The sequence below is a fragment of the Saccostrea cucullata genome, unplaced genomic scaffold (assembly GCF_032062105.1).
Source record: "Saccostrea cucullata isolate Sc308-1 unplaced genomic scaffold, CSIRO_AGI_Scuc_v1 ctg1392, whole genome shotgun sequence".
In the NCBI taxonomy this organism is placed as follows: Eukaryota; Metazoa; Mollusca; class Bivalvia; order Ostreida; family Ostreidae; genus Saccostrea; species Saccostrea cuccullata.
Window position 1 is genome coordinate 63431 of NW_026918795.1, and position 72089 is coordinate 135519.

Consider the following 72089-nt stretch of genomic DNA (forward strand, 5'->3'; position numbering starts at 1 on the left):
TAGTCTGAAAATAAAAGGCATAATCAATTGCACTTTGAAGAATAGCGCGATAGTAAGACTCTCAAAAATAAGAAATCTACAGTATATGGCAATATTTTAAGTACAATTAAAAGCTCTTTTTTGGCAATGGTTAGTAAATTGACAGTTTGAAAAACTTTTTGAAAAAAATTTAAAAAAAAGAAAACAAAAGAAAGCATAAAACATGCCTAGCTAGCCTAACTGATAATTGAACATTTATATTTTTTTAAGATTTGAAATTGTCATTGCAGTTTGTCGAATAACAGGTTAACAGATGCTTCACACTTGATAAGTACTAGGTTGTAAGATATTATATCTTATTGGGTCTCTAATGAATGTCAAAAAATATTTTTCCATTGATTAAACAAACATTGTGGTTTATGATATAATGATATACACATTAGATAGACATAAAAAGTGTAATTAAAAAAAAATCACACAAAAACTTTAATTTTATTTGTAAGCAATTCAAAGTCCTCAAAATTTCTCCTAGTTTTGATCGTGGGTGTAGACACCGACAAATTGTACTTCACTGTACGGTGGCTCGTACAGAACCATCCAGAGAAATCCTTCATCAGTTGGAATCTAACAATATAATGTAATTATGTAAAATTTAAAAAAAATCATAAATTGCGAATAACTTGTTTAGTTTGAAGTTTATCACTGGGAACACATTAAGTTCTGACTTCGGAAAATATATTTTTAAACTTTAAAACTGAAAATATACTTGCCTTCACTGAATAGTTGACTCCGTCAACAACTTGTGTTTGATAAGTCACAGCTTTGAATGTTTCAAAGACTGTGTTCCGTTCCTTTTCAGCCTTGGTTTTGAACTACAACAGGCAACGAAGAAGTATGAAACATAAATTATTTCATTTTTTTTATTCTTCAAGAGTCAAAACTTTTTAGAGTTACCTTATCTATCATCTTCTGTATATCCCGATCAGCTGGACGTGAAGGATACCAACCGCCAGGCATGGACTAGTTTAACGAGAAAAAATGTACATATTAAAATAGATACTGCATTTATTGTGTTTTCCTTCTTTCGAAATAGTAATGAACTTGGGCAATTATTTCATTCCTCATAAAGACACTGAATTACATTCAAGGTCAAATTTCAATTTAAAAAACCATAATATCTTCAATATGGGTTATAAATCCTGTACATGACTGTACAAATTGTAACAACTGTAGATTGGATCTTTATGCATGTTAAAAACCTAAGAATAATATAATATAATAATAAAAATATTTTCATCACAACATGTATTGGTAACGATCCTCTAAAAACTAATGTCCAAATAACTGTATCTCACTTCCATTCTCAATGGCCGTGTAGTGTAGGGCAGCGTTGTGAGAATTCCATCGGCATCGAAAGCAAGTTTTTAACTTGCCTAGATAGCCGAGCGGTCTAACGCGCTGTTCCTGCACTGCTAGGAGACAGATTCCGCAGGTCGAGAGTTCAACCCCGGGCTGGGGCGGAAGTGAGTATCCTTGTAAAAGTGAATTTCTCTGTGCTTTCTATATTAATATTCCTTCACTTAGGGCAGTTATATTAGTTTAAGAGTTTTTGTAATTTGTGCTTTATATATATATATATATATATATATATATATATATATATAGAGAGAGAGAGAGAGAGAGAGAGAGACTTAGAACAAAACCTCAGCCAATAAAATTTAATTGATTCAAAAAATTTCCTCTCACGCCTGTTATATATAATATTATCATCTATTTTATGCATATAAAATCAGATGACTTTATTTTACGGGAAAAGGTATTAATTTTTTGGTCGGGATCGGCCTGCGGCCTTGGGTATATATAAGTCGGAAAGCTCGGGATCAATACTGTAAATGTATTATATTTAGCGTGTACGATATTTGGCGGTAAATGACTTCTGAATAAGTTAGCGTTGTTTTGATTTAGCGCATTTCTTCATATTCTTATTTATGTGTTTACTTTCAAGACATTTAGCTATGTACTTGATTTAGCGGTAGCTTCGATCCGCCAAAGCCGCTAAAAAGAATACACAGCCAAATGTAATACGTTTACAGTATTCTTTTCATCAACTTGCTGGATACAGAGTAGGTTGAATATTTCTCTGTCAAGTTTTTTTATAATATTTGTAAGAAATTTTTTGCATCTGCCTTTAATATCCCACCCACCCATTCCCCATAATTTGGATTTTAAATGATTGCATATTTGGTTCTTGGTGCTGGCTTTTTCTTTGTATTTTACAGAATCTGTTGCACTGGATGTCGTCTTCGTGAAATATGTCGTGGCATAACCTGTACAGGAGTGGCGTTTGCGCACACCAAAGCAACTGAGGCCTACATAAACTTTGTATTGTTGTGAAGTTTTCACCATTGAACTGTGAAGGGGGTTGAAGTGTTGAACCATTTTATATGTAAAATATTTGCTGATATGTTGATATAATTTGTTTTGTGCTTGAATTGTGTATATAACTAATTACACTTAAATAAGTAACCTTAAATAAGTAACCACCCGCGGTTTATCCGGGGTGGTCATTTTTGCACATATGACTTGTTTGTGTTGATGAATGTTGTTGAATTTGTGTGGGTTTGCCCAAAAGTTGTGTGTATTAATTGGCATCCCACAAATTACTATGCCACGGCCAATGTTCGCCAAAATAAAGGTTAAAACAAACATTTTGTTGTCATTTCCCTGTATAAATAATATGCTCAACTTCACCGTTCGTTGCACATATCGAGCACGCAATTAATATCGAGCACACGCGGTTCCAGAATGGACTCCAACCCATTGAGGTTAGCACGGGATTGTATGAAATAACTTGATTCAGGCACGTAGCAACGGGGGGGGGGAACTAATTCTAAACATAATTTTTGCTATCGCAAATGTTCATTAAAAGGGAGGTTGTCCCCTTTTTCTTACAGTATATGAATATGAAGGTAATGTAGTATTGTACGAAAATGGCAGTCGAAGAACTTATGATTGAAAAGTAGTTGTCCACAAACTACTCCCCCCCCCCCCCCCAAAAAAAAATATATATATATATATATATATATATATATATATATATATATATATATATATATATATATATATATATATATATATATATAAAGCAAGTGAATTAATGAATATCTTTCTAACAAGAATCGTACCTATATTTTTGAAAAATGATTTTGTTTAGATGACAAGGCCCTAGTCAGCAGAAGTGGGTTTCGCTGTCTAAGGTCAAATAAAAATTTGATGAAAATTGTGACTTAAATATGTCTTCAAAGACAAAGTTCGTATCTGATATATATGACGATGGTTGTATTTTCTGTATGTAACGAAATTTTAAAAAAAATTATATTCAGAAAGGCGACAAAAGATTAAAATGGAAAAAAAGTGTAACAGGCCTAAAAAGTTCAAAGATCATTGTAAACAACATGTGGGTTTTAAATATTTCTTTTTATGTGCTGAACAAAAACCAATGAAGACACGCCTATATATATCTGTGAAGTGAACCAATCAGACACCGTTAAATATTTCAGAGAGAAGAAATAGAAGAAATCTTCAACACAAAGAATCAATTCTTCGCGAGAAATGGAAGCATTTGATCGGCTGAATACGTAGGTTATGTTCTAAATCCATTAAAAAATTCAACCAGTACATTATGCAAGGAAAGGGTTTTAATTTTCTTTATAAATACGGTTTGTATATTTACATTCAACTCGAATTTTTACGTTCAATTATTTGAAATTTACAAAGATGAATATTTACATGTAAAATCAATTGTTAAATTCATCTGCAATATGTATAAAAATGTTATGAAGTTTCAAATATTTTTTTTATCTTCAAAATTCTTATTCAAGAATTTATGACAATGCAACTTGACTTATTTTTGCCTTCGATATCTACATGTATGATAACACAGATGGACGTATTTGTAATTCTTTAAAAAAGATATCACTGTCAGGAGACAATGCAAATGTTATTTAATACTAATAATAATGACTCTTGACAGAATATTTAAGCTTAAGCTGACAGATAAATTTATATCAAAAAATATTATAGCCTGTTATACACTGAGAGCATACGTGTATTGAATACATTATTTCACTGAAATATTTCTAGGTCGAAGTTTTGGTAAAATTTAATCAAATAATCAAATTATACACATTAACGTTTAAAACGTTTAAATTGTCCTTAAAAATTTTTCGAAATTGAATTGAATTACATGTGCATTGCCCCCCCCCCCCCAAAAAAAAAAAAAAGCTATAATATATTTATTTGAAAATAGGTTAAGATTACTGACGTAAATAAGTAAATTCCAAACATTAAAAGAAACTTCTTAACTTTCATATCAACAGATTATTTTGCATGTAGAAATAATTTTCATGCATAATAACAGGTCTATTAGGCAATCCATGTTAAAATGATTTATCTTGCGTGTACTTTGCTGGGGGGGGGGGGGGTATTTCATAATAAAATATGTAATTTTTGTGTATATTTCAAAATTCTTAATACTGAAGTAATTTATACTTTTTCCTCTTCGTCCCAAGGAAATGGATCCTTCATTGACAGTGACCTCAGGGCAATACCCACTGGCTTTCCATTACATCCACTTCGTTCATAGGGTATGCAAATGATCGGATGGAAGTGATGAATGATGACCTATTGATTGAAAATAAGTAACATGTAGTGATAAAATCTACTCTATGACAAAAAAAAATGTGTCAGCAAGGGAAGATTTATTTATGCTCTAGAATAGCGAAGTAAGGAGTTGATCTTTACTTCGCCTTTCATATCCCACTTTGAGACGTGTAGACCGGTGTAAAGACAAATAATGACCCCCATCGAATAACGACCGGGGGTCATTTTTCGCTGTCGAAAAAGACCTTCGGTTATTACTGGACGTTGAAAAATGAACTTTTGTCCGTAGAAAAAGTGTCACCACCCTAAATATTTGCAGAACCCAAGTGAAGAAAAATGACTCCCTGTGGATTAAAACTGAAATTTTTAGCGGGCAAAAAGTTAGATAGAGAAGCATATTGGCCAAAATGCTTACCTGAGCTATTGGGAATAAATTGATGATATGTTGATCTTATAACATTATACAATTATAACTTTATTCTAAGGTCAATGCGATGATTCAGAATCTAAAGGAGTAAAGGATTTATGGAGCCTAAAGGGTTAGGTAAACATTGTTTTTTCGATGGTGGAAATCATCGTACTTACAGAAAAAATCAGCAGCATTATATATTATTATATCGTCCGCTTGAAAAGCGGGATGGTATATAGTGATCGGGATGTCCGTCCTTCCGTCTTGTACGCTTTGGGGTATTCATCTCTTATCTGCAACTCCTCTTATATATAAAAATGTGTGTTTGTGAAACAGTTATGCCCCTGTGTGGCAACATAGCGAAGATTTTACTTTTCTTAAGGTCTTCAATCCTTATAGGAACAAATTCAATGAAATTGAAAACATAACAGTGTGTAAGCATCGAATACTCAGTTTATTTAGACATACTTCCCATTTATTACTATAAATATGTATAGTGGGATGTGACCTGACTAATGACCTTGGATTTTGCTAAGAGTTATCTCCCTTTTTTCAATTAATTAAAAAATCAATTAAATAAGTCTAGCCGGTAAAAAATGTTTTCAATTGTCATTTTATTTTCAATGTTTCAATGCTTCTTCCACCGCAGGATTTATTGATATTCAAATTATTTGAATTTTTATTTTGAAAAAAAAAGGCTTTTCCTCATAGACTTCAATGCAAACTTTGTAAATTAACTACTGCTTAATTAATAAAATTTTAGAAAATTTTTCGCGGCCAATTCTTTTTCATTATAAAATGCTTTAATGTGATATCAGAGTAATATGTACTTGACGGACATTTAAGGGTAGATAATTTGGCTCATTAGGGATGGAAATCCTTAAATACATATTAAATATATTGGTACCAAACGTATGGTCTTCTCACAAGAAATACAATTGCAAAATAGGAACGCCCTAGCACCACTTGTTTGGCTAATGGCTAAGGATACGTTTTTGAAAGGTAGGTCAAATTCAAAGGACAAAGGTCAAAAGTTTATGGTTTCTTAAGAAAGATTTACTGTAACAAGGATTACATATGTGAAATATGAAAACCAAAGTATGAAAACACTAGCCCTTATACCCTTCCAAAGTTTTTTCATAAGTACGGAAATCTCCAAGGTCTAGGTCAAAAGGTCAAAGTTTTTAGTATCCAATAAAAGGTCATGCTAAAATAAAATACATATGTGAAGTTTGAGAGTACTAGTTACTACCGTTTAAAAGTTATGGCCTAAACAAAAATTTGGTATTTTTGTGTAAAATGGGACAAATTCCAAGGTAAAGGTCAAAAGGTCAAATTTGGTGGTATCCAAAGTAAGGTCTTGTCACAAGGAATACACATATTAAATATGAAAGTCTTAGCTCCAATACATGAAAAGTTATGATCAAGGTTAAAGATTATTCCCTATCCATTTTTTTCAGAATGCATTTTTTTTTTAAATTACTAATTTGAAAATGAAACTCATTTAGTCACCCAATCTTTTTAAAAAAAACACTATAGTAAAAACATCTCTCATTCTTGACTGGAAAAGATGCACACAACATTCAGGAACATAGAATCAGAGGATGGGCTGGGTGTTTTCCCCTTTCCAAATTAATGAATTTAAATTTCTAGTTTCTCACTTGAAAATGTTCATTTCAAGTCTGGTTGTTCTACCAAGGGCGGGGGGGGTGTAAAAAGAATATGTTTTTGCCAAGATTTTAAATATCTTAATCATATAGTGTTAGTCTGCATGTATAGGATGGAACATATGAAAAATATATAGTATCGAGGCGTCCTGTATTCCTTTCTTTTTTATTCACTCATCCGAATGATGAAACCTTATTAATTTGAACAAATTACTTATTTGTACGCACCGATATTAATTCTTCTGTTTCAAATTTTTAATTTTCCCCAACAAATATATTTTTTTCTGACACAAAGTATCAGTGGAGTCACTGGAGAAAAAAATATTAATAAATTCATTCGCCAGCATGCATTTGATCCATTTACATTTCTAGGTTTGCTCCTTTATGAGATTGTTAATTGCTTAAAATCTGATTTATCAATATTTCGGCAGAGAGAAATTGGGAATTTCATTATCCCTACGTGCTAAGAAGAACAAAGATCAAATCTATTCGAACAAATGCATGAATTATACTCGAAGGAAGAACATTTCTAATATACATCATATTTTTCCCTTTCACCTATTATTTTTGTATCACTTTAAAGGGGGGCATTTGTCAATGGCGGTCAATATTTTAAAGGACTAACATATCAAATGATGACCCCTATCACTCTTTTTCTACAAAAAATGATTTTTTCTACGGGTGGGGGTCATTTTTGTCGTTGAAAAATGAACCCCCGGTCATTATTTGATGGGGTCATTATTCGTCTTTACACCGGTCAGTCGGATAAGATCGTATAACACGAGATTCCGTGCCAAGGACAAAATTTGCAACTTTCCATCGACAACTGGTGAAGTGGCGTAGAATCGTTTTTGAAAGTGGGGGGGGGGGGGGCAGCCAGAGAATTTTTTTTTTACTTACCTGAAAAAGTTGACAAGCAAAAAAAAAAAAAAAAAAAAAATTTTAAAGTTGCCAAAGTCCAAAATAGTACCAATTTCTATATAACATTTTCGGTACATCACTGAAAGTCTACAAGTGGGGGGGGGGGCAACCAGGCTTCTTATAGTATAACTAAGGTTGGGAAAAAAAGTGGGGGGGCCAAGCCCCCCTGCCCCCCCCCCCCCCCCCGGTTGCTACGCCCCTGTGTTGGCGTCTCCATATGAGTGAGGTTCAACGATATACAGCCAGTCCATTATTCATTGCTTTTAAAGATCGGGAGCCAATACGAAATAAATGGAAATCTGAAAAGGAACCCTGATTGATTGATTAATGTCCCTCTAGAGATTTTTTCTTTCATATGGAGACGCCACTTCAGGTTGAAAGCTTCAATTTTATTCTTATACTTTGCACTCGATTCGATCAGTATGTATAATTTTTTTTTAACTTTCAAAGGATGTGCTACTGGCTAGTTGTACTTATATGAATGCATAGCAACTCAACATCGAATATTCTATTATGATGTCCTTCATAATGAAACATATTGTAAATGCCATGCAATTAAATAGCTAAATACATCAGAAAATATTGCGATAGCAGATATAATACTTGTGCAGTGAGAATTTTTAATAATACTTGCAATATTTTATATGCATTTGAGCAATTTTATCAAATGCTGTTTGTTGCCACTTAGTTTGTGTGTTCATTGTTATATATAAGTCATCAATAATTAAATATCTAAACAAAAAAAATATATTCTCTCAGATTTTATATAATCATATTATCAGAAGTTTGAATAAATTTCAAAATGAGTTATCTGGCATACATAACGTTTAAGTACCTTGATTATGTAGAAAATTTCCTCTTCAATCGTCACCCTAACTTTGCGAACTTTTACTGGCTCAAACACAATAAATGTTTCACCAAGTATTTTTTCGGCTTTTGTTTTGTCCTAAAAAGTAAATATTACAATTGTGAGTAATAATTTGTTAAACTTACAACATATGTTAAAACACTTGGATATAAACATACGTATCGATAACGATACTTTTATAAATCTAATGTTCACATAATTGTCAAAATAACTGTATTTTTATGCGCCCAAATTTATTTGGGGCGTATATTGTTTTTTGTTCTGTCTGTCTGCTTATCTGTTTGTCTGCCTGGTTGTCTGTCTGTTGTCAACGTTAACCTTCGCCATAACATTTGAACCGTGAGAGATAGAGACTTCATATTTGGTATGCTTACTCAACTTAATAAGCACTTTCAACTGAAACCAAGGTCAATGACATTGTGACCTCGACTGTGACCTGTATGTGAAAAACCTTAAACTTTCGCCATAATGTTTTTACTATAGGAGATAGAGACTTCATATTTCTTATGTTTGTGACCTTCACTGTGACCTATTTGCGAAAAATAGCTTTTTCGAACTTTCGCCATCACATTTGATCAATAGGAGATAGAGGCTTTATATTAGGTTTGCGTACTCCACTAATTATGTGCATAAATGATATCAAAATAACTTTAAACTTAACAAAGTTAACATATTCAAATATTTGATATAGGTTGCGAAAAGGTCGTTGAAATAATTTTGCTATTAGGTCACTTGATGATTGAGTAATAGTAGCTTAATGAAGTTTAGACATTAAGTACCAAGCTGATCTTTTGTCTTATGTTATCTTCTCTTTATTATGGAAAGTTACGCTTTTTTTTTGGGAAAATTGGTGTACGATTTACGACATTGTCATATTTAGTTAGCGATAATAAATTCGTTCCATTATGTAAATAGTACTTCACCAGAGTACACCCGATAGACCGGACAAACTTATTCGAAACTTCAAATAAAACAAGTAACACTCTAAATGTCTGCAGTGTTCAATAGTTTAATAGTAGTTCTAATTGTTTACCCCACCCCCTTTTATGACTTCTTGGTTTTCTTTTGTCGTTATAAATGGGACAGGGCGTCTAAAAAATTGACAATTGTTAGGTCACCTGAGTTTACACAGGTGACCTATTGCTATATGTTGCTATCTGTTTTCGTCCGTCGTCATACGTCGTCCGCCGTGCGTTAACACTTGAACATTTTCAGCTTATTCTCTGCAACCACTCAACTACTAGGGGACTTAGTTGATTGAAGTAATAACGTACTTAATACGTACTTAGTTACATAGTTTGATATATTGATAGAATATAAATATTTTTCATGATGGAACTTTTATAAAGCATTGTTACGTGTAGTAAATTGCCTTGGATAATATGGCTAAAACGAATCATTTTTTTTAGTCCCTGTTTCATCTACCTGGTAGTTTATCGTGTGTTATATTAATATGAAATACTGAAAAGGTAAAGGAATATTTGCAAGTCAAAATCAATGTTTGCTAAATGAAAATGTTATAGTATTTTTCTACATGTAAGTATCTAATGAAGTTTCCTTGTTTCATTTAAGTACTCTTTATGATATATTATGACTTATTAGATTCATGATTTAAATAATTGAAGTATATATGAATTTCTTAGAACACTTTCAAAAAAACATAAAATAGTGTTAATAAAATCTAAAAAGACATATATGTATCAAAAATATTAAGTGACTTCTTGAGCAGTGTACGTAAATACTCACCTCAGTTGCTTTCTTTTTTTCCAGTGTCGTTATTTTTTCCCATTCCCCTTCTTTCGGGAGACGAGGATCCTGTGTAAAAAGAAATTGAACCAATATTAAGGTATTTATTTACTAATATCATTTAGCGCTACATAAACGTAGCTTCATCAAGATATACAGAATATGTTTCAACTGATAACATTATTATCACAGATAGTACAATTTATGCCGCTATGAGAATTGGTAATTTTTACACCATCAGATAATCACGCATAACCGAGCGCAGTCTGTCGGACATGTGCCTTTATCGCAGAACACTGCAAAGAGGAGTTGAACCAAATGCCTTTACCTTTGGCTACAAATATTCCCCCTAGCAATATTGCTCTTTAACCTTTTAACCTCATATGTCATATGTAGTGCACTTCATTGACTTCGATAGCTCAATTCCATATCTTCCCCTTAGTACTGTAATCTTACTACACCGTACATTTGGCTGTGTATTCTCTTTGGCGCCTTTGGCTTGGGGGAATTTTCTTAATTTAAGTACAACGCTAAATGTCCTGCACTTTATGCATACATAAAAACATAAAGAAATGCACTAAATCAATTGTTAAAAATGAATTACCGCCAAATATCGTACAGGCTAAATATAATACATTAAATTTTACAGTTTTTCAGCTTCCGCAATATAAGGCAGACGGCTTGTGAAAGAAAGCATCATTTATAAGATTATATACCTTGTCCTCTTTCTTTTCTTATTTTACGTTTACCAAAAAAAAAAAACCTCCGTTCTGACCTGGCAAACTCTTGAAATCCTAAACCAAGTTTTCTATTTCAGTAACAAATGTGTAATCCAAGATATATATTTTTACTCAGTGTTATTAAACTTCAAGAGAACAGTATATTACACAAGATCCAACATGAGAAGTTGCCCGGCAGATTGGACGATTATGGTGTTCTACTCTAGTTGTCTTCTCAATTGGAAGCAGAATTTCCCGTAAGATCGAATGCAATGAAATTTAGTACATATTGATTTTTCAATAACTGCACCTGTTACGTGTAGATCAGGAGACCCCACACATACAGCTCTCGCTCAGTTGTAATTGTTTGTTAACGACTTACCCTCTAGAATGAGCTGCGAGGTCAAATGCTTTATGCAGTAAAAATGAGATGAGCCAAGTGCGTTAGAAAAAGAAACTACAACACAAGCTGTCTCTCAACGTTCGCGCTGCATTTGCTTACAGTTCCAACTACACCTGCTCAGCAGTTGCTCAATTTTCGATCTGCATTATTCATCGTTTAATTTTAAAAGAGACTATAGAGTTTTTAAAATTTTTAACATCTTCCTTACTGTAGATGTATTAAATATCCGACATAATGAGTTATCAGGGTCATATCTAGTCTTTTATCTAATTTCATATTTATTTTCTTATTTAGATTTGAAGGGTGTAGTGTTATTGTTCATATATAAATATAAAAGTTCATGGTGGTAAAGAAAACATTTTTTTCTAAGAAACTGTTTAAAATATTGATAGATACTTGTGCAGTGACAGTCTGATATTATACTTAATGAAAAAAAAGTGCTCATTTTATTCAATTATCACATGTAGTATCAAAGCTACATGACTGTACGGAATGACATTTAAGTAATGTATTTATGAATAAAGATTAATACAAGTAGTCGCCCGGGTGGCGCAGCTGGTAGAGCGCCTCCTCCAAAGTCGAATTAAGGAGTCGGTCCTTACGTGGCGGGTTCGAATCCCACTGTGTGACGTGGAAAACGGTCCTTCGGATGAGACTATATTATCCAAAATCCCATGTCGCAGTAGGTGCTAACATGAAAAAAGATCCCTTACCGCTCAATGGCCCTGAGTGCTGAGTATAGGACACAATTTGCAGCAATTTAATCTGCATACGATTAATTAGTCAATGGATACATGTACATTGTATATTTTAATTCATTTCTATTCACATGTAAGATATGGGAGGTATTCCCAGCATAAATATTGGACATTTTCGAGAAAGTAATTATTTATTATTTTCTCTATTCGAATTGTTTGATATTTCTAAATAAAATGTTAATATATAACTTAAGTTGAATTTTTATTGTTCCTTATACCATTTACAAATGTATCATGTTTTCAACGATTCAGTTAAATCCTTTCGGAAGCCGCGTTATCAGTTTTCTCGAAGAATATATTAGTTTACACTATTTCATCTTGCGTAAGGAACATGTCAATATGAGAAAGAAAAATAAATCATGTGAGATATGCAGCCTTTCCTGTTCTGAGTGTTAAGACAAGTGTTCCAACTTCCTATGGAATTTTGCATTTATTTTCCAAAAAAAAAGGATAAAATTATTACAACCCTGCTGTGAAATGTGCCAGAAATGACAATTTTCCTACACATTTTACATGTATTTTGTTTATTCTACTGAGGGTAATGACATGGCATGAGATCATAGCTGATCACAACTTTTTTTTAGAATGCTGAAGAAAAGAAATCAAAAGAATTGTTGATATATATATTTGTTTGTTTTTTGTTTGCTTGTTTGTTTTGTGCATCACTCTGTGAGTATGGGATGTGGTGTGTGAGGTGTGTAAATTTGTAATGTTTTGGAAAAAGATATGTTTGTAGTGGTTGATTGGTCAATGGCTTAGAATTTGTGTTTCTGTGAGGGGGTGGGGGAATGGGTGAGGGTACGTGTGTATGTGTGTGTTCATTACCGTTTCCACTGGATCCTCTCAATAAGCGTTCTTAAATTCCAGTTTTTCATTATATCCCATATAGATGGATCTGGTCACCTAGTAAAAGAGTCACACATAGTTTTGTTAGCAATAATGCAGAAATTCTTTCTTAATCGAAATTCATATTTTAGAAGTTCTACGTTTGATATCTTCAAGTTAAAGAACATAAAGATAAGTTTTCTTTTAATGAATTACCCTTGTGGCCACTTGTGTACAATATCTTCTGTCGGATTCTCGAATATACTCTGCATCTATTTCACCTTTTTGCAAAGTTTCTTGTATTGCCTTAATTTCTTTCAGCATCTGTTAATATCATTTTAAGTTTGTGCGTTTAAATACATAAAATACATTAAATCTGAGAAGCTATTTAATCAAAGTATTTGAAAATTAACTCATTTTATTTATTAAAACAACAATGATACACTTACACTTTTTCAATTAAAATTTTGATGTTTTTATCTGAATTTGAATACTATTATGAACCTTACCGTTTCCTGAATGATGCGTTTTTCCCTCTCTGTTGGGGATCTTGGTGGAGAAAATAGCTCTGACTTGCGAAGCATCTAAAAATTGAAACTGATTCAATCAATATTCACACTTATGTTTAAAATACTGATCATTTGATTCACTCAGTTTTTCTGCTTAGCAGATTTGAAAACAGAATAAGTCCTTTTATTATGTTGAGGTATATTTCCCCCACATTTTCTGTTCACTAATAATACTTTTTTTTTATATTTTCAAGCTCGCTAGAGCCGAATTTTAAAGCTAGTTTTCTGATCACCTGTTGCCGACCGTCCTTCTGTCCGTCTTTCTGTTCATGTGTATGCATCTTAGATTATCAACTTCTACTCATGAATCATTGGGCCAAATTTTAACCAAAGTTTGCGGAAATTTTCCTCTGTTATATGAGATTTTCAATTGTTCAGGTAAAAGGACGTATCTCGCCAACAGAGATTAAACAGTGAATGATTCAGAAAGAAGTATACATGTACATTTTCAATTGTTCAGAAAATATCCACCCGGGTTAGGTGAGGCTAAAGAAGTAGATTAATTTTTACTCTGAAATTGATAACAATAAATTAGAAAAAAAAATATCCTGTCAAAATATACTGGACGCTTTTTTTAACATAATGCATACAATTGTTGCTTTCAAAGCATCTGATGATCGGCATTGAAAAAAAAAGTCCACGACATTGGATTAAATTAATGGTTATACTAGCATATTCAAATCTGTTTTGTTTTACAGACCCGCGGCTCAAGTGTTTTGAATTTTCAGTGAAAAAATTAATCGAGAAAAATGAATCTTTTGTCTTTCTGATGTCGAATTTTAAGCTGAGAGCGACGTAAGATAAACAGGATAAATATATATAAAGGTATAAATGCAAAGTTCATCGCAGCATAATAGACCTTAAGTGTAAAAATTAATTGACAGGACTGCCATTCATAAATTTTCACAAGTTCTGATGACAAATAAAATGCTTATGAATCTGCTGCAAAGTGATCTGTTGGTGACATGATTATTTATCCGAATTTAAAAGTAGCTGCATGTTAATTAACTTCCTAAGTCAGTTTATACATGTAACTGCCAATGGTAGCTACGTGTAAAACCAGAGACATTGTCTTGGAGTATGTTAGCTTACAGTCTTAACATGCATTCTTAGAAAAGGAATCCTTATATATTCTTCAAATGTAACGAAAAAACAATATGAGAGAAGTGGAATCCATTTGAAGGTGCAACTAAAGATTCTGTGAGTACTTCGACTTAACATAAAATACTTTGGTTAATTAGAGTTTACTATATTTTACTAGATCTACGTAAAAGTCATTGTTCTTACTTATAAAAACCTAGTGACACAATACTTTCCACTATAAATAAGTATAAATTATTCTATTTTAATGCTATAAGTATTTTGATAGCCCCTTTACCCATCAACTAACTAATTTCTTTCCATGATCCTTTCAACACGTGAACATCTTATCTTATCCTTATCGTCCCTACTTATGTGTTCGGAACCTTTTATTTTTCGTTGTTCTGTAAATTATAAAACCCGATGAGTTCAGGGTAGCTCTGGCAGTGGATCTGACGAGAGTTAGTGAGACTTCAGCAAGATAAGGTAAATTATTCACGGAAATGTGGTTAGGAAGTGAGTAGCACGTGGAGGCATGGTAAACAGAAAAGTTATGTTGCGTTTCAGTTTTCACCACCCTAGAATCAGCTGATAATGTCTGTAGAAATGTACTTCAATCAATCGATCTCTCTTACATTCATTCAAACTAAAAGCCCGAGATAATAAGTACCGCCCTCAGATTTACCTGGTCTGTATCCCCCTGTCAATCAAATAATTATGGGTACTTGAAATTGATTGACATTTAGCTACTAGTCCCTGTGTATATCTCTTTCACCTTGTTTGACACGCGTTGCTACCATCAAATTAACTTTCGGTCCTCTGATGTTTACCGCTCAATTAACCATCGCAATAAGGAAGCCATTTTGATGCAAAAATTTCAGCTTGATTATAATTAATTAATTATCTGTTTTACAAACATCTCATTGTATTTCAATAAAATGAATCGAGATTGTGTATATTTTTACTAATGAAAATTGCATATGTGAATGAAATCTTGTTTTCACTCGTAAAAATTAAGAATGATTCTTGTTTTGAAACGCGGCGAAAAATGACGATGAAAATAAAGGAGAAAATAAGCTGTTACCACTTTTTTGCATGAAATGGATAACTAAGGATGTAAACAAAATATCTGATAAGTAACAGCTTCACCTGGAAAAGTATTAAAGTATTATTTTTTTTTCTTTCCATTTCCCTTTTTTATAACCGAGCATTTCTTGCTTCGAGGGTAGCATTGTTACCTCCGTTCGAGGTCACAGGTGTTAAAAATAGTTTTGAAAGAAATACATAATTATATTATAGCAATAATTCAATATTTTGTTTATCATTTTTATTATAACCCAAATTTACTTAAAATACACACATACTAGTGTGTAATTTTAACTTTACAAAACCATCGTTATTGCGAATTGTTAATATAGGATACAGAATGTACATTTGCAAAAAATAGGACCACGCGACTTTTTATACAAAGGACAAGTGACTTTGACTATTTGACCGTAATTGAAGCTCTTAATTGTGACTATATTCACGATAATTATGAATAGTTTTTAAGATTTTGAAAGGGACAAACAAGGATGAGTATTTTACTTTTGAAATTATACCTGTATTTCATAATGAATATTTTTTTCTACAACTAACTCAAGTCGTTGCTGCTGTACATATGACGTACAACAAACCGTAGATTTTTACTAAAGTCGGCCTGCGAGATTTCTGCTTGTCTGATATTATATATACATGTAAGTTTGATATTACGAAATTTTACAATCATCATTAAATGCTATTGATATTTTTTTTTATTTACGATGTCGAATTCTACTAATTTTATTATGACCAGTAGGCCATCAAGCTGTACAGGTAATACCCATGGACTTCCTGTGTATACTGTTTGTGTATGGATTAGCGCTTCCCACGGTCTGCACGGTGCCTCGGAGTGCCACGCATTTAAAATTTAGTCCCTCCCCTTACCTGAGAAAACCGTACGGTTAAAAATCTCGGCCTTGAAATAAGTTTTCTCTCTAATACCATTTTCTGCAGTCATAAATTAAAATTTCTTTTTGGACAAACATTTTTACATGGGAACCGGGACTATAGTATTTGGCGTCAGATTAGCAATTGAGGCACCAGCATGATTTTAACTGACGAATCAGCGAAATGAGTATATATTGCATTATGGGTTACTACGAATACTACAGGAATTTTACACTTGATAAAAAGGAAAATCTTATGGTAAATGAAAAGCATTCTTAAAAATATTATTTTCATGCTAATAATGACAAACAATTCATTTGTTAAATAAACGGTGGAAGTCTAGGCTTCTGAAAGTCATACTGCAAAAGTGATTTGCGTCTGTATTAATTCCTTTGTTGTACTATCAGTGAATACAATTACCAGATGGATTCCCTGGCCGAACAGGAGATCACGGACGTAAACAAAGTTTTGTCCATTTAAATGCATAAGAGATGCTGCTCGTTTTCTATACCCTAGAAGCGCTGGCGTTCTGAACTAGACACAAACTTCATTTAATTAAAGATTTTTTTTTTCAGTTAACAACAAATTAAAAACACCTAACATCTTCATTCTTTTTTTTATCTTTGTATTTTGTTTGTAAGAACATATTTGTTATTTTGCAGTCCATTGACATGATCCTAGATTGACCTGAACAAGGTGTTCGAAGTAAAATGTAAACATGTATTTTGTGTAAACGTTGCTATTCATTCAACGATTGTTCAGTTGCTCGTGGTAAGATCTTCTGTGCGCATTTATAACAATAGCCATATAAGGCAAACAAAGGTTCGTCAGTGTAGATGATAATACACATTTTTTACCAGCGAATCGGTCACTAGTGAGCTCTAATTTTCGCCGAAAAGTATAAGATATATTGTTATTTTAACACCACTCTTTTAGCCACCTTTTTTTGCGTTGAAAATCATGAAAGCCTTTCAGATTGGTCTGGAAACATTTATTACAGGACATGTTATCAAAAGAAACAGGACATAGCAATATCATGTTTACTGCCAATTTTATTTATAAAACCGGTTCTACCCTATAACCTTTGAATAGATCAACCTAAACCACGTGTCTTGAATTTAAATCACAATAACATTAGTAGGGGTGCTTATTCAATGAGTAAAAATTCTGGAAAACAGTTTGTCGTGTGTTGCCACCTTTGTGACGTTTAATACATGTATATGTTTGAAATTCTCAAAAGTATTATTAACAATGACATATAATTTTTAGCAGACACAAAATAAATAGATGAGAAATAAACCAATTTGTAAAGGGAGATAATCCAAATTTAAAGTAATTTCCACCTACAGTTAACAGAAAAGTCACGAAAATGGTTCTGAAAACGCTAAATGTAGGTGGCCGGAATTTCCATTGTTAGATTTTGATTGGTCAATCTCTGCTTCTCATACAATTTATCAAGTATTCATATTCACGGGGAACACTTATTGATTCAATAATTTTTTTCAAGAAAACTTAAATTTATTTATTTTAATACAATAAGTATTTTGATAGCCCCGTAACATGTACCCATCAACTAGCTGATTTCTTTCAATAATCCTTTTAACACTGGAACACCTAATCGTGTCCTCCTCACTTGAGGAAAAAGTATGTAAAACAGTTTGTCGTGTGTTTGAAATTTTCAAAAGTATTAATAACAATGACATATGATTTTTAGCAGACACAAAATATAATGATGAGATGTAAACCAATTTTGTTCAGGGAAATTATCCAAATTTACAGTAAATACGACTTAGAGTTATCAGAAAAATCATGAAAATCGGTTTGAAAACGCCACTGAACTTGACCGAACTAGGTAAAGTTCACTAGATCTGTGTAAAAGTCATTGTTCTTAAGAGCGTTGTCCTGTAAAATCGTGGACAAAGCGTTTTTCTCGAAAACTAAGCTGAAAATTTCAGTAAATGTTTATTTATCAAATTTAAATGCATGATAATTTTTTTTCCATAAAATATAGGCAAAAATAAAGATTTCATTATGCTGGAATGTGCGCGGGGTATTGTCCAACGACGCACGGTCAAAAACCAAGGTTTTGTTAAAGAATACACAAGTTTGAATTCAAAATAAAAGTTTTGAATACAAAAGATTTGGATTAAAATTATCCTAAATCAATTCCATAATCAATTTTGTAGTCTTTGTAAAAAAAATTAAGCATTTGGTTAATTTTAGGCAGTTTCTCGAGCATTTGAAATGGGAAAGTGGTAAACACAACTCACGAAAAATGGCGACGTTTTATGACGTTACGGCGCACTGGAGAGTAGTTCAGTTTTATTTTGATGTTGTAAATTGTAATGACCCCTTTAGAGACTTAAAATGACCATAGAAGAAAAAAGTATATAAAAATATCATCATATCTTAAGTATACAAATGAAATAGGAGTTTTCTTAGCGAAGTCTTTTTTGATCGAGTCCCTGGGGAGTAAAAAACATACGGACTAATGTAATAGCAAAAGACGCTGTCACAGTTGACCGCCGATATGAGATTTTCTATTAGTTGAATGATGGTGAGAATATTGTCCGTAACTTACTAATATACAGACCCTGAGACGTGCTACTACCCCACACGCTCGCTGCACGAACGGTACACGAACGCTACACGGTTTGCACGAAACGCTGCACGGTTTACACGAAACGCTACACGGTTTGCACGAAACGCTACACGGTTTACACGAAACGCTTTGCACGAAAGGCTGCACGGTTTACACGAAAGGCTGCACGAAACGCTTTGTACACGTTTCTCACACGCTTTGTACACGATTCTCGCACGTTTTGGCCTCGTTTTGGATTTTCTACTCGGAATATCTCTGTCTTTATTACGATTTTATCATTAATTAAATGGAAATCTTTCAAAAAGCCACATATTTAGCAGCTTTTTAAATTAAATATCAGTACACTAGTATTATATAAACCGATAGGAACATTTAATACTCTGTCAGTTGTAATTAATTAATAAATAATTGTCATTTCGTATTTATTTACTTATCCAAATGTTTAAAAACGAAATGCCGATATCATGAATGACTGCTTAATAAAATACAAATTGTATTTTTATAATTATATTAGCATTTCATTACAATGTAATATTTTTACGAGTATAATTTAATAAATTAAACAAGAATTCGATTTCTTACTGCAGGAATGTGAACTCATTGATTTCAAATAATATTGATTATATTGTGTTTGATTTCCGTAGGCGGATTATTTATCTTTATTTTGATTTAGTAATAAAATTTGCCTATATACTCTACTAACAAGTATTGATACAATTTTAAAGATTTTTTTTTTATCTTACGTAAGCATTATCTATAGGAGGGAAACCGGTAAAGGGGGGGGGGGTTAAATTTGATGACTTAATCTATTTCTATTTTCTTTCTCTTTTTACATGAAGCTTATCAAATAACATCAGTATACCCATCATACTGTAAAATCCTTCATTTCAAAACCCGACCAGAGGTATGTAAATAATATATGTGTATATTAATTAATAGTCGCGGCATTTGACTATACATTGTACATACAATGTAGATCGATCTTTACACCGGCATTCAGGTATATTACAAGAAAATTAAATATCGTGGATGAAATAAAAACTACTTGAATTATGAAACAAATAATATACAATTATTCTCGATTTACTCCTAAGCCTTTCTTACATGATATTCATAAAAAGACTTCCAAATCAGTTCTGTTTATTTTACTGTTTACGACTAGAAATTCGGATTTACACATAAAAGATGAAATCCGCTGACATATAAATTGTACCCATTAAATATTTATAGAACCATTTTATTTAAAAAGAATAATAAAACCAGTCTTAATTTTCAGGTGCCATCAAGCCGTGAACTCAACATGTACATATATCAATACGGGTTTTCAGTTGCCATGCACTCGGAGCCCGTGATCGCTTTGTAAATGACCTTGATCACAGAAGGCGGAAAGAAGATTCCAATACATTTTTAAGGGGTGTATCTGCACACACATTTAACAAAGGATTTAAAAGAGAAATAAATAATTAAGCATTTATTTAACCTGACATTAGATTGAAAGTTACAGCAAAAAAAAAATGAAAGACTGTATTAGTAATTTAATTTAAACCCCCCCCTCTCCCCCGTTTCTAAACATGTGGTCGTGAGTGCATGTAAATTAAAATTATAAAATCCATTTATTTGAAAATAATGAGCAACAGGTATTATGAATTACAAAGTATTAAATGACACATTATTTCAATCTTTCTTTCATGTACTTTAAATGTAAAGACAAGAGCGGAGCCCTGATATATTTTTCCTTTAAATTAAAAAAATAATAATACCGGTATTTCTTTCTTTGAGAAAAAAAAATTTAAGAAACCATATTCGCGTTGATAGTATATTGAATTCAATGCCCTTAAAATTGTTGTACAGGAAAAGAAAACAAGCAAATAAATATTATACATGTACATTACCGTGTAATTTCATTTTGTTGTTCGATTTTTTTAAACTTCTTTTTAAATCCTGACCCATCAAAAGCCATATTTAAAATGAAATGACTTCCGAATGAATCTTACACGATTCTCGCACGAAAATCACACGTTTCTCACACGGTTCTTACACGAAAGTCGCACGTTTCTCACACGTTTCTCGCACGCTCGCTACACGGTTTGCACGAAACGCTTTGGAGCTTACACGAAACGCTGCACGATTTACACGAAACGCTACACGGTTTGCACGAAACGCTGCACGGTTTACACGAAACGCTACACGGTTTGCACGAAACGGAAAGCGCACGAAAGTTACACGCTTTTTTGGGGTAGTAGCACGTCTCAGGGTCTGTATCTTCAGAAGATCGCATGAGGGTGTCAATTGGTTCTTCGACTGTCTGTAGAGACTAAAGAATGTGTATCAATGAAATTCCTTAATTTAAGTCGGACTCATTCAACTTCATTTTCAGCAAAGATGAAAGGTGACGCTGTTTTAGACACTTTGACGTTATACATGCTATAATACATGCGCCGTAAGGTGATACAATATATGGCATAAAATCTTATAATTTGTTTATTTATGCATATATTTATTTGAAATTTCCTGTGTATATTACTAAAATATGTACTAAATAATAGTGAAAATTTCAGAACGCAGTGATATTTATTTTTCACACTAGACAACTTGTTCACGATTTTATGAGACAACCCTCGTACTTTAAAACCCTATTGACACAATATTCGCGACACAAAAATATGCATAGATTCTTTTATGAGTTTAATGTCATTTTCTGGGTATAATGAAAGGAATGTACATGTGTCAAACATATAAATATCGTATCATTCTGTAAGTTTAATGCAATGATTATGATGATAGTGTGGGCGTCGCGAGAAAATCATCTACATTGAAAAGAAATTTTGTAACTTACAGAGATTCCAGAAGGGTCTAGTACGCTGATTTTGCATTGTTTGGAGTCAGGTTCCGTGGGTCGGAAGTTCATCCATAGATTTGGACGAATTCATTTTGATTATGATATGAGTGCTTAATAACATTTAGTTTATAGAAAATAGTAATAATAATGTACCACATCTTACTATTCGTAATTTCGACAAAGTTATGTCTTTTATTCATGCATGCAGTAACATTTTCATACATTTGAATTATTAAAATGATTAAACTATTGTCAGGATCTTAATTGTAAGACAACATAAAAAAAAAATAAACAATTGTTTCCTTTAGTCAAATTATGTTTGGTTATAAAGATGTACATGTTAAAATATGTTTTCTCAGTGAAGTAAAATTCAAGAAATTCCTAAAGAAATTAAATGATATTGAGCTATGATGTCTTACCTTTTCGGCTGTACTTTAAGAGTTACTCTTGTTCAAGAAGCTATTATACAACGTGTTATCACGTTTTGACAGTTTCTTATTACCTAAACCTTTATAAAGCAATCTTTTAAATACATTTACGTCGCGAAAAATACGCCCTGAAAAAATTTAAATTAACCAATCGAATAAATCCCTTTTCCAACCTCAAGTTTTCTAAGAAACTGTTAAATGTATAAAAAAAAAAGTTTGGAATTTTTCCAGAATAAATTGGCCATTTCTATATGGATTATTATGGTTTCTAAATGGGATCATTTTCAAAAAGTGCATCGGTTCGTTAGTAAAAATGCATGGCAGAATGATCTCACGCTAGTCCTTTCTTTAGAACGCAATAATGCTTTGTCACATTGGGGTAGCGTGTATTTACATAATTCAACAAAGCTTCAATAAAATTACACAAACGCAATTTGACAACATACAAGAGTGACTATAAAATGTAAAATTTTCTATTCGAATTTTTTAACTTGTTCAAGACACTATGGAGACTAGTAAATTTACCGATCATATAATCACTACCTTAAACGTAGATTAACTTAATATTGAGCATATTTACTAGATAACTTTTACCAGGAATCTAAGAATTTACAGGACCCCTGCTACACAACTCACTATCTTAGCAAGTAAACTTAAAGATTACTAATCACGACAAAGCTTTACAACAAAAAACATTAAATTAGTTAGGTTGTTCTTTCAGTTAAATGTGTATTACATTCTTTTAGTAAGATACAGATGATCAACCATTGTCATATTTGATATATCATGGTCACGTGTTCGCTATTACATAGTTTGGCTCTTAACTGAGATTTCTTTTATTTTAATCATTTCTGCCTTAAACATATCATTTATACGCTATGATCTATAAAAATATTTCAAGTGAAAGAAAACCATGAGCAATGCCTTTTCAATATATTTTTTTTCTTTGATAGACTTTAATATTAAAAAAAAAATATTGACATATAATTTTTCTAGATAAAAAATATTGTTCCTTCCAATCTTTCATAATCAAGGTAGTTAAACGAAGGCAACATTTTGAATTTCACATAATTATATCATTGGAGTAGTGAAGAATGTTTAATTAAGAAATCACTGTCAAATTAGTATAGCATGCAAGTGTACCAAAAATAGTGGGAAACATGGGATAACCCGTTATGCATAAATTATTCCATGTTCCTCCCTATCGATGATGTCCCTTGCATACTGTACTAACTAGACAGTGATTTTTTTTTTCAATTAATTATTTATTGAGATTATTCATTGAGATTATTGAGATTCACTTATCAGATTAAATCAATTTTTGAGAAGGCTTTATTTATCCTGTGCCATTTTCAAAGACTTTTCTGTTTGTTAAATTTTGATCATTATTTATTATTTGTTATCATTTACAACGGTTAATTCTCACTTTATTAAATTGATAAAACTTACAACTGTGTTTTCATTTAGCATTGACCATAGTTCAGAAATCCCCTAACCTGGGTTGATCATTGATAACTGGAGATAGTTTACTCCTTTAAGCCAAGTTTGCTAGTAATTTTGGTAATTTATACACTAAAGAATTTTACTTCCGGTTACATATTTTTTTTAGAAATATTTATATTTCAGATTCCTCATCATAGAAATGTATTGACAAACACATAGATTTTTAGGTGTTTGTTTTTGTTTTGTACCTTCCATCTTTGACATCAGTATATTCTGATGAAATCCTATTTATTTTACATTTTTCATTGCCGTTTTTAGAATGTTTAAAGCTGATTTTGCATTTGAAGTTTAATGCGATTCTACATCAAGAAATGAATCAAAGATCATCAGTATACCATTCATTTCCATTCAGTGTATATTTTGATAATCGCGGTGGATATTTTGTGGAATATTACGTAATGTTTCGTGGAAGTGTGATCATTCGATTATGTTTTACATTTACAATAAGGAATGTCCTTAAGTCTGTTTTTTTTTTATTTTCTTTATCGAAATAATATAAAGCGTCTTGCGCAACATGATTAAAGGTGATTCTTGAGAGTCTGCTATCACGATATCCTGAGTTCGAAGTATAATTTAACTGTAAATTTAACAGTTTAAACCACAATCGAGGTGCATGTACATGTTTCTTAAGTAGCATGTTGTCTTTCTTTTGTAATTGCTATGTCATATGTTTACATCATTTAAGGTTTTCATTAGAACATTGCACTACTGAACGAAAAAAAGTGCTGAGAATCCCAAATTTTACTGATAATGTTTGATAATTACTGATACGGTCCTGTTCTTGCTGACAATTACTGATACCAGGGTCCGCTTCGGCTTCGCTCTGGTGTTATGTTGTGTCTCGTCGGTACGGTATACATGTATCAGGGACAAGTTTGCTATTGAGCATGCCATAAAATTGTCTAAGGAGTAGTGGTTTGAAGCATATTGACATTTCTCATCATAACGTATTGTTTTTCATACTTTCCTAGTTAGTTTTTATCCTTAGATATTTCCCTTTTGCAAAACATTGTAATGGGGTGCCTGATGTTGCAAAGATCGGATATACATTATCAGAATTAACCTCAACAAAGAATGATTTTCGAGGAATCTGATGATAGATGATTTATTACAAAATTATGATTTGCAACTTCAGGTCACTTGCTGCACGGCGTTGAGATAAAGGTCGGAATGTCCTCTGTTTGGTCTGAGATGAAAGTTTGTGGCACGCTCGATGGGCCCAGTCAGACAGGACAAAATCACACAATAAAATGTGAAATAGTGCCAGCCTTGTACGCAACGTACGTCACAGTGAAAATAGTTCGCGCCAACTACATAACTGTAGAAGAAAGCGCTGATGCAAGTGGCGGCAAAAATGGATTGATTTTGCGAAATATTGAGGTCTATGGATATTACGCTTGAATCAACTCATTATCTATGTCACATTGCTATAGGTCAATTAAAACTACAAATTCGTTGTTCTTTTCGGCTGTTCCTCCTGTGGAGAGATGTAGATGTACCCAATGCCAATAATGAGACAAATCAGGTTCCTGACAATTTTAATTCTTAACTGAATTTGAAAAATTAGGATTAAATATTTCCCATTACGAAACTGAACCGTAAATGACTTGGGAGAGATTTATTGCATCAACATCTATAAATACATTCAAATATTAAAGACAACCATGTTTTACCTACTTATTATAAGTATCTCGAGTTTTTAGGAGCTAGCTCCCTTTCAGTGCAACATTATCATACAGTTGTATAGACTCAATAATTTGCATCACATTCTTTCATTTTTTTGTGATATTGATTTTCAGTGGACATTTGCTACACATAACCAGTCAGAGAAACATTAATTTTTTTTTTTAATGACGCTAAGACAAATTAATCATCTATTCTTTTTAAAACCTTAACCGAAGATTAGCTTTATAATAACATGTGTATATTTGTGTGTTATTTTCAAAATTAAATCATAAAAACACAATATTGTGGGCAGATGATCTGGAGAAAAAACAAACAAACAAAAAAAAATATTGGGACAAGACACCGTATAAAATTATTCCATGTAGCCAATAAAACCAACTGAGAATTCACTGATGGCCCTCTAAGGTATTACTGTCATCATCCTCTCGATTGTTTGACACCCCCCCCCCCCTTGGTTGCCTTCCAGTGGTATACATCGTCTGTCAACCGGTTACACTTTGACAACTATGAACTGATCAGATACATTAAAAAAATCTGCATTCACAATTTTTGCACAGGCTTTTGTTTGTAAATTTAATTAAAAAAAGATTAAAATGTAGAATTTAATCGTAAAATATATGCATTTTAACTTATTGAACATAGAATACTATTATGTGCAATGCTGACTATTAGCTATTTATCAACATAGTTGTTGGCAAGCAGTGGTTATTATGAAGTTTCAGAATATTAAAACTGGACTCAATCAGTTTAACATTTTCTGGCCTCATAACAGGCAAAATAATTTCAGTTACAGAACACAGATTTTCGTAATATTGGTATTTGATGTATATTTTAACTCATGAAAATGAATAGAAACATGTACATCCCTAACAAAAAACTATAATTAACTATAGTTTACTATAGTTCACTATTATAGTAAATCAAAGAGTCAAAGTTTTCGCCGAAGTTTTTCAATGTGCCAAAGTTTTCGCTGAAGTTTTTCAAAATGTCAAAGTTTTCGCCAATGTTTCTCAAAGTGTCAAAGTTTTCAATAAAGTTTTTCAAAATATCAAAGTTCTCGATAAAGGTTTTCAAAGTGTCAATGTTTTCGATAAAGTTTTCTGAAATTCCAGAGTGACCGGTTAACAGACAATGCACAGACAAAGTTTTCACCAAATATTATCAAAGTTTCAAAGTTTTTGATAAAGTTTTTGAAAGTTTAAAGTTTTTGATTAAGATTGTTCAAGTGTCGATTTGAATATTTTTCCCCTTGATTTACATAAACGAAAGTCAAAGAAGATTCGTTACGACTTTTCCTGATTTAGGGTATCCATAGGCTTTTAAAAATATTCGATTGTTTCAAATCAATGCTGATTTAGGTGATGAATAACGTGCTTTTTAATTAGAAATATCCACTAGTGTCTTACTATTACCAAAAAAGAACGATTTGGTTAAATATTCTAAAGTAAAATAGCACATAAAAAGGGCCCATTAAGCATTGCTTAAGTGCACTTATCCTTTGCCCTGATGTTTTGTCAGTTTTCTTAATCGAATTATGGAATAACAAATATTGAAAAAAAATCAGAATAGTAAGATTCTTTTAAATAAAAGCAATTTATTAACATCAATTAAATGATTCCCGTACGATAACGTTTTATTTACAGTGCCTAGGGCCTCAAGATGCATGGAATTAACCCCGGGAAAAATCCCCATACACCCTTGTTTCGACCTGGATAACGATTTTATTTCCTATTAACCCATATTTTAGAGCCGTGGTTCTATAGAAATGATATATGGAAATATACTGAAAGGAAAAAGAAACGCATAATTAACTTTTGAATTAAATTAAAACTTCTATTTTCAATATGTTTTCCAGCCTTGGTATCAGACAATTTAATCCAACTTTAAACAACAAGTAACCGAAATCTTGTGTGACTTTGACTTATAATTCCTGAGTTATTGAAATTGATATGTCGATACCCCCTAAAATTAAAATTAAAATTCTCCCTTGCGCATCAGTAACAGCCTTGGCTTTCTTGTGCATTGAGTTCACCAGAGCATTTATCTTTCTCATAGGATTATCATTTAAGCTTTCCGACGATCGTTTTAATGATTGAGAGTAGCTGTATTATTCCAAAGCCAACAAATCCCCCCGCACAATGAATCCCACGAATTTTCGATTTAGGATAGAATTTACAGAATCTAGCTGTTTTGGTACACGTGAATGTTTGTAAGGAAGTCTAGACAAACACTGGCTACATTTTTTCAGCGTGAACATGCTAAAAAAGATACGCTTACGGAGCGTACGTGCGCGTGTGAGAGTAAAATCTACGTAAAGTTGCCAAGCTCGCGTTACAAAATAGAGCAGAGAGTTTCTGTAGGTATTAGGGTGAAAATATGAGTATGATTGTCTGCTGTAAAAAAATTGGTTTTAGTGATAATGACTTCACAGTAACGGAGGTAGCATGATGAAAAGCCCTATCTTGATGTGACGTTGTTACGCGCCAATGTCACCGTCATGGTTGGTTGGAAACCTTTTAAGTTACTCTCTGATAACCGAAAAAAACTTTTTTGGATGAATATTTAAAAACAAACTGCACAGCAACATGTTGTTGCCTTTTTATTCACTCACGGATCTCAATTACTAGACACAATGTAACTTCCGTCAGCCATACCATGATTGCAAGAAATTTATACTGACTGCAAATATCGGAAAACGATGTCTTCAACTCTAATGCGTCTCTAGGCACTACAAATTGTGATCATAAAATTGTCATCATCAACATGCACGTGTATTTGGCTTTTTTTTCACTTCCCTAACGTGATGCCATACATTTCATGGTTGAGTAATTTTGACCTGCGATTTTAGTGCACAGTAACCAAATTACACATCTGACCAATTTTCATAATTTTCTGCCACATAGTTAAATATTTTTCGTTATTATGCTTTTATTCGTATCTTTTTCCTTTCAGTATATATATATATTTTTTAAATATTTACAATGCATTTTCATTGCAAATAAATATTAACCGTGTCATGGAAGGTGAAAACAAATTATTTGTCCTTGTACCTTCATGCGTAAAGTCCACCGATGGTCTAGAAGATAATTGATTGTGCAAAGTGAAGCCCTGATTAACTAGGTACTCTTTAGAATTGAAAAATGATAGAAGTGTTTGATTGAAATTTGAGTTAGAATTAATTTATATGTTTGGATTATCTGATAATCAAAGATCATACTGTGTCGGCAAAATTAAGTTTTTTTTGTGTTACACTCTTAAAATTTGAATCGTTACATACGCACTATGTTGGAGTTAATTTTACTGTGTCGGAACCAACACAGTAAAACAGCTCATGGAGAACCTTGTTTTGAGTTGTGAGAGTGTCGACACCTTTTTCTTTTCAATATTCGACGCATTTGATTTGAAAAAAAATATGTCTGAACAATATATCTTGCACAATAGCATTCAGAAGTGTTGAGTCAAGAAAAACATAATTTTGCATTACTCAAATTCAATAAGCTTAGATTTTATTTTCAAATAAAATTATAAAGGGGTAAAAGGGACATTATGTCACTTTTGAACGTTATCAGGCAAAACACTTTCATGAAAAAATATGTGGTTGGAACAGATAAAAAGAAATCTAAAACAAAGCGTTTTGTTTTGATAATAAAGCTGATGAAAAAAGGTATCTGTGGATTTTCATTTAAATTTCTATTATACCATTTTAACATGGGTAAAACAATTTTGATTAATTTAATCAATTTAATCAGTATTTCATTATGTAGAGTCCAATGAAATTATTGAATTTGACATTAGATATATAAATGTCCAACATGAGTCCTCCTTTCATTTAATTTCTCGGTAGTGTTTTATACAAGGGAAAAACTGTTCATTTGTCATGTCATGGGAAAAAATCTTCTTCATGTAAGAGAAATATTTAAAATTAATAATGTTTTATTATACAGATACGTACATCCTTTTATTTATTTCTCTTTATATGATTATGAAATGTTGGATAGGTTGATTGTAAGTTATCTTACGCCCCATTCAAGAAACTTATACTCGTAATGATATACTGGTAAGGTGCTTCAAATTTAGACATTTAGTTGGCTCTTTCAGAAGCCTTGACAAGTGAGGGACTATGTCAGCTTCTTCAGCGTTTACTTAACTAACTGTCGAGATAAGAAGTTAAAGATATCTTCTCTCTTGGGAAATTATTATATGATTGCATTTCAATAGCATAAACGTATATGCTGTAAATTTTTAATGCATACAATAAAAAAAAATCATATGCGTACAATTTCGTACAATTGTGTACAATTACGTAATGCACCTAGAATGTATGTATTAAGTATAAAAATTAACTTAAGTACCTCAAAAATTGTACCCAAGATCAACAATTCTTCTGATTATTCTTCATTTTCTTCATTTGATTACCACTGTGTATTATATTCATGGACGAATGAAATGCAAGCATGTGCACCACGAAAAATTATTGTTTGTTATAACTTCATTATAAAATATTATGATTTTGGTAATACACATAAAAATACCTTTTTATTTCCATTTTCTGGTTGCAGTTACTTCGTTGACTTCTTTATTCTTACTACTGGAAATCTTTTTCTACATATATTTTAGGAAAAGAATTTGGGAACTACAGTTTAGAGGGATACTACTTTCAGTGTATCTGTATAACGAGATTTTCAAAAAGAATTTATAGCTTTCTCAGCTACGTTCAGGGTTGAAATGAAAAAAAAACAAGTTTTAGTTTCTTTAATTTATCATATATCAATTTTTAAAAAAATGTAATATAATACTTTATAGTTAATTTATATTTAAAATTATACATGTATGAAAGCTAATAAATATATATACATGAATCCATAAAGTTATGGTCGGTGTCGTACTCAGTACCAATTTGCAATCAGCTGTATTTTATGTGTATGGTATAATAGAATTGTTAAGCTGAATGAACAAAATGAGTCTAGTGCAAAATCATACGCCCTTTTTTGGAGAACAAATATATACATTAAAATAGTTTGCAGTGTCTCCATGATATGTCCAAGGAGTTGATTTTGCCTATTATAGCGAAAATTCTCATTTCGCTTAAATTCTGATAAATTAAAAAATATTATGCAGACAGCAATCAGCTCCCAGGAATGTTTAAGAGTTGAACTTAATGTACGATTGATTCCATATCTCAGCTCAAAATCACCTGAGTAAATCTATGTGTTTGCACTTTTCATGTAAATTAGGTACACATTTCTCATTCTAGCGATGCTCTTTACTAGCCTTCTCGCTGTAAATCTCCATAGCAGCTGAACAAATGCATGATCTATTATTATATTTGTTTTGTATAAATTATTTTCTTCTATTTTCAATGAATAAACGTTTAATAGGCGACGACTTCATATTCATTCAAGCATTATCAAATAAAAAAAAACAGAGAATGAAAATCCTTTTGCTTACTTTTTACCGCGTCATGACAAGGCTAGTGACATCATTTTTGATGACAGATGTTCTTCTTAAACTCGCTGGTTTTGTTGCTAAGGTTTGTTATATAATTTCTATAAAATATAAACTATTGGTAAAATAATCATGTTTTAAATTGATACTAGTCGAGTGAAATTTTTTCATTACGTCGCAAATAAGCTTTGTTACAATGCACTTTGAAATATAATGAAAAATGATTGTTTTTTCAAAGTGCGTAATTTTGACAAAATTATGCACTTAAAAATATATTTCTTGTCAAAGTGGTTGTTGCATTTATTAAGGATCTCATAGCTTATAGTAAGGAGAAAGCATGGGCGATATGCATGTTTATTATTAACGTTTATACATGTACAAGACTACATTGCTAATATGAGGGTCTTAGGGCAAGTAGTCCTTCTTAAATCGCCTAAACACTCTTTATAATCTCAATGTTTTGAATTTTGTATCAAAAAGAAAATAAATGTTTTTGTTTAGTTGTTAATAAGTTTTGTTTAGATTGACGGCTCCTAATAAGTTTTATGAATGAGTTTGGCTGATTGATGTCCGCATATAATGCTTTCTTCCTCACGTCACATTATCTTCTACATCAAGCTGCTGTTCAATATTACCAAATAGCCAGCATATTTTTGAATATGAATTTTGATGCCTTTTACAGTTATAGATTTTAAAATTTTCTTCCCACATAGAAACCAAAATGGAGATTGAAAACAGATTGTAAGAGTTTTGTAGATGTGCCATGAGATTTAAAGGAAAATGCATTTGCACCCTTACTTTAAAATGGTATAAAACAATATTACCCGAAGTTAATTTTACAATACAACATTTATTAAAGTCCAGAAAAATATAAATAAAAAAAATATCAAACTGTGGTAAATAAGACCACCTTAAATACTCTGAATGGGTACATTGAACCCATGTTAACAAATTCTTAAGATAAGTATCTGGTCTTTCCAAGTCATATTCGGTTCGAATGGTAATGAAATAAATCAAATAATAAAATTCCTTTTTCTATTGTAAGTACGGGAATAGATGTCGAAACTACTGCAGAGAAAAAATACACAGCCCGCGTCAGCGGGTTATGTATTTTTTTTTACTGGAATTGCTGCGACATTAATTCCCTTACTAACAAACAAAGAAAACAATTTCTTGTTTATTTTTACATCTGTTTTCAAAATCAATCAAAGTGAAATTTAATTTGTTAATTATTGTTTTTAAGATGTATATGTCATAGTGTATATGAAGAACTGATGGAACAAACGTTGTTCAAGAAAACTACACTCGTGGCTTGTGCTCAGTACATTGTTTATCCACCGATTAACGACAATGGTTTTCTTAAGAAATAAAGGAGTAAATAGATGTAAATATTGGAACATACCCCCAAAATAGATACAGAAATTATAATAAGAAAGCTAATAAAAAGAGTGGAAAATATTTTTTTAATTAGATACTTTTTCTTATGGAAAAAAAAAACACCTCATGGACAAACTATCTAATGAAAAAAAATGAAAAAAATAAACAGGTCTGCCAGTGCTTGGAAATAATCATCAAAAACTTCCTTTGTTTTTTCTTTCCCTCTTTCTCTTTAACTGGTAGCTGATCGGATTGCTGCCTAAAAGCACTTTGGTTGTCAACAGTTTCTAGAAGGTTTTATGTAATATACCCACACACAAAACGCCTACTTCTCATTTGGAGCATTTGCCTATAGTTTTTGATTTTGCATATCAAATTCTTTTATCAGGAAACATTAAAACATAAGATATTGTTCCGTGTGTGTAAAACAATATGCGTTAACAATAACTGCGGAAAACTTTCCAGACAAAAACGGTTAATAAAATAGACAAATGAAAAATTATAATCTAGTTGACATGGGACAGAATAACCATATTTATAGCCTAATGTATTGCTTTTAGGTTCTAATTACACTAAAATTTCCTTGTGATGCAGAATATTCTCAAAGGGTAAAAAGAGTCCCTGTTGATTAAATTTCATTTGCGCCATAACTTAAAAACATTTTTGTATAAATTTTACATCTTATTAGAATTAAGACAAATTTAAATGAGAAGTCATTACTCATTTTAAGTGCATGAAAATATACCAAGCCTTGTCCCAAAATTATGAAACAAACTTAACTTAAATCAAAAATTCATTCGCATATAAAATATTTATTGATTACTGTATCTATTTCTATATTTCATACAACAACACCCATGTGAAACAATATTGAAAATATACTTTAATTTGGTGTGCTTGACTTCTACAACATTTAATAATAAAATTTTCACTTAAGTTTCGGATAATTTCTGATCTCGGGGCTCGGTGTATTTTTTGAGGAAGAGGAAATTGGTAAAATTCAACATATGTGATTTTATTTTTCACAACTTTGCGTTTCCTCATAAAATTTACCCGTCTTGGTATATATTTTTTAAAAGTTTATATTACACTTTAAGCACTTAGTCTCTAAGATGATATAAAGTCACCCCCAAGAAGAAAAAAATGATTGCACCATCTATCCTTCAATAAAACTGCTTAATCCTTATATCAATAATAAATAATTTAAGATAATATACAATTCTGGACTCTTTGGTGTTGAATATGATTTAATATTCACCGGAATCAAAATATCAATATACACCGAGGCGAATGAGAATGTTGTTTGCTGCAAATCCAAGTAAAGATATGTTCAAATACTTTTTGAATTGCACTGATATTCTATAGAAAATTAATGATTCGATAGATTCCTCTAGATTAGCATTTTCTGTCAGGGGAGTGACAATAAATGTATTTGAGTCAATGTGTGAACTACATCTTTTTCATAAATCGATATTGCTAAAGACGATAATAAATACGATAATAGCCTGCATCAATAATATCAAATAAGCATGATGGAGCGCTTTCACATTAATTCATAAATTAAGGAAGCTCTAAAAACTTCCAAAAAATTATAGATGTTTTTTTTTTTTTAGACTAAGAGAAAAATATATCATATACGTGTAAAAATATTTATATCGAGACTTTTCTCTTCATTTAGAACATAGGGTACGTGTCTTATTTGCGCAGGAAAAATGTTCAAAGACAATGATGTATTTGTGAGAGAAATCACTGTTGTTTTTTACTTACATTGGGAAATATAATGAAAATAATTAATCTAATTTCTTACTCTTGGTCTTATAAAATGCTGAAAATATCTTAATCTATTACGAATCATGTAATTAACCATAAATAACATTTTTTTTAAATCTTACATCAAAGTTCAAATCACTATTACTGCTTTAAACTACCCTGTAAATAGAGCTCTTTTGTGGGCAGTGTTTAGAGCGTCCTTAAATCAAAAAGAGTTTTCATACATCCACCGGTATTAAGGTAATATTTCAACATCCATAAAATAATTATTTACATTTTTAATGAATTAATCAATTAAAACCTTTGGAAGCATTCATTAGAAAAGAATACCTTTTCTCAACTTTTTTTTAACTGTTTCAAATATGCATCTTTGAAGTATATTTTCAACATGAGACATTTTAAAATAAATAAAAATCGGATAGAGTTGATGATTTTGCATATCAAATAATTTATAAGGAAAAAATGAAAGTATTGAACAATGTTCTGCGTTTGTAATAAAATCTGCATATAAGAATAAACGCGGAAAACTTTCCGAATACAGAGTAAAAAAAATTGTTCTGGGTTATTTTTACACAAAAAGTTTCCCTGTTATTCAGAAAGTTCTCATAGAAGGATATGGAAATAACGAACAGTATTCAATCTCAACGTCCATTAAACAATATACAAAATAAGAGCAGAGCAAACACGGACCTCCGAAACATCAGAGGTGGGATCAGGCGCCATGGAGGAGTGAGCATCCCCTGCCGACCGGTCACACCCGCCGTGTGCTCGTTGTCATAATCAGGAAATAACGGAAAAAATCCGTCGTCAATTCAGTGTATAAATAATGGACTAACAATTTGTATGTAAGGACAGAAAAGTGTCTTTAGATCAAATTTTAATTCCTTCATAACCTTAAATATTATCATCTATTTAAAATATAAAATAAATGCATTTATTTTACGAGAAAAGAAGTGTTTGGTGTATGATATGCAAACTTCAAAATTACAATCGGGTTTGGGCTTCCTTTTATGCCGGGGTTGCTGAACAGGAAGGGGGTCATAGATTTATCAAGAGTTTAGATTGAAAAAAATACGCGAGATTGGCTGCTGAGAAATGCTAATTGTTGAAGATTTGGCAAATTTACATACATTCGATACAATTTTTATATCAAAGAAAAATATATTTATGTTATAACGAATGATGTTTATAAATTGACGTCTGCTCTGCAAACACATGTCATTGTAAAGTGTGGAAATGGCTGGCTCATGGATTGTATAAAAATTTCTATAACTCTTTAGTCAATATTTATCAAGATGAAACCATTGGGCGAGCGCAGTTATTTAACACCCTTTTTTTTATAGTGGAGTGACAAGACCATTAAAAATTTGAATTTCATGTACCATCCTACCCTACGGCTGGTTTGTACTTTTTTGGTAAGAAATATTATCAAGCAATAATTTTTTCGAGGTCGTAGAAAATTCTATGGTCAAAATTTAAAATAAAAGGAGATCAAAGATCAATGAATGAAATCTGACCATAATATTGTACATATAAAGAAAAATCGAAGGACTTCGTGAAAATAATGTATATTTGTATAGGAATTTTATTCATACAGTGAATATATTGATTTCATGGAAAAGGAACGAAAAATTGCATAAGAATGCCCGTTTGTCTGTCTGTAAAATGAAAGGTTGTCTTATAGTATTTTATTTAAACTTAAAAGGTTTAATGCTAATGTACGTTATTCTTTACGTACAATCACGTAATATTTAGAACACAGAGTAAAGAAAAATAAAAACAACAACACCCATCACCCCTACCCCCACCCACCCTAAAAAACCGAAATATGACCATAAATTTTGCACTTTTTTTTTTAAATGTATTGTCTTTATTAAGCCTTTTACATCTTATTCATTATCTTTTAAAGAAATTGTTCGAACTTTTTAGTACAAATTCTTTTGGAGGTCATCCTTCTCTCACACTCATCCAAAGGACAGACAACATATTATTTAAAGTCTTAATATTATTCATTTCTCTGTCTAAATAGGCCAATTATTCTATCAATAAATGTTGCCTATGATTTAAAAATTTATATTTAATTTGGTGAACTTTTGAATAAGCGTTTACTCATAAATTAAGCAGGTTACATTGTACAGATTTTGGGGTTTTGAAAGATTTTAAACGCGTATTGATGTTAAAGTTGCAATTCTTTGAAAATGGGTGAACAGTTTAATTAATGACGCAATACATTTGCTAGAGTTGTAATTTCTATTCATTGGTTTTCATGTACACGTACATGTATATCTTTATTATTAACTTTTCAAGAGTATGTTTCATTTCAAAACTATAAAAGTAGAAACTTTGTAAAAGAGCTACACTGTAAAAGTAATGATCCGTAACAAGATACTTCAGGTGGGTAGATAATAATTAGAACAGTGCAAAATGTTGATCACGTGGCAATATTCACATTATATGCATGCCGTGCGTGGCTTTTTTCATCTGCTGACTGGAAACTTTGTATCTTTGAATTTTTGAAAAAAATAAGTTGATTGCCTAAATACTCAGTTTTTTTTGTGATTTCATCTGAAGTCCTACAAAGAATGTTAGAAACCCCTTGTGTTTCCGTGATTGGTTAAAGATAGCATATATAGTACTATTTCCTCTGTTTCCATTGCAATTTGTAAAATTTATATTAGACAATTAGTTTTTGAAGCAAAACTGACAATTCTTTCTCAAAAGGAAAAATATCGAAAAAAGCTTTCTTATGACAGAACAAACCATGAGTTTTCCCAGCAAAAACTTTAGTGGGTTACTTTTACGGTTCTGTTTGATTCATATCTTCCTTTCTGGTACGCATTTTCAAAAGAAAACTTTTAGTACTGTAAGCACCGAGCTGACAAAATATGATACCCCCGCTCATAAAGGATTATAGTAACAGAGCTAAATTTTTGGCAGTATGTACATGTAAATGAGGAAATGCGTAAACAAAATATCTATCCCTTAGTTTGAATAATGACAAAGCCCATGTTTTTGCTGTAGAAAACACTAAATATATTTCCGAAGGAAACATGAAATAGTTTCTGCAAAGTGATGGACAGTCTTTAAGATGAAATACTAAAATCATTTTTCTCTTTCTGTTTCATACTTGCGTTAATCTGAATTGCTTATGGAGCAGGAAGGCAATGTACAAACATGCAGGATACCTTGTTAAAACTGGAATGTGAAGGAAAATAGACATGTTTGTCCTGTGCGTATTTTTTTTAATTTAAAAAAAAGGAAAATTACTTGCAAATGCTCATTAATTAAATATAAACTGAATATTAGCGTTATCTTATTAATAATAGAAGCCAATTTAATATATTTAAGGAGGCTTGGGGGTTAACAAATTAACCATAAATTAACCAGCATATTTAACTTATTTTTGTAGATACGGTATCTCAAGCTGTCAACTATCATTTGGCAAAGAAAAAATTCATACATTTTAGTTTTAAAAGTTAATCATTTTTGTATATCTTTATATGGTGCTCTTCTTTTATAGGAGATCAAAATAATCTGAAAATGACTGCCACAACCCAGCCTCGTTAACACTATTTTGATCGATGGAGTCACTGTCATAGATGTGATGGGATTATATAATCCGTTTTCAGTTACACAAAACATTTTAGATCAAGTAGAATATAAGACTAAGTGTGAGGATGTCCTTAAAAAAGTTCGGTTAATTTGATCAGAAATCATTGTCTCATAAATATTTCTAACGCTTAAGTAAACATTCGTTATTAATATTGCATGAAATTGACTGAATATATTTTGTTGAAATTAACGCAGTTTCTATAACAAAACTTAAGTTTTAAAAAGAAAAAGGGGGGGGGACAAATAATATTCCTGATTAATTTAGCATTGTGAATTTAGATACCTGTAGCTATCCTATCACACACAAATTATTTTTTTTAAATCAATAATCAATCTTTGTAAAAGAATATTATAAGCAAGTAAAATAAACGACTTAAATACCCCCCCCCCCTTTTTTTCACTTTCATCGCAAGTTAAAAAAAATTGACTTGAGAAAATTCTACGACCGGGCGAAAATGCATGAGGAGGGAAGTCTCTTTCATAAAATATGACTTTCAGCCGTAGGGTATGCCGGTCCATTAAACTCGAAAACTAAGCATCTTTTTCTAGGATTGTCACTCCACTATTATAACTCTATACTTTTTCCAGATATTGTTAGGTAGATTTCCTTTTTATGATACAATTTAGGTCAAATAGACGCTGGCGGGAAACCGCTGGTTTTCCAAGCTTGACGCTAACGCGGCTTATTGGCAAGTCAAAATAGCTCCAGAAGACCGGAAGAAAACTGCCTTTATAACAAAGTACGGTTTATTTGAATTTACTAGAATGGGGTTTGGTCTGTGTAATGCCCCCCCCCCCCCCGACCTTCGGCCATAAATTTGGTGCTGCACAGACTTAACTGGAAGATAGCCTTAGCTTTCTTAGATGGTATCCTAGTCCTAGGATCTTCGGCGCAAGCTCACCTTGATAACCTACGACAAGTGTTTGAGCGATTTCGAGCGTATGGTCTCAAATTCAAGTCTCGGAAATGCGAGCTGTTTAAGACTAAGGTCGAGTTCCTTGGTAGAACCGTGAGCGAGCACGGAGTTGAGATGGTGGATCAGTATATTGAGTCAGTGCGTGACTGGCCAGTTCCGCGTGATGTTAAGGGCGTAGAGCGTTTTCTCGGCTTCGCCAATTCACCGCAGTTTCATCCCTAACTTCTCCAGAATTGCGGCGCCGCTGTATGCGGTTACCGGAAAAAGTGATTTCCGGTGAAATGACAAGTAACATGATGCTTTCGAGGAACTCATTCAGTTAATGACTAAACCTCCAGTTCTAGCGATACCGAACAGTACAGGTCATTTCATCCTGGACACTGACGCCTCGGATTATGCCGTAGGCGGGGAATTAAGCCAAATCCAGGGTGGGAAAGAAAGAACTATAGGGTATGGGAGTGCTGTGCTATCCACAGAACAGCGCAGGTATTGTACTACTCGCAAAGAGCTACTGGCGGTTATTAAGTTTACGAGACAATTCCGCCACTACCTGCTGGGTCGCGAGTTCACGGTCAGGACCGATCACCATAGCCTGGTCTGGCTAATGAACTTCAAGCATCCTCAGAATCAGATCGCTCGATGGCTCGAGGAACTGAGCCAGTACAATATGCGGATTGTACACCGCCCGGGGAAGAAACATGTGAATGCCGACGCTCTGTCCCGGGACATACCCGATTCATGCCAGGGGTACTCGACGAAAATTAGGGTCGAAGACTTGCCCTGCGGCGGATGCCGATATTGCCGCCGAGCCCATAAGCGCTGGCATGATTTTAACACCGAAATGGACGATGTAATTCCTTTGTCCCAACTCTTTGACGAAACGCCTGTGCCAGCGGAGAGTCCGTCCGCTGAGGGGGGTAACTGTGATTCGTTAGATCCCACTCTCCGTCAGGCCATTGTTTCTTGTTCTTGGGAAGATACTCCCTTGACTGCCAGTGCGTCCGCACTACCCAGTTTTCAGATTGCTGTCAGTGGGGTGTCGAGTCTAGATCCCAAGATTGAGACAGTTATAGTCCTCAAGTCTGTCAGTTAACAGGTGGTACTGCGGGAATCTCCCTATCTTCATACAGTTCCGCAGATATAGCTCAGAAACAGAAAAATGATGAAGCTATAGTATACTTGAGACAGTACTTAGAGTCTGGGGATTTACCTAGTATACTTCAAGGTCGGAGATTTGGTTTGCTGGCGCCGCAATGCGGTAAGAAAGGTAGAGTCAGTTTGGCGGGGTCCTGGGATTATAATCGAAGCCAAATCGGACACAATATTCGTAGTCAAATCTCGGCGCGAGGTCAAGGTTATGCACCATGACAAGCTTAAGAGGTGCGAGTCCAGGCAACTCCCCAAATGGTTAATAAATTATAAGAATAAGTTGCCCGGACAGTCAATAGCCCGAGATGGGGATAGTTCTCCTACACATGATGTGGTGGCACCGATTGGGACCGCAGACTCAGGAATAAGTCCTGAGAGCCCAAGGAGTGGGGGTCACTAAAAAGTTAGCCCCAAGCCAGCGGAGTCATTAGGTCCGTATATGGGTACTCGCAAACGGGTAAGGGAAAGACTAGATCTATCTAAACAACCTCAATTGCATGCCCAAGAGACCTAGAGCCACCTGGGGAGCTAGAACCAGAAATCTCCGTAGACTTTTAAATTGCCGCCGTGTGTATACACTGATTGACCTCGATGGTTCGGATAAACGGAGGGAGGTTGAAAAAAAAAATGATCTATCGATCGGAACTGGGTTGAAGGCCAAGGTATTTATATTTTTTTTAGATATTATGCGAAAAGTGCTTACAGTAACTTGGTGGGACAGACTAAAGCTTTTGGTTTTAAGGTGCTGAAATCCATGTGAATTCTCTTGATCAACCCCTATTCGCGAATAATTATACTCGTGTTTTGACATTTAAAAGCCATCTTGCTAATAATTACTCGCAAAAAAATAAAGATTCTGCAATATTGTAATACATAAGCGACCGGTTCATCAAATGAGTGAAAAGAACTCTGCGAAAAAACGCTGCTTACATTTGGTTATTTATAATCATGGTACATGTAATATGTGAATCTGGCTAGTCGTGTTTGATATCGTTATATTCAGCAAGATCATCAGTGTCTACCATTGTAAAAAAATTATAATATATCCTCTGCCGTCCAATAAACGGCAGAATAAAAGAATGCGGTTTTTCCGACGTATTAGATTCAGGACGTTTTATTTAATAATATGCTTGGACATTTGAAAGAAATTAAAATGAAATTCAACAACAAAACGTATTTAATTATATTTTTTTATATTGTTAAACAATCGACATTTGCATAGATGTACATCCCTCATGATATTGTACGCATTCTTTCAATGTCGTTGCGCTTCTAAAATTAAAATGGAAATTCCGTATTCGTCCACATTAACTTCAAAATATCAAACATTTTAAAACTCTTTATCTATTTCAATTTATATCAAATCGCACATTGATATTTTTAAAAATCTTATTTGCTACGTTTTGTTTTGATTCGAGGAAATGCGAACCGACTTGACAGTGACAGAAAGTCAAACGATTTGCTGCAATAGGATATTCATAAATGTAGATAATTTCAGTACTAGTGAACAATTCTTTATAATTCTATACTTACACTGTGTATATCAGGTTTATAGTATTCAATTCTCGAATTTATCAGGTCTTGCTGTTAATGTATCTGATTCTATGGAAAACCGTGTGCATGAATAAAGGAAGGAAAATAAACATCTACATTTTCAGAGTTGTTTCTCTTTGATCAGTAAGGTTCTGAGAACAACATGGATTTTACATTGTAAAAAGTTTTTTGTTTGATTATTGGTGTTTTATTTAATTAAAGAAGAAAAACAATATTTATATCGTAAATGCGCAAATTGTAATGAAGACCATTAATCGGAATGTTATATAGCCAATTGTACAAAATGAGAATTTTGGCAATGTATTAAAATAAAATTTTCAGAATAAGAAATAAATGCTGTGCTTTGATCAAGATTGTAAACAATTTATTGTATATGAAACGAAATGAAATAAACATTAAGGGATGGTGTTTTATGTCTTGCTTTTTACGAGTGTAATCGGGTAAATTAAAAAAAATAATTATTGATTGAGTATGGTACGCATAATCACAGCCATGCCCCATATCCCATTTTTCATTTGTGGTGGTATACATCGGGAACGTTTTACTAGTCATTTTGCCGCTTTTTATGCCCCCGGATCGAAAGATCGGGGGTATATTGTTTTTGTCCTGTCTGTCTGTCTGTCTGTCTGTCTGTCTGTTTGTTTGTTTGTTTGTTTGTTTGTTTGTCCCCCAACTTTAACCTAGCCCATAACTATTGAGTGGTTGGGGCTATGGCTTTCATAATTCATAGGTGTGTTACTTGTGACATGACCTTTCTTTGGGTACCACCAAATTTGACCTCTTGACCTTGACCTTGGAGTTTGACCTACTTTTATTCTATTTGTTATCAACTTTAACCTTCGCCATAACTTTTGAACAGATCGAGATAGAGACTTCATATTCAAAATGCATACTCCACTAAATAAGAACTTTCAACTGACACCAAGGACAATGACCTTTTGACCTTGACTGTGACCTATATGCTAAAAATAGATTTTTCGAACTTTCGGTATAACTTTTGAACCACAGGAGATAGAGACTTTATATTTGGTATGCCTACTTCACTAATTAAGTGCTTTCAAATGACACCGAGGTCAATGACCTTGTGACCTTGACTGTAGCCTTTATGCTAATAATAGCTTTTTCGGACTTTGTTGCCGCCGGGGGCACAGTGTTTCACAAACACATCTTGTTTTTACGTTAAATTTGACGTCACGTCAAACGTTCAATTGAAATCGCAGGAGTGATCCCCCCCAGTGTGTTGTGCGTCTATATGCCAAATTGACATTATTAAATAAATGGTTTATTTCTCTCATTATTTATTTAAATATATGCATGCATTCATAAAACAATAATTCTAAAATGAACAAAAAAATTTAATTTTTAATATCTCAGTATAAAGCATTATTTTATCAAATTGATAAATGTTATAAACTCTGATAGCTGATGTGAATCCATGTGTATGATTATGTTATGTATAAGCAGCCTTGGTGAAGGATATACACATGTTGTCGGAATGTTGTTTGCCCTGGAAGGACGCCCTGTGGCAGACGATGATGTTCCATGCACTTCGAAGCCTTGCGAGTGGAATCGATCCAGCAAAGGAAAGAAAGATACTTAACCAGTGCAAAACATGAGCTTCAAGAAGATCAAATTATCTGGAGAAAATGTAAAGGAAAAAAAACCGAAAAATTATAAAGTAGATAGCATAAAATTTAGAAACTCGTTGTGTGCAAAACTTGGAAATAACTCACGTGCTGCTATTTTTTTACATTCTTCCCCATGTGCTAATAACAATATTGATGTACAGAGTGACCGCAACATTGCTCATTTTGAAGAAATGGAGACTAGTGACCACATTCTTTACCTTTCTGACAGATACATTCCGTTTCAAAATATGGCTTAATCTGACTTTTTGACTTTTATATCAACATGCAGTCAAAATATAGGTGATAAAATTGAAGTTCGAATTAAAGGGCAACATAACAATCTTTTGTGGGTTTCAGCTCGAGTATGAAATTAAAAAAAAAAAGACTCCACAAAATCAGTAAATGCCATATGTAGACTATTGCGTAAGGATACATGTAAACCTTTAGAAAATAGTGCTGTGCATTGGGAGATTACATGTAAGCAAGAACTCATTGTAAAAAAAAAAGTTACATAGCTTACATGAAATTGAAAAAAAATGTCATTGTTGAAGATCTGGGGCTGGTTTTGTATACACATTGCTCTTACATAGGTGCAAGCTCTGATGGCTTAGTGAAGTTAGAAATACACAAATATCTTTTTGAAGTCAAGGGTCCTTTCAAATGGAGACAGCGTACTATTTTAGAAGCTTGCAAGGATAAAACATTTTGTTGTTATGTTGATGATACAAATACAATTCAGTTGAAGAAAAATCAAAAATATTATACCCAGGTGCAGGGTCAAATGGGTGTATGTCAAATGGAGAGATGAGATTTTCTTATTTATACGATAAAAGACTTTTTAGTCATTCCCATCCAATTTGACAACTCTTTTTTTTTACTCATGAAGCAAAAAAATTCTGTATTGAGATGCACTTTCCATAAAATTGAAAAGCTAAGATGAAGGTTTATGATCCTTTGATTTGCTTCATTTTGTGTAAAATGATAAATCATCAGTCAGTCAATGCCTGCATTGGACGACCTAAATCAGTCAGTCAATGCCTGCATTGGACGAACTAGATCAGTCAGCCAATGCCTGCATTGGACGACCTAAATCAGTCAGTCAATGCCTGCATTGGACGACCTAGATCAGTCAGACAATGCCTGCATTGGACGACCTAGATCAGTCAGTCAATGCCTGCATTGGACGACCTAGATCAGTCAGTCAATGCCTCCATTGGACGACCTAGATCAGTCAGCCAATGCCTGCATTGGACGACCTAGATCAGTCAGTCAATGCCTGCATTGGACGACCTAGATCAGTCAGCCAATCCCTGCATTGGACGACCTAGATCAGTCAGCCAATGCCTGCATTGGACGACCTAGATCAGTCAGCCAATGCCTGCATTTAGCGATTGATAGGTATATAAATTCATTCAATGCCTACATTAAGCAAAAAAATGTCTATCTAGTGAAGTTGAATTATCATTTCATTTATGACCAACTCAATTATAATTTTAGACTTACAAGGAATAAATCATTGTATTTGCATAAATCATCAATGCTGAAGTCAAAGTAAATTTTTACTTTAGAAGATCTGCAATGGATTTAATGCCCACTATTAAATGCAAGAAGAAGTGAGAATATTTAAGAAAATCCATCAAAGATAAAAGACAACTGTAACATTTATCACAAATTAACATTTTATAACATTGTGTGGTAATAAAAGAAAGTATGATTGTGGATTCAGGAATTTTTCATTGTGTTTGAAATAACAGCGGGTTATGCATTATAAATTGACCAAGAATACAAGCAAATATCATTAAAAATAGTTAAGACAAATCAAAAAATAGTTAAGACTTCATCAAAGATTATATTTTTTTTACATTTAATAGACACGGAATACGTAAAAAGAGCAATTTTGACATAGGGACTTCTTTTGACAGTGTGTAGTTAATTATTCATTTTACATGTAGTAGGATATCAAAACTAGCGAAAATAATCAATAAACAGTTTAATTATATATATTCAGTAAGATATCGTGTATAATATACTACAAATTGTCCGTGAAATACACATATATAGGAATTCACAAATGTGACAATAAACACAATGCAATACAATGAGAATATTTATCGGTGATATCTTAAAAAAAATATCTGAAACATATTTTACAAATGATGTGACGATTGATTAACATACTTATACATTTATACTTTCATTCTGAAAATGAAACTGGACAAGGGAGAGCGAAAAGGCAAACGGAAAGGAAAATGTGCGTTTAGACACCAAAAATAAACAACAGAATAAAATATATTTTTCTAAGCGTCAACGCTTCTGTCATTAATTCGGTATTGTCAGAGAGCGATGCATATAATAAACTTTGGCAACAGGAAGCTTGTTTTTCAAAAATAGCAAATATCTAATTAAATGAACAAAAAAAATAACGTTTTCGTGTAATTCATGACAAAATCTAACCGACACGGAGGTTGAATTGAATCTAAAAAAATGCTTGTGGTCAAGATTTGGGATCATTTTGTTTTAAAATAACTACTTTTAGCCACGAGTTTCCGTGCCCCAAGACCTTTTAAACATTTCAGTCCGAGTTAAACTTTATAAATGTATATGCAATCCACAAATGCAGAGGAATAAGAGAGATATATTATGTTTACTCTTTGAAAAGTTAGTGGTCATTATTTAAAGGTAAGAAGCTAACATGTAACGCTGCAGATATTGTGATTTGATGTTGGAATATTCTAAACATAATATGATTGTGTGCATACTCATCAGGAACAACAAAACAACTTTTTGTAAATTTTGTTAAGCGATGAAAATACTGTAGATTCCTAATTAAATGTACATAGGAAGACTTGATTTCTGTGTAATTTCAAGAGAAGCGTTGTTTGTGAAAAAAATATTAATCGCTTTTATTTTTATGGTGCAGAAATCTATCTAAATTCTGTTGATCACAATTCCATTCGTGTATCATAATTCTCGCGATTTGACGTGAAAGACCTACACGCAAAAAATGAGGAATCTACAGTAGAACGGCCTGAAAAATACTTGCAGTGTACATCACAATTTGAAAGAAATTTATTAACTCTTTGCCCCTTGCGCTGTCGGTGACGTAATAATAGCATTACATTTGTTACTTTTTGATGACGTTATCCCTTTCCCCGCAGCGCACTTGCGATTACGTGCTGAAAAGACGTGTTTATTGGGATGCATTTACACGTTGTAATTAGCAACTGTTGCCGTATATATATCGCCCTAATATTTAAACAATCATCTACAAAATGAATTCAAGTATTTTGATGATGATTTAATCCTGTTTATTTTGTTAAAATAATTCTTTTATGTGGACTTTTACAAACTTGATATATTATCATAGCTTACAAGTAATGTATAATGAATTTTAAATTTAAATCGAAAACTTCGTTCAAAATAATTGTTTGAGTTTCCATTCAGGGTGTCATTTTTATTGGCGTGTTTAAAAAAAGATAGACAGCGACACATGCCCCCTTTTTTTATTTCTTCAGTCACAAGCATTACCATTTGATCGAAACTTGCAGAATCTTTCAATTATTAATAAAAATAGAAATGAGGTCTAGAAGAAAAAGATTATCACTTGAGAAAAATTTTATAACACTTTTTGAATATATTTTTTTGGGACAAAAAGTATTTGTAGCTTTCAGCACATTTGATTTGATTTATCTGTTCGAGAAGTTTTTAATTAAAAAATATTGTTGGAATATCGCTTATTTTCTATTGGACAATACAATAGCGCATTGTCGATGGAAAACATTTTAATTTTTGGAATACATGTAATAAAGTTTAACTGATCACATCTTCTTATTAATATTTTTGCTGATATATATACGGATGAAAAACTGTCATGGGACTCGGCATTAAAATAATCAGTCTTCAATTAGCAATACATATCTAAACCTTGCTAGCCAAGGGATTTTGATCTGAAATCTCTCTAGTGAATGGCGGAGATGTGAACCCCTTAGTACGGAAGCGTAAATGGCTCTACACTTGTTGTGTTATAACTTTGTTTATTGTCTTATATTTTATTGACTTATCAACACATAAAGTGTTATACCTCCTTATTAATGTACATATTTTGAATTGTTTTAAGGTTTCTTAACATAAAAGAAGGCAACTTCTTTTGTTCAATAGATTTTATTGCTTTAAGTTTTATCGACTGAAATAATATATTGATTTTCAGATATTGATTAAAACAAGATATTTAATCATATCGATATAATATTGTTGATATGATAAAATAAAGATATTGTTACATCAATTTTAATTTATGAATATTTGCGATAAAGAAGTCAGAATAAAGTGTTTTGAATTATTTTGGCTAGGGCGGGAATTCCAATGAACCTTCATTTCACTCGGGATTCAATGAAAGCTTATGTATCATGTCAGCATGTACGATTAAAGGCTGAATCAAATTAAATAGCATAATACTGTATACAGGGTTATTTTCGACCCGTGTTATTTTCGCCCTTTCACATCTGAAAACAAGTTTGTCCCGTTTTAAATTTGTCCAAAAAGATTTTTGTTTAAGATATTATACAGTTTACTTTGAATTAGCCCTGTCTTAAATTCGCCCACGACAGACTAGGGCGAAAGGGGCGAAAATTAAACGGGGGCGAAGTATATTAAAAAAGGGAGATGGAGACAAATTGAAAGTTATAGATCCATAGTGGGCAATTGTACCGATCACCACTTTTGAAGAGGGGGGTGGGGCAAGAGTATCTTTGTGCCCCTCATCCAGCTATAACCCCCCCCCCAAAAAAAAATGAGTACAACAGAGATCCACTGTTATGTCCCAAAATTTAAGAAAATTCTCGCCGTTAGATTATTAAATCCCTTGAGTGTTTTTCTTGTTATAAATTTATTTTGGCTGACACTACACTTTCCTCCTTTAAACTTTGTGACTAAGCTTATACAGGTTGGCTGAAATCACAAATTATTTTATAAAAATATAATAACAGCAGATCTTCATAAGACGTTAGATCTGGTGTTATTATATTTTTATGCAGGAGGGGGGGGGGGGGGCTCGGAGGTTTTAAAGACTGTGGAGTTTCGCAATTCATTAGTCAGATCACAGAGTGAAACATCAAATATTTACAAAGTACATATATAATCAGTGTTACTTTTATAATAGTGTTACCCGGTACTTTCTATTTTCGCTTCATTAGCGTTTTACAATCCCCATTGAACTCAAGAGATATAATTATATAAGCAGTGAACCATGATATAATATATCATATTCCCTCTACAAAATGATGGGTACAATAATTTCCTATGACAATGCATATAATTTAACTGTTGATGTCTCTCCATCTCCATTTTTCAAATATTTTTTTTGATTTTGTTTCAGCCCATAGTCAAACAAGATAGCAAATACATGGTACATAAGCTTCCCAAGTGAAGATTAATTAGAATTCCCGCCCCCGCCAAGTTAATTCAAAAACACCTTTTTCTGACAATCTCTCGAAAATATTCATATATCTATATCGATTTAACTTCATATCTATTTCTTCAAATCGAAAATACTATATTGACATGAATAAATGTTTTGTTTAGATCGATATTTGAAAATTAGTATAATATTTCAGTCGATAAAAGTTAAAGCAATAAAATCTATTAAAAAAAAGAAGTTGCCTTCAATTATGTAAATACACCTCAATACAATTCAAAATATGGGCATAAATAAGGAGGTATAAAACTTTATATGTTGAGAAGTCGATAAAATATAAGACAATATACAAAGTTATAACACAACAAGTGTAGAGCCATTTACGCTTCCGTACCTTAGCTATAGCGAATATTGCAGAATCTTAATATGTGGGCTACTAAAAAATCAGCATGTTTAACAATAAAGAAAAACTTGGGAGGGATGAGGCTGAAGGCGAATTTGCAATAAATAAATAAAAATGTAATGGAATATTCGCACAAACAAGTCGAAGAACTCCTCGGACGAACTGATCAGTACTCGACATTTTCCCGATGTTGTCCTATAAATATTCCGATTATTTGTTGATCAAATGAGACAGTACTTTATGAAAATGCATTCATTGTAGCTGTATTTATTGAGAAATATAGAAAGCACTTCCAAAATTTTTCCAAGGGTTGCTATATCAGATTTCTATGACACGATGAACTTTTTCAACATGCAGCGTCGATTTACACGAAAGCTTGTCCTTTTCTTTTAAGAAAATGACGCATTTATATCAAATTTATTCAAATTTGCAGAAAGGAGTCAAATTGATAACATGGTATACAATACAAATTAATCAATTACTCAGGATCTATTAGTAGTTATAGTGCGTATTGGATATGCAGATTTTTTCACTAGCCTATATACTTTTGTGATATCCTATGATATTACTATAGTATTAAAATATACAAGTTAAAGACAGAAAGAAAATGATTGTGTTTGTAAAAGATATACAATTTTGACCGAAACAAAATCTTCATATAAGTCACACAGGAGAATTAACAGATTATCTCAATAATTTGACTGCATTCTTTTTTTTCATGAAAAAAAATATTTATAGTCTACTTGTTATTTCCGACATTACAAAGTTAAGTGACAATTTAAAGTTTTATTTTCCGACATTTATGGAACAGTAAATTTCAGGAAATAAAACTGTAAAACAAGACTTTCTTAATTGAAAATTGAAATTATCTTTGGACATAACCGTCAAATCATGGACTTCAAAAGCATTGTTTTCTTAAAAAAAAAACATGGGTGTTAAATTTGAAATCAGTATCATGTGTGTCGGACATCACTGAAATAATAGTTAAAGTGTAGAGCTCTGATTTTCTCTCTTTTTTTTTTTTACCGATTATTCAGAACCTTGGTAGACATAAGATGCATACCCCCTCCCCCCGAAAGGGCGCAAAAAATGTCCGAAATTCCGAGCGTTCTTGTGATAAAATTCAATGCATTTATCATTTATAATCAGTCCCTTTATTTAACAAGCTAGCTGTTGATCGAAGAGAAAAATGTCGGAAATGCTGAATGTAATAATATTATTCCGGAGATGAAATGAAGAGAATAATTTAGAACGCTGCTGGTCAAAGACGTGTAACCCCCGCCCCTTCTCTTTCTCCCCCCCCCCCCCCCGAAGGAATGAAGTTTTAAGCGTCCAAATGCATTGCTCCTCAGTTATGAATCTACATGGTATTTACCATTGCACTATCCTTTGAAAAGAGTCAGGAGTTAACTGTCCAGATACATGTGGATGTCAAAAGTATTTTTCGTGTACAACATAAAAAAATATAGCTGGTGGAAGAATCCCATCAGACCACATCGTCGTCATCTTCTTGAAAGTTTACTTCGCCTATTAAGATTTTTCAAAACTTACAATTATTATTTCTAGAGTATGCATGCAGTGTTGACATACATGATCCTATAGAGTATATATATGTTTTCTTAAACATGTGAAAGCGACTGATAAGTGAACATTTTTAAATAATATACTGACAATGTAAACAAGCTCGAGGCGGATCAAGGAATATTCCTATAAGGGACTATATACCCACTGATAAAACTAATCAGTACACATGTCTTTTAATCATACCCCCGATGCGAAGGAGAGGGGGGGGGGGGTATACTGTTTTATTCTTGTGTGTTTTCCGTCTGTCTAGCTGTGTGTCTGTCCGTAACAAAGTTTTTGATCGCAGTTTTCTGAGCAAGTACGAAGTTCTCATTACAGATGCTTTAAATTTTAGCACATTCGTCACTGTGGCATGCCATATGGTGATTTAATTTTTTGTTCAAATCCGATGTCAACTTCCTGTTTTTCCGTGCATCTGTCCGTATAATACATACATGTAATAAATTTTTATCGCATTTTTGTAAGCAACTACTCATCGCAGATTTTTTAAATTTTAGCACAATCTTTGCTGAGACATGACATATATTGGGATTTTTTTTGTATATGAATCTGATGTCAACTTCATATTTTTCCGTGCATCTGTCTGTAACTGAACGTCTAAATTCACATCAGTGGGGCATTTTTGTGAGCATTGGCTAACAGACTTCTTGTTTGTTTTGCCTTTAAAAAAATATCAAACAAGTATTCAGTATACTTGCATAAAATTTTCCCGGATACTTTGTTTTATGTATACATGTATACGTATATGTTTAGAAATCATGACACACGATCGAGTACAAGTGCAACAATTTTTTAACAATATGTATCGGAAACTTTGACTTGATAATGAAATCAGTCAAATTTAATTCAACCTCTTTTTAAACATGATATTGTCGTTCCTCTATTATGTTCCTTTTAATTTGTGTATACGTATTTTTTTTTTATTGCTGTGTAAGGTTGGAAAAAAACAGGTTTTACGAATTTGAATTCAAATAGAACAAGAAATAAGACAACATGAGACGACATGTAACATAAGATTAAATGTAAACTGGAACAAAGCTATAAACAAAACTTCTTTTCTCTACAGTTGTATGAGTATGTATCAACTTAAATTTTTTTTGGTAATTTCATACGTTCCTTCTGTCGATTTCTGCACGGGTTTTTTTATCAAACACTTACATAAAAAAAAAAAAAAATTGTCGAATTCGATAAATTCTGAATCAATGGTCCCAGCTCAGACAAGATTGAGTGACTTTCATATCGCCACACCAGTGGAGGATGAGCTAATTTAGTCTCAAAAGAAAGACCTTCTTAATTTGTCTAGAATATCAAGTATCGTCCAATAAATCGAAGGACTCGGACATATTAAATTGAGGAAAAATAATATATAATAATAATAATAATAATTTGCGAAAGATATTAGAATGGAATAACAAAATTTATTATCTAATCATTTATTAACATACCATCAAAACTTTACGCATAATAAGAGCAGAAAACGTCAAAAACAAAATGTGCGTTAAAGTGCGTGATTGCGGACAACAGTATATGCGTTAATATACGTGATTGTGGGGATGCGGGTTAAAAAGTGCTTTACTACAATGCAAAATTACTACATATTGCGTTATTACTTAATTTGTAACATCATGAAACGCAATAGCAACACAAAATGTAATAAACAAGGATTATTACATTTTTCGTCGAAGTCATCGCAAAATATTATAAAGCAAAAAGGTAATAACACGATGTTTGGACGATTACATTCTGCGTTGAGACAGTTTGCGTCGAAATTAAGCAACAGGCAAAACCACAAAATGTAATTACACATGTTTTGGTCAGCCAGGTAGAGTGTATTTTTCATTGGAATAGTGGGCGAAGATCGATTGACTGATTGATTGTACATGTATATTGTTTAACGTCCCTCTCGAGAATATTTCACTCATATGGATACGCCACCACATACAGGTGGAGAGCTGCAAATTTTCTCCTATACTTTGCACTTAGGGTCATTGAGCAGGGAGGGATCATTTTCGTGCAGCACCTATTGTGACACGGACCTTGGTTTATACGGTCTTATCCGAAGGACCAGTCCTTACGTCCCACACTGGGATTTGAACACGCGACGTAAGGATCAATTCCTTACTTCGCGACTCTAAAGCAGACTGTCTATCAACTGCGATACACAGGTGACAAGTGGGCGAAGAAAAGAAACCTAAAGAAATAAAACTAAGGGGAAAATAAACATATGGTAGTTCTAAATACATCAGATTTTATTATATATATTGATTTCATTAGTTATTTGTTGTAAAAATCAGATCAATATTCAAATCATGTGTTGCATATTAGAAACATGCCTTCAAGGGCAGGGGTTGTTGGTTTGGGGGTTTAATTTGTCATAAAAGAAATATTTAATAGTCTTTAAAGATCATACCATCATTAAAATATTGGGAAATTGCCAAATCCACACATTTGTTTCTCTCTACCCTGCACTGTAACGTCAGTGAGGCAGTGATTGATTACTCAGTGCAGCAAGATCAAGCACACATTAGCTTTACATGTACCCGCCATAATGCGTTTTATTTCATAACAAACAGATAACAATCATCGTGATAAATTTATGAAGCATTTTTATTTAAATTAATATTTTTTTTGTTTTTGGAAGCAGATATTTTATGTATAAGGGTATGAATTCTACCTTAAGATAAGTTTGGATGTTTATGTTTTATGTGACGTCTGTTACAACGCACTTTGAAAAATTACGCACTTTGAAAAAAAATTTCAAAGTGCGTTAAATTATTTTTTTTCAAAGTGCGTTAATATGGTCGATATTAACGCACTTTGAAAAAAAAAAATGTAAAGATTGATCAATATTCCTACAGATAATGGGTATGATAAATAACAGATCCTGGTTGGATAATTTTTTAGCTCTACTGGTCAGAGACCAGAAGAGCTTATGCGATAGTATGCGTCCGGCGTCCGTCCGTCCGTCCGTGTTTACGAGAGTGCATTTATTGGGTATTTTTCATGTCAAGATTGTACTTATTGGGTACTTTTTGCTTATTGGGTATACCCAATAAGAAGTATTGCTGAATATGCTTAAAACACCCTAATTGGGTATTTGCAGGTTAGTACCCAACAAAACTTGGACACGACGATTTGTCCATAAAAGTGTCCAAAAAAGTTGCTTTCACGGACGCACCGTGTTTTGTTGTTTCAGTTTTACATTCGGAACTCTAAATTCTCGAGAGTTCCGAAAATCAACTTCCGTTGATCCTGATCATAACAACGTTTGTTTTCATGGAAAAAAAATATGGCGACTAAGAAACACTTAATGTCAACAAGATTTTCTGATTGAAAAGAGAAAAGGTAAGTTTATTCGATTAATACTTATCCATTGCTGGGTTCTTGTTTAAGGAAAATAGATTTTAATGTAATTTTGAAAACAATTGTGCACAAAATTGAAATAGATATATCGGAACAATTAATCCTAAGTTGCACTTGTTTTTAGTTTGAATTTTCTCTGTCTTTTTAACTCTCTTGAGGGCGAGAAGTATTTAGTAAATGATCGTATATTGTTAGATAATCTTTAATAAATCGAAAGTGTTTATTATTTAATTTTATATCATAACCAACTAAGTATGTTCCGACAATGTATATTGGAAAGGGAAATGAAAATTTTTACAATCGTGTGTTCATAAATCAGCTGTAAATTATCGGTTCATGTAGACAGTATAACAATCGCAAAGTGAGCTGAGATGATGATAAATGGGATAATTGACAACAACTAAATAATTGTATGTAAGTTTATCTCATCTGATGTGTAACTTAAGAGATTCATTGTATTACTGAAAAACTTTCAGTCAAAACAGTGCTTCTTTCTGTCTTTTATGTTAAATCTAGACCCTAAAAAGGGCATGGTAATCAAGGAATTAAAAGGGCACTTTGTGTCGCGACAGGATCTCACGAGGGCACTTTGAATCTTTATCTAAAACAAGTAATTTAAAGATAAATTCAAATATCTGTATTTCATTCTTTTTTTTTTGAAACAATGTTTTAATTATTGATTCAGAAACAAAACGAATATTAAAAAAGGCATTTACATCCAATTTCTTCAATAAAAAAGGAGTAAGGTTACACTTGAGAAAGTAATGGTATTAATCTAGCTGAAACAGGTGCAAAAATTATTAACGTTTGGAGGTATGATTGTTTCATTTTTACCTGCTTGGACTGTTATTTGTTTACAAGTACAGTCAATTTAAACATTAAAGGAAAATACTTTTTTCAGGGAAGGGGGGATGGGCATTTTGAAAAATACATGTAGAGACCATTCTCTTTACTTGGAAAATATTCTACCAACAGGATCATGTAAAAACTGGTCTTACTGCCATGCATAATTTGTTAAAAAAAACTCTGGCTTAAATTAGAAACTTTGACCCTCAGCTTGTCAAATCTATCAGTTCAATCAAAGAAACTAACTTAGTTGGTTGTTTTTAAACCTTTTTATCTACATTCAGTTTTTTGGTACACTGTAAGTATTTTATTCAGAGAAAATATCCGTTTTTTCTTCAAGTTGTATTATGTGTTTTATTCTACTCTCGGTTTATAAAAAAACGATCCTGATTTTAATTAGTTAATAATTTACAAATTTATTTATCTTTGGTCTAGGGCTAATTTTTTCATATTCAATGCAATCAAATGACAGTTTCTCAACTTAAATTCTCTACCCTGACAGCCTGAGGCATGTTAATTAGCCAGGTGGCTGTGTGTGTGCGTTCAAGTGTGAAGTGATTTCCTGTCGTTGTTTAAATAAAGGGATTATCAGCATGCACTTAATAAACAGAACAGCAAAGGAATATTGCATAAACTGGGCATATTTATTAATTTTGGCATGGCGCCGCGCTTTATTTTGATTTGTTTTTTTAATAAATTATTGTTTTTGTCATTTGTTTTAATTAATTTAAAACAATATTGAAATTGATATAGGGCTACTATAACTATTTCACATGATGGGTGTGTAATTAGCATCGCGCTACACCCGGAGCTACCATTTTTGAGGATGGGGCTGGTGGTTTTCTGCGCTAAATTCACTAATATGGAAATATTCCAGACAGCATACTCATATTATCCATAAATCTCCACAACTGCATCCATTTTGCAGTACTACAAGACTGATTTACTTAAAAACAATCTTTTATTTCCTAATTTGAACCCCCCCCCCTTCCTTTGTTTAATATAGCAATATTTGCTTATACTTACAGACCCTAAACCGTGCTACTACACCACTTGCACGGTACGGTTCGGTACGCTTTGTTCACGGAACGGTTCGCTTTGTTCACGGTACGGTACGCTTTGTTCACGGAACGGTTCGCTTTGTGCACGGAACGGTACGCTTTATGCACGGAACGGTACGCTTTGTGGACGGAACGTTTCGTTTCTTGCACGGAACGGTTCGTTTTGTGAACGGTACGCTTTGGGAAACGGTATGCAAATGAAGTGGGCGGAGCCTGTTAGCTTTGGTCATTGATTGGCTGCTAAAAAATAGTCCATTTTAAATGAATTTTGAAGTTCGTTATGCATGTGTACAATTTTATTTCCATTACTAAAGAATGTAATTTATTTACTATTCATATAAATTTAAGCATTAATGAGTTTCTATTTATTAGCTAGGAAAGTTCAAATGTTTTATTACATGTACATGTATGTTATTGTGTTTATCATAGCCTTGTGTGCTATGTTTCGGTTTCAATTTTAAAAATTAATTTACACTGAAGCAGTGACAGAGGTAATAAGAAAATAAAATGAAAGGTAAAACATCGTCCCACTGATCTTTTTGGCATTTGAAAATGTATTAATATAAAGAAGGTAAATATTTCCGTACGTATTTTAATTTTACGTTTGCCGAGGCTGTGTTTTAAATAGAAAAAAAGACACACATGTATATAATAATTTTTCATTCTAGAATAAAGCTTTAACAGAATTGAATATATACTTTTTCCATATTAAATCTTAGTAATAAGAAATGTACATTATTTCTCATTTTTAAAATTGTTTGAACTATCGTTTAAATGTCTGCCTTAGAAGAGAACTATCAGCAACAAAAATGAATTTATTAATAAAAAAAATGTTGAAGAAAAATAATTCTAAAAAATTTACAGGGCATAGAAGACTTATTTGTTTGTTTTTTTTTTTCTTTTTTCTTAAGTAAATCTTTGATTCTGAAAATCTTTAATTACTCCGAATTTAGATACGAAAATCAGAAGCAGAAACTCGGAATCAATAAAATGACTTCCGATCGCATTTCGCGTGAAGAAAAACATTTCTTTTCATGATAAACTAGTATTATGTTTTTTTAAATCCTTTCAGTCTAAGTAATTATTTATATAAGTTTTTCTTCATTTTGATAAGTTATTCTTTTCTTGTAAAATGTGTAAATACTATGTCGTGAAAGAGAGAGAGAGAAAGAGGTAAAGATAAAACCCCGTTACATAATCTGTAAAAAAAAAAACAAAAAAACAACAACAAAACCTTGTATTTATTCTTATTCTTGGTTTTATTTGCATCACCTGTCAATCAAAATCGCATGACGCTATATAGGTGACCTTGAAAGTCTCTTTACACGGAAAGAATTTCTGTTGTGATTTGAAACATTCTGATGGTCAGTTCAGAGTTTACACTTTTAAAAAAAATATTAATAGGTTACAGCCAGAGGGTCGGGGTGCCGTGTATTAAAAACACCTTTCAAAGTATTTAGCTCTGACTACATCAAGTATACATGCATTTTTAAAACTTACTCAACTGACATTCAGCGAAACTCATCTACTTCCTAAAATGTCCCTTTTCAGACACAATTAGATAAGGATGTATCCATTAATTATCATTATTCAATAAAAAAAAATGCACAATAGCGTCACATAAATCCGCAGACTTTTGATGAGTTTTAACTAGCTAATTAGTATCGCCTTCTAGAAAGGGGGGGGGGGAGTAACAAACATAATGTGGCTTGAAAGAGGATTGAGAAAAATCATTGTATTTTTATTTTCATTTTATTTTGTAAGTTATTCTTTTTGTCAGAAACAAATAAGCATGTATCCTGTAGACTATGATTTTTTTAGTACGATTTTATTCGTTCAGTAGAAATCTGAAGTTCCTGTTTACTGCATGTAATATTTAAATCCATATTTGACAGAATTGCCGATTTTAAGTGTGTCTAACTGCATCAGTGATTCGTCGAGTATAATTATCTGAGCAGAATTAATATGCAAGTCTAATACATTTTTTTTTATTTTACTCTAGCCAGACAGTTCATAATTATATGTTTTATAATTCTTACAAAATAATTAAAGCAATATGAGCTGCATTTATGAGAATTCTATTTTGCTGCTAAAATGTGTTATTATGATTAATCTGTATCTAATCTAAACTCTCATGATCAATAAAACCAAAATAAAGTTTAAAAATGTTTCAAAAGAAATATTTCTGTACAACCGAATATACAGTATTATATAAGAAATCATTATGATACAGGACGACAACAATTCAATTTTGCTTCAATCAACGCGTATAAAAAGTTCTTTCATAGCAAATATGAACACCAGAAGTTTATAAATGTTCTATTTTTCTGTCATTGAAATAGTTAATTACATTTGCAACATTTTTTTTCCGATGTAAAACATGCAGCTCATATTGCTTTAATTAGTAAAATCAGGCATCTGATATCAACTACATATGAATGCATACTTACGGCAAAAACGATCGTGTATCTGATTCAGCAATTGAAATGGGCAAAATTAAAATCGAAATTAAGTCAAGACAACCAGGGAATTAGTTTAAACATCTGTATAGCTAAATTACGAATATTTAGGTACAACAAACATTTTTTTAAAAAGTTGACTCTTAAATAAAGAAAATGAAAATATTTATTATCAGATCCGTAATGGGGACCGTGTCACACGGTGTCCACAATCGCTGACTTCAAAGATGCCGACATCGAGTTCAAGGTTCACGGTGCCCGTGTTTTGCGGGAAAAACTCGTGGCCTGTACTGTACCATTGATCACAAACACAACGAGTTGATCTAATTTATAGCAAATAAGTAATCAATGTAAACTCTGTCTAGTTGGTTTGAATTTTCACAGTTGAAAGCCCAGATGCATGTTACTTGATAATGGTGTTTCAAATAGCCAAACATAACCTCCGTCTTCTTTCACGGGCGCTATTGAGAGAAATAAACCAAATGACTTATTTAGATTCGAAAATCATTGGGGGGCGTGGTTTGCATAATTAGCCAAAGAACGGTACGGTTCGTTTCTTGCACGGAACGGTACGCTTTGTGCACGGTACGGTACGCTTTGTACACGGAACGGTTCGCTTTGTGCACGGTACGGTACGCTTTGTACACGGAACGGTTCGCTTTGTGGACGGTACGGTACGCTTTGTTCACGGAACGGTTCGCTTTGTGGACGGTACGGTACGCTTTGTGCACGGAACGGTACGGTTCGTTTCTGAGGTGTAGTAGCACGGTTTAGGGTCTGTATATGCCTCACAGATATCTAATTATTAAATTATATGCATTCACTCAATCAGCTCAATGATAAGTGTCATGCAATTATGTAGCGTTTTTTAAAGCCATATATGGCGTAACTGATCAAACAATATATTTTGAAAAGTACAAAATTAAGTAAAGAAATACATTTAAATTAAAGCTTTTCATACAATTCTGAGCACGGAGAACACCTCGTTTTATCTAATAGTACGATTTTATCTTCTCTGTAATGTGTTATTTAAATCTTTTGTATTTTCTTCCAAGTCAGAGAAAATTGCGAGAATCCAAATTAAATTTTGATATCTTTATAACGCAATTGACTTAGATTTTGTAATTTACGGAAAATTTCTATCTTTATCATGTTTATATGAAGTAATGATACAAATAATAAGTTCTTATAATTTTAGTCTAATAATTTTCATTGTACATACGCCATAAATGGCTTTTAAATGGTTCAAGATGAAAACAAAATGATTTTTGCTTCGTTTTAATTAGACGAACTAATGAATGACCAGAAAAGGAATACTTAAAATCTTTTTTTCATTTTTTTTAAATCATTAATTTATGTATGATAAAATTTTACTAGCGAAAATTAAATAAAACTTTAATTTTAAAAAGAATCATCTGTAGTTAATACCCTGACTTTTTTCACAATGATTTTTTTTTCAATGTTACTTTTTAATTTTTGCCTTTGATTAATGCTTACTTGTGATTTTAGGATAACTGGAGAGATTCCTTTTTTCCATTGATATTACATAAATATTTTCCTAAGTATTATGTTACAATAAATTGGTTTAGATTTTTTTTATAAAAGTAATCAATAATTACAACGGAAATTAAAACCTTAATCATGTTCATTGAGGATTTTCAATATGTAACAGGTCAAACTGGAACTTCGATTGTGAATATTGCAGAGAACACACTCATCAGAAGATGACCCTCAGAAATAGGATAATTGTAAGTAATCAGTAAAATAGACAGGAATACTTCATGCCAACCATAAGATTTTTAGAGACATTTTCGCTTCTTAAATTAGAAGAGATAGAGGGAAAAAACTTGTACATGCTACATAACTACTAGGCAACCAACCTTTAACTACAGGAAAGCTTTTGGTATGTGCAATACAGCTACATAAAACCTCTTTAGTATTCATGTTAAGTTTGAGAAAGTACCTTAGTATATTTTCTAGTGTTTGCCAACATTTTCATGCACACTGTTTGCTTGTTTGTACTATCATTTCATTTTATATTCTTCAGATGCCCTTTACCTTTGCCAGTTTAGAATCATTTGTTTTAAGGGCATCTGAGGGTTGGTTCCATAACTTAATTAATTGTAAAGTAAATACTGGGGTACTATACCGTCATAGGTTATGTTAATACATGTATAACATTAAATACTGGGGTACTATACCGTCATAGGTTATGTTAATACATGTATAACATTTTGTTCTGATAGAGGTGGCATACAGGAAAAGAAACAATACTAGATATCACTTCAAAGGAATAAAACAGCTTCATCTTGTAGGTGTATTTTATTTAAGGATCACTGCTTCATGTCTGATGTGCTGAAAGTTATATATCGTCTGTTTGACTGTAATTTTTCATGTTTTCAACTTCTATCCAGCTTAGTCAATTTTAATTAAATTTTGTGCAAAGCATACCACAGGAAGGGGGGATGGAATGTCAAGTGTGTCTCTGTCCCTGTCAATATATTTTCAAAGCAGTTAGTAAGGTTTGGGTCAATTTTAAATCCTCTTAGCAGAACTATTGGGCTAAAAACAATACTAATGTGAAAGCTTTATCATTAAGTGTAGAGATGTTTTTGAAGATTATGTACCCCTAATGTACCGATAGTCTTACATTAGAAGTCTAAAACTGCAAGGAATAGATGTAAAATCTTTTTAAAATCTCCTAAACTTAACAATCAGAAACTAACATACTGTCTAATTAATATGCAACATCGTTTTGTGTTTTGAATGATGATTCCATTTTGATACAATTATGGCGGATGGGGGGTAGGATGAAGTTGCAGTTACATGTAGAAGAAAAAAAAAGAGTTGATAGAATTTAGTTTTTCTTTCATTTTATTTATCAATACATATTTCTGAATAAGAAATATACTTCTACTTGGTTGGGTTTGATCAACATAAAGGGTGATCTTGTTGTAGTCAAGAAAAACATGTTTTATACGGCAAAGAAATGCCTTTATTTAATTGCAGGATGAATAAAATGGACAAAGGCAGAACTGAAGGAGATGCATGAAATGAGGAATATTTCAAAGATTGCCTGAGCATAACCACTGCTACTGGATAAACATATGGCAATATAAAAGAGCAGGGTCAATGGAGGTATCATACAGTATAGGCCATGAGAGACCCTGAAGAAGAAAGTATTGAACAGAAACAAAAATAAAACCATTTTGACATTTATTGAAATATAGGATCAAAGTCTTGCATGTAAAATTTGGGCATGTAATGACTTTTCTCTAGCTCTAAGACTTATAACAGTGATGATTTGATTTAATATCTTGATCCCAATTTGTCGAAAAGATTTGGACATAGTGCATCAATGGTTTTAAAGTTTTGATACAAGGAATTGATTCATTGTACTTGTAACTGAGTTTTCTGGTGCGACACTGTTTTATCTGCTTCAAAACTAAGTTTGTGATTTCCAAACCAGATTAATGAGATAATGTAATATCTTTAAACATCGGTGACTATTTAATCCATTCTTTTTAGGGATGTCAAAATATATATTTTCCTTAGTCGAACATTCGATTGCATTATTCGAACGATAGTCGACTATTCGGAACATTTTTTTCATAATAAAATCTTGATTTCTGCTTTACTTTTGTTTGCATAGACTTTGCAAGAGTTATCCTTCTTTGGTGTATGCATTACGTATGCTTTTGACAGATATTCACAGGCACTTGACTTGTAGCTATTATGTTTACATGAAATTATATTTATTTAGTTTTAATATGCATCAAAAACTACCAGCAAATATTTTTAAACTCATTTAATAAAATAAGATAAACACAGCATCTACACGTCAGGTGCCCGTGTGACATTGTTAATACCGCGATTACCGTTACTTTAAAACAGTTAAATGCCCTAGCTAACAACACTACAAAGTATGCGTGTTTTTATTAAAGTAATTATCAAATTATCAAAACGTGTCTCGGCTACCGTATGTGAACCTTTGAATATTTAATGACAAAAATAACAATATTATGGATACATGGAGTGTAATGACTAAATAACTGTGTTTTCATTATAATTTTAGAAACAAAACCTAGCACAGTGATTCATAATTTATCAGAAAAACAATAGTTATTAACAATTATCAGATTATAGAAGAGCATTAAATTAATATGCATTTATACATTGATAATTAACAATCAACAGTTTTTGTTCAGAAAAATAATTTTGTCAACAATTTTTTTAATAAACAGATAAATTTGTAATCAAGAGTTATCGCTCTTTTTTATTAATCGTATTTTATTTAGTCGATAGTCGGTCGCATTATTCGATAGTCGGTCCTTTCGACTGACAGTCGAATAGTCGACTATTCGTTGACATCCCTAATTCTTTTACATCTCAGAAGTATTTTTATTAGTACAGGGAAAATATGCATTGTATATATATCTGTAATAAACAGGATCATAGAAATTTTCCATATAATACAACACATTCTTAGCAACTGAAGGCAAATATTTTATCAAGGGTGTGATCTATTTATCAATATGGTTTTCAGCATCTTGCTCTACCTGTAATGACTTGCTCCAAGTTCCAATATTTAAATTTAAATTTTGCAAACATGGTTATAAAATTCTTTAAAAGCCAAATAGTTTAGGCACAAAATGCTTATATATTTCCAATCATTTGTAAAGTTAACACTGAATGAGATGTGGAATGTTAGAATTAAAGTATTAAATATGTTTTGGACTTATGTATGCTTATGCAGACAAATTTGAATTCAACTAGAGAAGGTAAATATCATACTTATTGGATTTGCAATCTAATGCAAGAGTAAATATCCCAGACAAATTTGACAATTTTAATGAAGGGTATAAGTAACCCAGGAAGAATTGGACAGGTGACATCACTTGTTGGGTTTTATTCTAATGTTGGGATGTAATATCCAAGAAGAGTTGAACCAATATCCAATACCTATTGGGTTTTCTTTCTTATGAAAAAAAATTGAGTAACCCAAGAAGAATGTCCAATACCTTTTAGTTTATATACTATTGAAGGGATGAAGATATCCAAGAGGAGTTGGACAGGTGTCCATTACCTGTTGGGTGGTATTCTGATGAAACAATTCAAGAAACCCAAGAAGAATTGGACAAGTGTCCATTACCTGTTGGGTGGGATGTAGATATCCAAGAGGAGTTGGACAGGTGTTCATTACCTGTTGGGTTGTATTTTATCAGGAGATTCATCAAGAAACCCAAGAATAAGACAAGTGTCCATTGCCTGTTGGGTGGGATGTAGATATCCAAGAGGAGTTGGACAGATGTCCATTACCATTTGGGTGGTATTCTGATGAAACAATTCAAGAAACCCAAGAAAAATTGGACAAGTGTCAATTACCTGTTGGGTGGGATGTAGATATCCAAGAGGAGTTGGACAGGTGTCCATTACCTGTTGGGTTGTATTTTATCAGGAGATTAAAGAAACCCAAGAATTGGACAAGTGTCCAATGCCTGTTGGGTAGGATGTAGATATCCAAGAGGAGTTGGACGGATGTCCATTACCTGTTGGGTGGTATTCTGATGAAACAATTTAAGAAACCCAAGAAGAATTGGACAAGTGTCCATTACCTGTTGGGTGGGATGTAGATATCCAAGAGGAGTTGGACAGGTGTCCATTACCTGTTGGGTTGTGTTTTAATGATGCAATTCAAGAAACCCAAGAATTGGACAAGTGTCCAATGCCTGTTGGGTGGGATGTAGATATCCAAGAGGAGTTGGACGGGTGTCCATTACCTGTTGGGTGGTATTCTGATGAAACAATTCAAGAAACCCAAGAAGAATTGGACAAGTGTCCATTACCTGTTGGGTGGGATGTAGATATCCAAGAGGAGTTTGACAGGTGTCCATTACCTGTTGGGTTGTATTTTGATGAGGAGATTCAAGAAACCCAAATAGAATTGGACAATGTACACATGTTCAATTGTTCTTGGATAGTTTAATCCCTTCGTCAAAATACAACCCAACAGGTATTGGACACCTGTCCAATGCCTGTTGGATACCTTCATTCTGACCAACATGTAATGGGCATTTGCTTTTTATTAATTGGTCATGACTCAAAAAGGTTTCTCCTTAAATACCTAATTTTGTTATTCAAGAAAGGTTGAACAGAGTCTGAGATGTGTTGCGTTGTGTTTTCACAATTCAGTTTTTTTGCACTTAGGTATTCATATATTTTACGATTAGATATTTTGAAATATACAGGTGTATATCCTTATTGCTAAGAACAAATTAGTTAGGTGATACAATAAAAGAGCTATATCACAGAAATTGACAAAAATATGGGTTCAAAACCGAAGGTTTTCAGTCTTGTCTGAATTTACCAGCAAATATTAAATATATAATAAATTTGAAATAAATAAAAGACAATAAGAAAAAACCCAATAAAATACGGACACGAGGATTAATATCCAGAAAGATTTGAACAGTAACTACCCAAATAATGCTCTCTCGTGTGTACACTTTTTTTGTATCCAATAAGCAGTATCCAATAGGACTTGGACTTGATGTACCCAATATATAACCAAATGTGTGTCCGTCCGTCTCTCCGTCCGTCCGTCTGTCCGTCTGTCTGTAAACAATTTTTCAAAATGCTACTCCTCCTACAGTTTTAGTCTAATTTCAATATAACTTGGCACACAAGTAGACTCTACTAAGATACATAAATCTGTGTATCGGTTTTTGATTTTGATGAACGGTGTAGCCGTGGTTACTAAAAATAGAATTTTTTGTGAAATTCTTTCAAAATGCTACTCCTCCTACAGTTTTAACCTGATTTCAGTATAATTTGGCACACAAGTAGAATACACTAAGATACTTAATTCTGTATATCGGTTTTTGATTTCGAGGAATGGTGTTGCCATGGTTACTAAAAATCAAAATTTCTGTGAAATTCTTTCAAAATGCTACTCCCCCTACAGTTTTGGTTTGATTTCAGTATAACTTGGCAAACAAGTAGACTACACTAAGATACATAATTCTGTGTATCGGTTTTTGATTTCGATGAACAGCGTTGCCGTGGTTACTAAAATAGAATTTTCTGTGAAATTTTTTCAAAATGATACTCTTCCTACAGTTTTGGTCTGATTTAAGTATAACTTGGCACACAAGTAGACTACACTAAGAGGCTAATTGTATTCGGCGCGTCGGTGCGCCAACGTGTCCATCTCATCCCAATATATATCACATAAGTATTTTCTCCCTGCTTTAAAACACTCTAATGACAGCGATTTTCCTTTTAATTTAAGCATTATCGCTTATATTCTAGTCGACAGCCCGAGCCCGATTGTAATTTTTTTGTTAGGTGGATCCAGAAAATTTTCGATAGTTGGTGGTGGCTCGAATCGCAAGGGTAAGAGATCCGAGACATAGCTTTAGTAATATTTTATTATGTCAGTTAAAATATGAACTTTCTAGGGATCGGGATCAAATTCAATCACGTCTTAGCACAATTTGTATAAGAGTTATTTACCCCATTTTTTGAGTTGGCCTAGTTTCAATCTCTCTCTTCCCTCCCTCTCTCGGTTTTTATATATACTGTATTTACTTTATGTACTACACACAGGCGTCTTTACCGGGAGAGTGGGATTAGGCTTACAAAGATAGACATCATATAGACCTGTATTAAACATTGGGGCGTAGGTCCCCCCCCCCTTCCCCTTTCAACAGGAACGTTGCAGTGTAGTCGAAGAAGGGTAAGTGGTAGTGTTTAAAACAAACAAAAAATAAAAAAATAAAAAAGACTGTGATAAATTCAACCCCCCCCCCCACACACACACACAAAAAGATTTTTGAGTTTTAACAATCTTGGAATTTTGTTAAGAATTTTCAGGTTCGATTTTTTTCCTTACATCCCCCCCCCCTTTTCACACTTTCAATTTGCTTCCGAGGCCAATGTGACAAATTAAAATTTACCAGTATTGCGTTATCAGCATAGACTCTAGAGTGTGACTTCCTTTTTAAAGACTTGATTTTCATGGCAATAAGCTTCCATACATTGGTATCAGTGTTTGAAAAAGATTCCTTCTTACGTTTAAAAATAATACTAACTACTACCAAAAATTAACTTGACTTTATTACAGGATGGGGGTTAGCTTTAGATACAGAAATTACTTTGCTAAAATAACCCATTTAAATAAACTCTTGGTCAGAAAAATACCTTATTTATTTATTGAAAAAACTGAACGGAGAAAAAGCCTTACACTTATCATTCAAATGTTATAGTGTGATCAAAACAAATCTTACCTTTTTGACTCTGTAGAATCGTGTCATTTTCTTTTTTATTTCATTCTCAGAAACTTCCTTATAAATATGTATGAAGCATGAACGAACATAATTTGAACAAGAGGCCCAGGGGCCACAGCGCTCACCTGAGCACATCAGGCTTGAATTTACTCCACCCACCCCCCTCCAGGCGTTCATCATTTGAACAAACTAGAATCTACACTACCTGAGGATGATTCCATATAAATATCACTAATCATAGCTTTGAAGTACTTGTAAAGAAGATTTTAAAAGGTTTCCCTGTATATCCCTATGTAAAACTTGGGTCGGCCATTTGGCCCCACCCTAGCCCCGGGGGTCATGATTTGAACAAACTTAAATCTCCTCTACCTGAGGATGATTCCACATGAGTTTCATCTTTCCTGGCCCAGTGGTTCTGGAGAAGAAGATTTTTAAAGATTTTTCCTATATATTCCTATTAAAACTTGGGTCGGCCATTTTGGCCCCATCCTAGCCCTGGGGGTCATGATTTGAACAAACTTGAATCTGCACAACCTGAGGATGATTCCACGTGAGTCTTATCTTTCCTGGCCCAGTGGTTCTGGAGAAGAAGATTTTTAAAGATTTTTTTTTTTATAAATTTCTATGTAAAACTAGGGTCGGCCATATTGGCCCCACCCTTGCACCGGGGGTCATGATTTGAACAAAATTGAATATACACTACCTTAGGATGATTCCACATGAGTTTCATCTTTCCTGGCCCAGTGGTTCTGGAGAAGAAGATTTTAAAAGATTTTCCTATATATTCCTATGTAAAACTAGGGTCCGCCATTTTGGCCCCACCCTTGCCCCGGGGGTCATGATTTGAACAAACCTTAATCTACACTACCTGAGGATGATTCCACATGAGTTTCATCTTTCCTGTCCTAGTGGTTCTGGACAAGAAGATTTTTAAAGATTTTTCTTTATATATTCCTATGTAAAACTTGGGTCGGCCATTTTGGCCCCACCCTTGCCCCGGGGGTCATGGTTTGAACAAACTTGAATCTACACTACCTGAGGTTGCTTCCATATGAGTTTCATCTTTCCTGGCCCAGCGGTTTTGGAGAAGAAGATTTTTTAAAAATGCCATTAATTTTTAACAATTAATGATTATCTCCCCTTGGAAAAGGGCGTGGCCCTTCATTTGAGCAAACATGAATCCCCTTTACCCATGGATACTCTGTGCCAAGTTTGGTTGAAATTGGCCCAGTGATTCTTGAGAAGAAGATGAAAATGTGAAAAGTTTACGACAACGACGACGGCGACGACGACGACAACGACTACGACAACGACAGACAACGGACAAATTTTGATCAGAAAAGCTCACTTGAGCCTTCGGCTCAGGTGAGCTAAAAAGTTGTGAACAAAGTGTCAAACATTAAATTTAATCGAAACCGTCATTGAAATCAAATCCTATCTGTACTTACAGTACTTCGATTAGAAGAGGAATATCAATGAAATATCGAGCCCGATGCATATAAGCGATAAATTTTATAAACAAAATCTGTTGCGCGTGCGCACCGACGCGCCAAATACAATTAGCCCACTAAGATACATAAATCTGTGTATTTTTTTTTTTTTTTTGATTTCGATGAACGGTGTTGCCGTGGTTACTAAAAATAGAAATATCATTCTGTAAAATTGTTTCAAAATGTTACTCCTCCTACAGTTTTGGTCTGATTTCAATATAACTTGGCACACAAGTAGAATACACTAAGATACATAATTTTGTGCATCGAATTTTAATTTTGATGAACGGTGTTGCCGTGGTCACTAAAAATAGAAATATCTGTAAAATTGTTTCAAAATGCTACTCCTCCTACAGTTTTGGTCTGATTTCATAATTCTGATTTATAACTTGGCACACAAGTAGACTACACTAAGAAAATAATTCATTTTTCTATTTATTGTTGTTGTAAAGTTTCAAATCCCAGCTGCTTAATTACTTTTCTCTTCCTTTGTTATAAGTTCAAACCAGTAGAGCTTCAGTTTCGACAGAGACTTCTGGTTTTATGATAGAGTCACTCAGGGTTTTCCCTCATTTGAAATGTTACTGTGTTGCAGAGTTAACGCGAAGAACTAAAATTTCGCGGTATTTTCACCATCAAATTCGCAACTAAATCACTATTTAAGAAAATTACAAAAGAATTTATGCACACACTTATTTAAAAATCGCTAATTAGTTACAAAATGGTATGGTTGTACATATTGATAATAGTAAAAAAACGTTGAAAAGCAGAGGAAATTCTGACCGATACAGGTGTACTACTTAATATTTTTTGAAAGTAAATTCGCCGTGTTTATTTATCAGTTTTTTTTTTTATCGAGTTATCACATTACAAAACTTCAGAACAGTAAAATATTTTAAGAGTTCCTTGAAATGATAAAAATTTTGAGCAATTTATTAACATCAATTAAATGACTTCGATACGATGTTATGTCTGACTTACAGTGCTAAAATACTTCTAGAGCTGTGGCTTATAGAAAAGACATATTTAAATATTTTTATTCAAATAATATTATGTATTTTATTGCAACTACCAATTAACCCTTACATGGAAGTGTGAAAACAAATTATTTTTCTTTGTTCTGTCATGCATAAAGTTCGGTGAGGGTATAGGAGATAATTGATTATGCAAGGTGAAGCCCTATTGATTAAGTCTCTAACTTTTATAATTGAAAGACAATATAATTGTTTAATTAAAATCTCAGAGAGAATTTGTGTGTTTAGATTTTCTAATTATCACAGAACTTACTGTGTCGGCAAAATTTTTACTGTGTGGCATGCATAAAATTTGAATCGTCACTGTGTCGGAGAAAATTTTACTGTTTCTGGAGCAACACAGTAAAACAGCTCATGCAGAACCCTGGTCACTTAAGTACCTGAGATATTGTCGTTTTAAATATTTGAGGTTTTGATACAATAAAAGGGAAAAGGGTCTTGAAAAAAAGAGTGACCATTGTTTAATATCTTTAATTCTTTTCTTTTTTTAAATTCTACTCTTTGATAATTAGATGTTAAGGTGTAAAGGGGGAACTAACAGTGGACAGCTTTAATCAACGTAGCATTTATCATAATAAAAAGGAGGTAATTTGACTGTTCAAAACTATGAAAATTCTTTCTCTCTCATACGTTTTACTGTACTTAAAAATTTCTAGTTTTCATCTATTTTAATTAACTCATTTAATATTGAAAGTTTCCAACGTCATACCAGTTTGGTAAATGCATAATTATATAAATGTTTTGAGTAAAGCATTGACATCGAGACCGGGTGAAAGGCCAGGGGAGGGGGGGGGGGGGCTAAGCCCCCCACTTATTTTGGAAAGATATATACATCGTATAAGCATTGAAAATGCAGCTTACCCCTTTTGGGTTTATTGCTCACCTCCCCCGTTTGTTACCTATGTATTAGAAAGATAAAGATTTGGACTGAGGCTAGGGATCTTATACCCATCCACTCCTCTTTTCGACAGGAATAAATCAGTTCTTTTTTGAGGTTTGGTTTAGGGTTACTTTGTTGAAAGATAAATAACAAATAAATTTTTTCCAATACGAAAATATGATTTTTTTTTCAAAGTGCATTAAGTGTCTCCATGGTAAAATATATTGATGTTGACTCTTAACGCACTTTGAAAATTTTTTTCAAAGTGCGTTGATTCTGTCCCCAATTTTAACGCACTTTGAAAAAATTTTTCGAAGTGCCTAATTTTTTCAAAGTGCGTTGCCACAGATGTCAAAATTGATTTCCAACACTCAGAAAAAGCAAACGTTAAACTTTTTATTATGATTACGTCAAATCCAATGATGTCCTGTGCGATACTGAGATAAGCTTCAACCTTTGATATTTGTACAATTAATTATAACGATAAACGATTTACATTCAATCATAAATTTAGCAATATCTATTGACTGATTTTTTTTTCCCAGAATGAGGTTTTTGTCCTTGAAGCTGCCTTGAAAAGTGAAAAAAAGTTTCCCACCCAAATACAATGTGAAATAAAAAGAAATGCTTTCAAATAATTCAAAAAACTATGGATATTCTGAAATATTTGAGTATATACTGTTATGTAACATATTTATTATTTGTACCAAAAAAATGCATTATGCAGTTCGTAATGGACCCATAAACGTTAAGTATCGAAACTTCATACAAACACTACACAAAGCAATATATGTAAGGCGATGTATTTGAAATGAGTCAAAAAAATCTCTTGACAGGACCTTTTTAAAATGTTAAGAATTACTAAAATTACAAAATACGAAAAAAAAAAATCATTAACTTAATTTTTTTCAGCTCAAGGCCCTGTTCCTCCCTAAAGTCTTCATTTCGTAAGTTCTACTGTTGATGACCTTGTCAGCAAATGCAATTTATCATTGACTCAAATGTCGACTATAGTTTTTGATACCAATTGTTAATCCATTATTTATACATCGAATTGACATCGGATTTTTCCGTTATTTTCAAATAATTACAAGGAGCACACGGAGGGTGCAACCAGTCGTTAGGGTATGCTCATTCCTCCCTGACACCTGATCCCATCTCTGATGTTTTGGAGGGCCGTTTTGGTCTGCTTCTATTTTGTGTTGTTTTATGGACTCTTGATCTTGAATACTGTTCGTTATCTCAATGTTTGATTTATTAATATTTAGTCTGCAAATTATTTGTTTTTCTAAAAATAATTTTTTTAATGCTATGGTTTTTCTTTTTTAGGTATTTTTTTCTTGCAATGAAAAGGATCAACTTATTTCCTTTCATTTGGATTGCTTTTTTGTTGCACGCTGCAACAACGGTAATATGTTATAAATTGAAATGACATATTGACATAAGCACTGTAAATATAGCCTCTTAAAATGAGCATACTTGTTTTATAAACGAAGCAAAGTAATCATGTCGGTTTGCAGATGTCATTTACCAATGAAGATTTATTCCTAATTATTTATACCTCATTTTCTAGACACATGCAGTTCTACCTTATGCATTTAATGGATATGGATGTAAAGAGTCAAACGAAACTGTAATTCGTGTGAAAACCTGCCAAACAACAGAAAGGGAATGGAAAATTGCTGCATCACAGAAACGTTGCAAAAATTACTGTCCTTCATTTGCATACCACTGCGTTATAAATCCATGGAAAAATGAAACAATTGAAGTTTGTGCACCAGTTAAGAATATCGTTGGTAAAAACATAATGAATTCTTCAGGTCAGATACATCATCTTATATTTTTGTCTGAAACTGAGAAACAAATTCCCTGCACAATATTCTTTGTGTAGCCAGACTTTCGAGGTCTCCACTTCAAATGGGAGATACTCAAACCTCTAAAACCAATTACTGATGATCACTTTGAACATGACATTCAACGAAACCGAGTCGAATTCGCACCGTTCCAAAATATTGTGATTTTAATATAAATTAACCTAATCTTTAAAGCCTACTGGTCTGAAAATGTAAATTTACGACAATAATTATGATAAAGAGCTGAAATGGGTCTAACGACGACACGATTTTCGGATTTTCTGAGCATTGCATAATGCTGAAGAATTACGCATGAATCGCTTTTATGTTC

General features: G+C 32.7%; 1 long non-coding RNA gene across 1 annotated transcript; it reads right to left on the reverse strand.

The window, feature by feature from the left end:
- Positions 1–755: 755 nt before the first annotated feature.
- On the reverse strand, positions 756–22502 carry LOC134271403 (uncharacterized). The gene is made up of 9 exons (XR_009993018.1): positions 22435–22502; positions 13467–13541; positions 13174–13281; positions 12958–13035; positions 10253–10321; positions 8474–8584; positions 4531–4662; positions 934–999; positions 756–851 (listed from the first exon to the last, which is right to left on the reverse strand). It is a non-coding gene; the product is annotated as an uncharacterized LOC134271403 (long non-coding RNA).
- Positions 22503–72089: the final 49587 nt, after the last annotated feature.